Source organism: Anolis sagrei, chromosome 9, assembly GCF_037176765.1.
Source record: "Anolis sagrei isolate rAnoSag1 chromosome 9, rAnoSag1.mat, whole genome shotgun sequence".
Lineage (NCBI taxonomy): Eukaryota > Metazoa > Chordata > Lepidosauria > Squamata > Dactyloidae > Anolis > Anolis sagrei.
Window position 1 is genome coordinate 11524551 of NC_090029.1, and position 60948 is coordinate 11585498.

The 60948-nt window shown below is 43.6% G+C and overlaps 2 protein-coding genes across 8 annotated transcripts in view; one reads left to right on the forward strand and one right to left on the reverse strand.

Annotated features, from left to right (window-relative positions):
* Positions 1 to 27757, forward strand: part of NRG4 (neuregulin 4) — a 141133-nt gene extending 113376 nt beyond the window's left edge. For 5 of the 7 annotated variants that reach the window (XM_067471285.1, XM_067471282.1, XM_067471283.1 and 2 more), the window contains 5 exons: positions 9754 to 9847; positions 19554 to 19703; positions 24192 to 24271; positions 25436 to 25548; positions 27348 to 27757. In XM_067471285.1, the coding sequence (XP_067327386.1) occupies positions 9754 to 9847; positions 19554 to 19703; positions 24192 to 24271; positions 25436 to 25449 (338 nt within the window). In that variant the 3' untranslated portion in view covers positions 25450 to 25548; positions 27348 to 27757. Of the gene's footprint in view, positions 1 to 5141; positions 5209 to 9753; positions 9848 to 19553; positions 19704 to 24191; positions 24272 to 25435; positions 25549 to 27347 lie in introns of all 7 variants that reach the window. The other 2 variants (XM_067471286.1, XM_067471281.1) reach the window with 2 other exon arrangements.
* A 4269-nt stretch (positions 27758 to 32026) lies between these two features.
* FBXO22 (F-box protein 22) lies at positions 32027 to 59369 on the reverse strand. The gene is made up of 7 exons (XM_060755718.2): positions 59182 to 59369; positions 54077 to 54209; positions 51828 to 51921; positions 49284 to 49379; positions 45466 to 45630; positions 41109 to 41274; positions 32027 to 35744 (listed from the first exon to the last, which is right to left on the reverse strand). Exons 1-7 carry the CDS (start codon positions 59298 to 59300, stop codon positions 35318 to 35320), a joined length of 1200 nt encoding a protein of 399 aa, XP_060611701.2. The 5' UTR covers positions 59301 to 59369; the 3' UTR covers positions 32027 to 35317.
* Positions 59370 to 60948: the final 1579 nt, after the last annotated feature.

Below are 60948 nucleotides of genomic sequence, written 5' to 3' on the forward strand. Positions count from 1 at the left end.
GGAGAGAAGGAAAGAAAAACAGGGAGGGAAGGGAGGAAGGAGAGAAGGAAAGAAAAAAGGGAGGGAAGGAAGGAAGAAAAGAAAAAAGGGAAGGAAGGAACGAAGGAAGGAGAAAAGGGAAGAAAAAGGGAAGGAAGGAGAGAAGGAAAGAAAAAAGGGAAGGAAGGAAGGAGAGAAGGAAAGAAAAAAGGGAGGGAAGGAAGGAACGAAGGAAGGAGAAAAGGAAAGAAAAAAAGGGAGGGAGGGAAGGAAGGAAGGAAGGTAGAGAGATGGAAAGAAAAAAGGGAAAGAAGGAAGGAAGGAGAGAAGGAAAGAAAAACAGGGAGGGAAGGAAGGAAAGAGAGAAGGAAAGAAAAAAGGGAGGGAGGGAGGGAGGGAGGGAAGGAAGGAAGGAAGGAAGGAAGGAAGGAAGGAAAGAAAAAAAGGGAGGGAAGGAGGGAACGAAGGAAGGAAGGAGAAAAGGAAAGAAAAAAGGGAAGGAAGGAAGGAGAGAAGGAAAGAAAAAGGGAGGGAGGGAGGGAGGGAGGGAAGGAAGGAGGGAAGGAAGGTAGAGAGATGGAAAGAAAAAAGGGAAAGAAGGAAGGAAGGAGAGAAGGAAAGAAAAAAGGGAAGGAACGAAGGAAGGAAGGAAGGAAGGAAGGAAGGAGAGAAGGAAGGAGAGAAGGAAAGAAAGAAAGGGAAGAAAGGAAGAAGAGAAGGAAAGAAAAAAGGGAGGGAAGGAAAGAACAAAAGGGAAGGAAGGAAGGAGGGAAGGAAAGAAAAAAGGGAAGGAAGGAAGGAAGGAGAGAAGGAAAGAAAAAAGGGAAGGAAGGAAGGAGAGAAGGAAAGAAAAAAGGGAAGGAAGGAAGGAAAGAAAGAGAAAGAAGGAAGAAGAGAGAAAGGAGAGAAAGAGGAAGGGAAGGTTGGACACAGCAATGCGTGGAGGGTACAGCTTTTATATATATATATCATATCACACACACACACACATCTATAGATACAGCCTGGTGACTCCTTCTAACTATCAGGTCCTAAGAGGAGGGCGTCTGTTCCAAATTCTACTCAGCCTGGAATAAACCCAAATGCAGCTCTTTCCAGCTTCTGGGAGAAGGGAGACTTTCAATGAGGAAGGGCCAGAGTGGAGGTGGCACCTTCATCTTCTTCTTCTTTTCCACTTCCCTGAAATAATTTTAGCTGCCGCCCTGGATTCTGAGTGGGTTGTTGTCGCCATTGCTTTACTATTCCATGCGAGCGAAATTGTGAAACCTAATGGCGAGGCCTTTTTTCCAAACCCAATCTATGGAATCAAACAATGGAGTTGTAGTTGCTGGGATTTATAGTTCACCTACATTCTGAACCCCACTGATAGAATTGGGTCAAACTTCCCACACAAAACCCTTATGACCTTCAGAAAATACTGTGTTTTCTGATGGTCTTTGGCGACCCCTCTGACACCCTTCCTCACGACTCAGCAAATTCAACTCCCACAATTTCTAACAGCCTACCGTCATTTGGGAGTTGTAGTTGCTGGGATTTATAGTTAACCTACATTCAAAGAGCATTCTGAACTCCATCAACAATGGAATTCCATTGAACCAAACTTGGCACACAGAACTCCCATGGCCAATGGAAAATACTGGAAGGGTTTGGTGGGCATTGACCTTGAGTTTGAGAGTTGTAGTTCACCTACATCCAGAAAACACTGTGGACTCAAACAATCATGGATCTGGACCAAACTTAGCAGGGATACTCAATATGCCCAAATATGAACACTGATGGAGTTTGGGAAAAACAGATCTTGACATTTGGGAGTTGTAATTGCTGGGATTTATAGTTCACCTACAATCAAAAAGCATTCTGAACTCCACCAATGATAAAACTGAGCCAAACCTGACACACAGAACTCCCATGGCCAATGGAAAATACTGGAAGGGTTTGGTAGGCATTGACGTTGAGTTTTGGAGTTGTAGTTCACCTACATCCAGAGAGCATTGTGGACTCAAACAATTATGGATCTGGACCAAACTTAGCACGGATACTCAATATGCCCAAATATGAGCACTGGTGGAGTCTGGGGAAAACAGACCTTGACATTTGGGAGTTGTAATTGCCGGGATTTATAGTTCACCTACAATCAATGAGCATTCTGAACCCCACCAACGATATAATTGGACCAAACTTGGCACGCAGAACCCCCATGACCAACAGAAAATACTGTTTTCTGATGTTCGTTGGCGACCCCTCTGACACCCTTTGCAACCCCCGTAGTGGTCTCGACCCTCAGGTTGAGAAACGCTGCTTAAGCTGATCTATAAGTAAAACAATATAATAAAACAGAACTTTGGCTCGGTCAGGAATGACCTCCAACCGTTATTACCAACTTTGTTTATTGGTTTGAGCATTGAACCTATGATGATGGAGAGCAGGGCTTAAATCCCATCTTGGCCATGGAAACCTGTTGGGTGACTTTGGGCAAGTCAGCGTGACTCAGCCTCAAGGGAAGCCATTGCAACGCTCTTCCCAAGACAACCCTGCAAGAGGGCCAGTTGAGGTTGGAGTTGACTCGAAGGCCACAACGATTGTCATCGAAATATATCGTATCTGAATACAACGTCTGCATTTCCGTCAGATTAACTAAGGTTGTAATAAACACTTTCCTAAAACCGGATCCACAGAGGTTTCCCGACAAATTTTGCAGGATCCAAATAAAAATAGAGATTCAGGTCGGGTGGGTTTATTTCCTCAGCGAGAAACAGCACTGGATGAACAAGCCGGTCGGGTTCGGATTCTATAAAAACAACTTTTCCCGGTGTAAAAGGGGCTGAGATATCCTCCTCCCTTCTGGCAAGACTCTCTTTCGACCGAACCCATCAGAATGGAAATATAATACTTCTGTGGCACAGGACGTTACTCCACTTTCACGACATCAAACTTCTGGAGAACTGAATTCTAGAGTTGGAAGAGACCTCATGGGCCATTCATTCCAACCCCATTCTGCCAAGATGTGGGGAAACCGCATTCAAAGCACTCCCGACATATGGCCATCCAGCCTCTGCTTCAAAGCCTCCAAAGAAGGAGCTTCCACCACACTCCGAGGCAGAGAGTTCCACTGCTGAACAGCTCTCACATTCAGGAAGTTCTTCCTAATGTTCAGATGGAATCTCCTTTCTTGTAGTTTGAAGATGTTGCTCCATTGCGTCCTGGTCTCCAGGGCAGTTCCCTCCTCCCTCACATATTTATACATGGCCCTCATCATGTCTCTTCTCAGCCTTTCTCTTCTTCAGGCGAAACATGCCCAGCTCTTTAAGCCGCTCCTCATAGGGCTTGTTCTCCAGACCCTTATTCATAGAATCATAGAGTTGGAAGAGACCTCATGGGCCATTCATTCCAACCCCATTCTGCCAAGATGTGGGGAAATCGCATTCAAATCACCCCTGACACATGGCCATCCAGCCTCTGCTTCAAAGCCTCCAAAGAAGGAGCTTCCACCACACTCCGAGGCAGAGAGTTCCACTGCTGAACAGCTCTCACATTCAGGAAGTTCTTCCTAATGTTTAGATGGAATCTCCTTTCTTGTAGTTTGAAGCTGTTGCTCCATTGCGTCCTAGTCTCTAGGGCAGCTCCCTCCTCCCTACGACTCCCCCTCACATATTTATACATGGCCCTCATCATGTCTCCTCTCAGCCTTTCCCTTCTTCAGGCTAAACGTGCTCAGCTCTTTAAGCCGCTCCTCATAGGGCTTGTTCTCCAGACCCTTCATCATAGAATCCTAGAATTGGAAGAGACCTCATGGGCCATCCAGTCCAACCCCCTGCCAAGAAGCAGGAAAATCATATTCAAAGCACCCCCGACAGATGGCCATTCAGCCTCTGCTTCAAAGCCTCCAAAGAATTATTATTATTATTATTATTATTATTTACAACTTTTATATTCCGTCCTTCCCACCCCGCGGATTACAGTGTACACATATATGGCAAACATTCAATGCCAATTTTGACATACAACATATATAGACATAGACAGAGGCTATTTAACTTTTTCTGGCCACCAGGGGAGCTGTCGCTTTCATTGTCCATCTGCGATGCTGATGAAGCACTTCCGCATTCCCCGCATGCTTTTTGCTGGAATGCTTTGCTGGAGTCTTCTTTATGGCCTCATAAGTTAGTTAATTTAGCCTCCCCACACTTTAAGGTGGTACCTAATTTTCCTACTTGACAGATGCAACTGGCCGCCAGGGGAGCTGTCGCTTTCATCGTCCATCTGCAACGCTGATGAAGCACTTTCGCATTCCCCACATGCTTCCTCGCTGGAGTCCTCTTTATGGCCTCATAAATCAGTTAATTTAGCCTCCCCACACTTTAAGGTGGTGCCTAATTTTCCTACTTGACAGATGCAACTGTCTTTCGGGTTGCAAAGGTCGACAACAGGCTACACAATTGGTTGGAAACCAACCCGGACTGGCTTTGAACTCATGACCTTTTGGTCAGAGTGATCTTAATGCAGCTGACAGCCAGCTGTGACACAATCCCGGTGGCAGAGAAGGAGCCTCCGCCACACTCCTGGGGCAGAGAGTTCCACTGCTGAACAGCTCTCACAGTCAGGAAGTTCTTCCTCATATTCAGATGGAATCTCCTTTCTTGTAGTTTGAAACCATGGCTCCAGGGAAGGAGAAAACAACCCTGCTCTGTCCTCCCTCACATCTTGGTCCATGGCCCAGAACGTGTCTCCTCTCAGCCTTCTTTTCTGCAGCTAAACATGCCCAGCTCTTCAAGCCGCTCCTCATAGGGCTTGTTCTCCAGACCCTTGATCCTTTGAGTCACCCTCCTCAGCTTGTCAACATCTCCCTTCAATTGTGCTGCCCAGAATTGGACACAACATCCCAGATGTGGTCTAACCAAGGCGCAAAAGAGCATGGGGAGTATGACTTCCCTGGATCTAGACACTAGACTCCTATCTCATTGGCTTTTTTTGCTGCCGCATCACATTATTGGCTCATATTTAACTTCTTGTCCACGAGGATTCTGAGAATAGTTTGTACATATGTATAGGAAGCGTCATAAACCAAGTTGTATTTTGCACCCAGTATTTGAGAAGTTAAAAATTGCTGTAATTTTCCAATGATGTGGAAAGAGGTATAATCTCCCCTCGCTCTGTGTTTCCAGATAAAGACGTTCTGCTGTTCCATTTTAAGGTGCTGCTAGAAATAACAGCGACGACGACACCTGATGTGTAAGTTCGCACGTCGCTTGCCAATGTGTGATGCCAGAAATTGACTCTCTTTTAAAGGAAATGCTTAGCCTGAAAGTTTAAAAGGAGGGGAAAAGGGATATCTTATTTTCCCTTTGCTGAAAGTCAAGTGGTTTAATTGAAGTAGGAGTAAAGGTCACCCTTGAACACTTCGTCAAACGACAACGAGGAACAAGAACAGGTTGCGCATCCTTGATCTAGCAATCCAAACTCCGAAATACAGTCGAGTCTTGCTTATCCAACATAAATGGGTCAGCAGAACGTCGGATAAATGAAAATGTTGGATAATATGGAGTCTCTGTTACCTGTCCAATGCGACGCTAGACAACTACGAGGGTTGAATGAAAAGTAATGCCTCCACCTTCGTAACTCAACAGATGGCAGTACTGGTACTGGCTTGTTCAGTAGACTCTCCTCTACAGTTCCATTTGAGTGGGAAGCCTTAGCATTGAACGGTTGTGTTGTTAAGTGTGAAGTATGGAACCCTGTGCAGGCAGTCATTCAATGCGACTTAAGCAACGTATGTGGCAGGTATTGGCTTGTTCAGTAGATTCTCATCTACAGTTCCATTTTGTGGGAAGTCTTAGCATTGAACAGTTGTATTGTTAAAGTGTGAAGTATGGAACCCTGTGCAGACGGTCGGTCAATGTGACGTAAGCAACGTATATGGCAGGTACTGGTTTGCTCAGTAAACTCTCCTCTACATTTCCATTTTGCGGGAAGCTTTAGCATTGAACGGTTGTGTTGTTAAAGTGTGAAGTATGGAACCCTGCACAGATGGTCAGTCAATGCGACTTAAGCAACGTATGTGGCAGGTACTGGCTTGTTCAGTAGACTCTCCTCTACATTTCCATTTTGCAGGAAGCCTTAGTATTGAACGGTTGTATTGTTAACTAGCCGTCCCTTGCCACGCGTTGCTGTGGCCCACATGGGGGTTCTATGTGGGGGGTTTGGCCCAATTCTATCATTGGTGGGGTTCAGAATGCTCTGTGATAGTAGGTGAACTATAAATCCCAGCAACTACAACTCCCGAATGTCTATTCTATTTTCCTCAAACTCCACCAGTGTTCCCATTTGGGCATATTGAGTTTTCGTGTAGAGTTTGGTCCAGATCTATCATTGTTTGAGTCCTCAGTGATCTCTGGATGTAGGTGAACTACAACTCCAAAACCAAAGGACACTGCCCACCAAACCCTTCCAGTATTTTCTGTTGGTCATGGGAGAACTGTGTGCCAAGTTTGGTTCAATTCCATCGTTGGTGGGGTTCAGAATGCTCTTTGATTGTACGTGAACTATAAATCCCAGCAACTACAACTCCCAAATGACAAAATCAATTTTTTTGAGTGAAGGACATACATTGGGTTGTTAGGTGTCTTGCGTCCAAATTTGGTGTCAATTTGTCCAGTGGTTTTTGAGTTCTGTTAATCCCACAAATGAACATTACATTTTTATTTATATAAAAGTGTGAAGTATGGAACCCTGCGCAGGTGGTCGGTCAATGCAACTTAAGCAACGTATGTGGCAGGTATTGGCTTGTTCAGTAGACTCTCCTCTACAGTTCCATTTTGCAGGAAGCCTTAGAATTGAACTGTTGTGTTGCTAAAGTATGAAGTATGGAACCCTGTGCAGATGGTCGGTCAATGCGACTTAAGCAACGTGCAGTCATTGAATTCTTGACCGCAGAAGGTGTCACCTCAACATCTTTAAACTTACTCGCAACATCTTTAAACTTACGACACACAGTACTCACATCAACACAATCGCCATAAAAAGCTTGCACTCTCTGATTAATCTCCTTTGGGGTGACACCATCTGCTGTCAAGAATTCAACAACTGCACGTTGCTTAAGTTGCATTGACCAACTATCTGCGCAGGGTTCCATACTTTGCACTTTAACAACACAACCATTCAATGCTAAGGCTTCCCACCAAAATGGAACTGTTGAGGAGTCTACTGAACAAGCCAGTACCTGCCGCATCCGTTGCTTAAGTCGCATTGACCGACCGTTTACGCAGGGTTCCATACTTTGCACTTTAATAACACAACCGTTCAATGCTAAGGTTTCCCGCTACAATGGAACTGTAGAGGAGAGTCTATTGAACAAGCCAGTACCTGCGGCATCCGTTGCTTAAGTCGCATTGACTGACCATCTGCGCAGGGTTCCCTACTTCGTACTTTAACAACACAACCATTCAATGCTAAGGCTTCCCGCAAAATGGAACTGTAGAGGAGAGTCTACTGAACAAGCCAGTACCTGCAGCATATCAGTAGTGCCATTTGTTGAGCAGTTACAAAGGTGGAGGCATTACTTTTACAAAGGTGGAGGCATTACATTCTGCCCTTATAGAAAACTAATAGCAGGGACTCAAAGGGTTGAGGCAAGGCAACACCCCGGGGCCAGAAGGGCCCAGCAGGAAGTGCCGGGATGCGGAGAAAAGTGTGGAAATCACAGAGGGAAGGAGGGAGGACGCTTCCGCTTCCGCTCCTGCCTCTTTCACCCCCTTCCTCCCTCCTTCTCCTCCTTGTTTTGCGTTTTTCGCTTACTGGGAATGGAGAGGGAGTTGGGGAAATGCGCTCCTTTAATTGAAATGCTGGAGCAAAAGGAGGGCGTCGGATAGGACGGAATGTCGGATAAGCGAAGGTCGGATAAGCGAGACCCTACTGTAATCAAAACTTGTTGGCTGAGAGTGACAACTTTACTTTCTGATAGTCCATTGTATTAAAAATATTTCATGGAAAAAATATTAACTCTATTGCATAAAATTAACATCAGGCTACAAGAGGCAGTAAATGAGATTTAAATCCTATCTCCTGGAGAGCTAGTTATGTGCAAAGGCAGCTGTTGCAAAATCCGAAAAAAAGGAATCTGAAATCCAACATAGTTCTGGTCCCATGCATTTTGGACACGGGATACTAAGCTACACAATACTGTGTTGTTGAAGGCTTTAAAAATTTTACGGTCTCTGTTTTTTGATATTGGAATTGAATATTTACCTTTGTTTTGTTGGAAACCGCCCTGAATCCTCATGCGGAGATAGGGCGGCATACAAATGAAATTTTTATTGTGTTGTCGAAGGCTTGCATGGCCGGAATCACTGGGCTGCTGTGAGTTTTCAGGGCTGTGTGGCCATGTTCCAGAAGCATTCTCTCCTGATGTTTCCCCTGCATCTATGGCAGGACTCCTCGGAGGTTGTGAGGTCTGTTGGAAACTAGGCAAGTAGTGTGTGTGTGTGTGTGTGTATAGTTAGTTAGTTAGTTAGTTAGTGAGATTAACATAACCCAAAAACCACTGGATGAATTGACACCAAATTTGGACACAAGACACCTCTCAGGCCAATGAGTGACCATCACTCATAAACACACTGAAAAACACTGCAGAAAAGATTTTAAAAGACCAAAAATACATTACAACACATGTGCAAAACCACATATATACGCATACACACGTATATACACATATATACTAATATATGCACACACATCTACATATCTACACACACACAAAACACATATACACAGACGGGGCCACAGCAACATGCGGCAGGGGACAGCTAGTATATACACACACACACACACACACATACACACATATATACACATATACACAAATACATACACATATACACATATATACACATATTCACAAATACACACACACACACAAAACACATATACACAGACTGGGTCACAGTGTGTGGCAGGGGACAGCTAGTATACACACACACACACACACACACATATATACACGCATACACACATATATACACATATACACAAATACATACACACACATATGCACATATATACACATATTAACAAATATATACACACACACAAAACACATATACATAGACTGGGCCACAGCAACGTATGGCAGGGGACAGCTAGTACACACACACACACACACACACACACACACACATATACACATAACCACATATATACGCATATACACATATATACACATATTCACAAATATATAAACACACATATACACATATACACACACACAAAACACATATACACAGACTGGGCCACAGCAATGTGTGCCAGGGGACAGCTAGTATATATATGCACACACACACACACACACACACTCGTGGAACACTATCCAGGGTGGAAGAAAGAACTCTTGTGTGTTTGAAGCAAGCGTGAATGTTGTAATTGGCCACCCTGATTATAACTGAATGGCCTTTTAGATTCAAAGCCTGGCTGCTTCCTGCCTGGGGGAAACCTCACTTGCCAAATTTCCAACAGACCTTCCAAGCTCTGAGGATGCCTGCAAAATATCAGGAGAGAATGCTTCTGAAACACAGCAATACAGCCCGGAAAACTCACAGCAACTTACAACCCAATACGGTTCTCCTTTTCTGGTGCTTTGTGCGGAGAACGGAGAGGTAATCCATCATTTCCTTGCCTCAATTTATGTTTATATATGAATGGAAAACATTTTGTGAGATCTTCTACCCCCTGATTTCATTCTTACGAGAAGAGCAAGCGGTGATAAATCTCTTTGCATTTCCTTAGATCATGAAGAGCTCTGTGGCAGCAGTTATGGATCTTTCTGTCTAAACGGTGGGATTTGTTACATGATACCAACGGTTTCCAGTCCTTTTTGCAGGTACGGTACACGGCTGAGAATTGCATTTTGCCTTGAAGGCAGCTGCTTGTGTTACAAGCCAGAAAGCCCTCGAGGTCGGGAGCAATCAGCTACTCTAAAGAAACCAATGGTTTCGTCAACATACATAGTTTCTTATTGCTTAAGCATGCGCTGAATTCATTTACGATAATATATACACAGGCCAGCTCCAGATGTTTGTAGGGAAGAGATTCGTAGTGCTAGCCATTTAGGAGAGCAAAAGGTGGTATTGCCTGTTCAGCTCCTTCCAAGTCACCCAGTTTTCTGTGTGCCCAGAAGGGAGTCTCTCATCTGGTATCAGCCACTGATTGAGGTTCTGGGTTTGAGCCTGCCACTTTTGGACTCTCGCTTGCTGAGGTCTTCCTGCAAGTATCTCTGTAAATCTTAGGAAACTATTTCTTGATTTAAGGCGTTGGCGTGCTGGCTGATACCCAAACAGAGGATGGGCCAGACATGTCACTGCCTATACGGCAGCGGCCCAGCGTACCTGTCCGAACGTATCTCCTTCTACGTCCCGCCTAGGAATTTAAGGTCTTCTGTTCTTGGCCCCACCCTTGTCACAAACGAGATTGGCGGGGACGATGGACAGGGTCTTCTCGGTGGTGGCCCCTCGCCTGTGGAATTCACTCCCCGGGGAAATCGTCATCCCTCCTCTCTTTCAGAAGGAAATTAAAAACATGGATATGGGACCAGGCCTTTGGGTAATCTGGCAGACTGACAAAGGACAATGACGACTAAAGCTTTGGAAACGGACTATGATAAGCGGAATGAATTTAATTACGGACTTGGCGAAATGATGGCCACCAGGCTGGCTTTTTACTGTATTAATGTAATGTTTTTAACTGTCTATAATTACTGTTACTATGTATTTTATTGTGTTGAATTGTAGGCATCAAACGCATGCCGGTTGGAAGCCGCCCTGAGTGCCCCACTTAGGGGGTTGAGAAGGGTGGGGTAGAAGTACCCGAAATACATAAATAAATAAATTGGTCCTTTCATTGCTGGCTGCTACTTCCCAGCGGATATCAGGTGGTGCAGTATTATTACTTCAGTAGACATTCTGTGATAATGCGGCATGTCTCATGAAGAGCCACATCCATGTGGTGAGATGTGTTCCATGCTGGGCATGAATACTCAGCAGAGTAGCATAGCGCAAGGGCAGATGCCTTCACTGTGTCTGGTTGTGATCCCCAGGTTGTGCCAGTCAGCTTTCGTATGATATTGTTTCCAGCGCCCACTTTTTGCTTGATATTCAGGCAGTGCTTCTTGTAGGTCAGAGCACGGTCCAGAGTGACTCCCAGGTATTTGGGTGTGTTGTAATGCTCCAGTGGGATTCCTTCCCAAGTCATCCTCAGAGCCCGGGATGCTTGTTTGTTCTTGAGATTAAAAGGAGATGTCTGCATTTTAGATGGATGAGGAATCAGCTGGTTTTCCCTGGAATAGGCAGTAAGAGCACCTAAAACTTTGGAGAGCTTCTGTTCCACCATTTCAAAGCTCCCTCCTTGAGTGGTGATGGCATGATCGTTGTCATAGATGAAACTCTTGTAAGTCAGAGCATGGTCCAGAGTGAGTCCCAGGTATTTGGGTGTGCTGCAGTGCTCCAGTGGGATTCCTTCCCAGGTCATCCTCAGAGCTCGATAGGCTTATAACAGTGTTTCTCAACTTTCGTAATGCGGCGACCTCTTAATACAGATCCTCATGTTGTGGTTTTTTAATTATTATTATTTTTGTCATGTCATGTTATTATTTATATAGATGGAGGAAGCTCTGTCCTTGATGAAACTTGGCAACCTTAGATGGGAAGTGGACATTCCAGGTTGAGCTTCTGGCAGCATTTCCCAAAATACGGAGTTTCCCAAAGGGCCGATCTTCCTTTCCCTGCCTCCCCTCCTTAGTCAGGGCTGTACTTTCCCTCTTGCTGATTCAGCCCAGGATTGTTTTCTGAGAACTAGGCAAATGCGATACCCCAGCTCCAGAACTCTTTCCTCAAGGGCAGGCTTCTCGGTCCTCTGAAGCAACTGAGCGCCCTTTCTGTTTCAGATCCAAAAACCTTTCTTGAAGGATTCTAAGCAAGAATGAACAACTGTTGTTGCAATGACCATTGGATTGCAATGACCATTGGATTGCAATGACCATTGGATTGCAATGACTGTTGGATTGCAATGGCTGTTGGATTGTAATGACTGTTGAATTGCAATGACCATTGGATTGCAATGACTGTTGGATTGCAATGACTGTTGAATTGCAATGACCATTGGATTGCAATGACTGTTGGATTGCAATGACCAGTGGGTTGCAATGACCATTGGATTGAAATGACCGTCAGATTGCAAAGACTGTCGGATTGCAATGACCGTTGGATTGCAATGACCATTGGAATGCAATGACCATTGGATTGCAATGACCACTGAATTGCAATGACCTTTGAATTACAATAACCATTGGGTTGCAATGACCATTGGATTGCAATGACCGTTGGATTGCAATGACTATTGAATTGCAATGACCGTTGGATTGCAATGACTGTTGGATTGCAATGACCATTGGATTGCAATGACCGTTGGATTGCAATGACCGTTGGAATGCAATGAGCATTGGATTGCAATGACCACTGAATTGCAATGACCTTTGAATTACAATAACCATTGGGTTGCAATGACTGTTGGATTGCAATGACCGTTGGATTGCAATGGCCATTGGATTGCAATGACCGTTGGATTGCAATGACCGTTGGATTGCAATGACTGTTGAATTGCAATGACCGTTGGATTGCAATGACTGTTGGATTGCAATGACCATTGGATTGCAATGACCATTGGATTGCAATGACTGTTGGAATGCAATGAGCATTGGATTGCAATGACCACTGAATTGCAATGACCTTTGAATTACAATAACCATTGGGTTGCAATGACCATTGGATTGCAATGACTGTTGGATTGTAATGATTGTTGAATTGCAATGACCGTTGGATTGCAATGACTGTTGGATTGCAATGACCAGTGGGTTGCAATGACCATTGGATTGAAATGACTGTCAGATTGCAAAGACTGTCAGACTGCAATGACCGTTGGATTGTAATGACCATTGGGTTGCAATGATCATTGGATTGCAATGACCGTCAGAATGCAATGACCGTTGGATTGCAATGACCGTCAGATTGCAATGACCATCGGATTGCAATGACCGTCGGATTGCCACGACCGTCGGATTACAATGACCATCGGATTGCAATGACCATCGGATTGCAATGACTGTTGGATTGCATGCCCGAACTATACTGACAAAAATGCCCCCAAGAGAAAGTCAGAAGTGACCAAATGTACACTTCTGGCTTTGAAAGATGAACTTTTCAGGAGGCGAAAATGATGATGATGATGATGATGATGATGATGATGATGATTAGCCACCCCTGCCAGGCGATGCTGTGGCCCAGTTTGGTGATTGGAAAAAAAGTAATGGGAAAGTGTTGGTTTTTAATATATGTAATTTCTTTATGCTTGTGGGTAAACAGTATTTTTTGTTGTGTCTTTGTCAGATTGTCGGTTTGCCCACCGTGGAACATGCAACATATCATTGTCCTTCTTTAGGGGTCCCTTTCAAATCTATGATACTATATCTCTCTGTGTGTGAATCATATCTATCTATTTATATCTATGGCTGGTTGGCTCTTTGTCAGGAGGGCTTTGATTACATTTTCTTGTCCTGGTGAAGGGAGTTGGACTGGATGGCCTTAAGTATTTTCCGTTGGTTATGGGGGTTCGTTGTGGGAAGTTTGCCTGAAATCTGTCGTTGGTGGGATTCAGAATGCTCTTTGATTGTAGGTGAACTATAAATCCCAGTAACTGCAACTCCCAATTGTCAAGGTCTATTTTCCCCAAACTCCATCTCTGTTCATATTTGGGCATATGGAATATTCGTGCCAAGTTTGGTCCAGACCCATCATTGTTTGAATCCACAGGGCTCTCTGCACTCTCGAACTCAAGGTCAATGTCCACCAGATCCTTCCAGTATTTTCTGTTGGTCATGGGAGAACTGTGTGCCAAGTTTGGTCCAATTCCATCATTGGTGTTCACAGTGCTCTTTGATTGTAGGTGAACTATAAATCCCAGCAACAACTCCCAAATGACAAAATCAATTTTTTGAGTGATGGTCACTCCTTGGGTTAGTAGATTGTCTTGTGACCAAATTTGGCGGCAATTTGTCCAGTGGTTTTTGAGTTATGTTAACCCTACAAACTAACATTACATTTTTATTTATATAGATGATGATTTATTTATTTATTTATTTATTTATTTAGTTATTAATTATTCGAATGTATATGCCGCCGCTCCCCTGGGGCTCGGAGAGGCTTACAAGAATGGCTAAAATCGAACACAATTTAAAAACAGTTTAAAACAATTTAAAAGCAGCAATATCAAGGATCAAAGGCCTGTCAAAACAGTTATGTCTTACAAGCCCTGCGGAAAGCTGATAAGTCCCGCAAGGCATGGACTTTGGGTGGCAGAGTATTCCAGAGTGATGGTGCCACTGCTGTAAAGGCTCTGCGTCTGGTTGCTGTTAGACGCAAGGTCTTGACACTTGGAATTTCCAATAGATCTTGGTCCTCAGAATGGAGGGATCTCTGGGGTTTTTAGGGGGTGAGGCGGTCCCTCAGGTACATTGGCCCCACACCATGCAAGGCCTTAAAGGTGGGTTCCATCACTTTGAAAATGATCCGGTGCTCAATTGGTAACCAATGCATCTGTAGTATATTACATCAAACGATACAGCTCCAAATACTAAATTAACAATGCAAACACTTTCAAAGTTAATGACTTCCAAGTAATTATGCAATGTCTCCTCTGGAGCAAAATATAGAGAATCCTTTGCAAAAGCAAACCTCTAAAAATGGAAGAGGAGTGGGAAAAATGAGACAAGAAGTGGGGGTTATATACTTACTTAGGCAATCCCTCGTTGTCCGAGGATGATGGTCCCCCAAGTTCGGTGTCCTGGGGGTAGGTTCGTAGGTGGCTTTGGAGCCCTATTCTAGACCTACATCTTCTTCTGCAGTGAGGGCATCGGTTTCCAGGTGGAAGGCGGTCTCGGTCGGGGTTGGCTTGATGCGCCTTCCTCTTGGCACGTTTCTCTCTTTCACCCTCCATTCGTGCCTCTTCAAATTTACAGCACTGTTGGTCACAGCTGACCTCCATCTGGAGCGCTTCCCAGTTCTCAGTGTCTATGCCGGAGTTTTTAAGGTTGGCTTTGAGCCCATCTTTCAATCTCTTTTCCTGCCCACCAACATTCCATTTTCCGTTCTTGAGTTTGGAGTAGAGCAACTGCTTTGGGAGACGGTGGTCGGGCATCTGGACAATGTAGCCGGTCCAGCGGAGCTGATGGCGGAGGACCATCGCTTCGATGCTGGTGGTCTTTGCTTCTTCCAGCATGCTGACGTTTGTCCGCTTGTCTTCCCAAGAGATATGCAGGATTTTTTGGAGGCAGCGCTGATGGAATAGTTCCAGGAGTTGCATGTGACGTCTGTAGACAGTCCACATTTCATAGGTGTAAAGCAGTGTTGGGAGGACAACAGCTTTGTAAACAAGCACCTTGGTATTCCTATGGATGTCCCGGTGCTCAAACACTCTCTGCTTCATTCGGAAAAATTGCTGCCCTCGCAGAGCTCAGGTGATGGATTTTCCGGAGGCAGTGCTGATGGAATCGTTCCATCATGTGACGCCTGTAGACAGTCCACGTTTCGCAGGCATATAGCAGGGTTGGGAGGACAATAGCTTTATAGACAAGCACCTTGGTTTCCCTACGGATGTCCCGGTCCTCAAACACTCTCTGCTTCATTTGGAAAAATGCTGCGCTCGCAGGGGTTATATATTCAGTAATAGAATAGGAGAAACTGCTCTCCACAAAAACTTGCACAGTTAAATGTCTTTGCAATGTCAAACCTGATAGGGAAGTGGCGAGATTGCAGGAAATAATTTGCCTATTGTATATTTCGTGATATTAATTTAATGAAAGCACCTTCATTTTTCACATCCAAATGGAAATAAGAATACCTTGGAAACCTTAAGTCTGCCTGTGTCAATCCCTTGACTTTGTGGCCAGAAGGACTCTTCCTTCTTTCCGCCCCGTCTGCTGCTCAAGAGGCGCTGCACGCCCGTCCGGGACCCCCGCGGCTTTCCTTCTGATTAGCGCCATTAATGAGAACAGAGAGCATTCTGTTCAGAACTCCATTCTAATCAGAGAAATCAGGGGTTTTTCACCGTTCACGTGCCTTGTATGTAAATACCCACTCCGAGGGTGGCAAAAATAGCCTCTTGATTCTGAACTCTGCTCATGAATCCTTTTATGACCGATGCCAGGGTTGCGCGGCTCATGGTTCCGCATTCAGGACCAATGGTGAAGATGTGAGCCAAATGGAAGGGATTCCCCCAGAAAGAGAATTTGTCACCTAATGGATTTTACAGAATTCCTTCTTACAGTTCAACATGTGCGGTAATGAGATAAATTAATTGAGGAACGTGATATTGAACTCAGTTGGTCATCCGAGGCCACAATTGAAGGACAGACATCCGTTTGAGCTTTAGTCAGGTTGTTGCATGCAAAGTGTTCGAATGCAAAACAAGATGCGTCTTCTGCATCTGTGATAAGTGAGCAGAATAAGGAAATACAGGTCCAGCAGGTCATGCAAGTTACTCCAGTTGCTCTCTTTTCAATGGGGAAGAAATCCTCTCTCTCTCTGTCTCTCTGTCTCTCTCTCTTTGCATTCAATAGATGATCTTGAACAAACTTGGTATTTCTCATTTGTTGTTGTTGTTTGTTCGCTCAAGGAGATTCCACCTGAACATGAGGAAGAACTTCCTGACTGTGAGAGCCGTTCAGTAGTGGAACTCTCTGCCCCGGATTGTGGTGGAGGCTCCTTCTTTGGAAGCTTTTAAACAGAGGCTGGATGGCCATCTGTCAGGGGTGCTTTAAATGCAATTTTCCTGCTTCTTGGCAGAATGGGGTTGGACTGGATGGCCCATGAGGTCTCTTCTAACTCTAGGATTCTATGATTCTAAGAATTTACTAACTGTGAGAGCTATTCAGCAGTGGAACTCTCTGCCCCAGGAGTGTGGCAGAGGCTCTTTGGAGAATTTTAAACAGAGGCTGGATGCCCATCTGTCAGGGGTGCTTTGAATGCAATTTTCCTGCTTCTTGGCAGAATGGGGTTGGACTGGATGGCCCATGAGGTCTCTTCCAACTCTAGGATTCTATGATTTTAAGAATTTACTACTGTGAGGGCTGTTCAGCAGTGGAACCCTCTGACACGATAAATAAATCCATGTATTCTGAAGAAGCAATCACATGTGTATTTCAGACTGCCATGTCTGCATCCTCATAAGTCCCTTCTCGACCCTTCTTCTCAAATGAAACATTCCACTTAGGATATTATTTTGAAAGAGATTATTTTGCTTTATTCTGCAGAAGGAAATCAAAGTCCCCAAAGCGCAAGGGTGGAGAAGAGTGGGAGTTCAGAACGGCACCCTCCCTTCTCCTTGCTGAATTAGTCTAATTCCTGCTTAGTAGAGACTTGCAGGAGGATTTTCCCCAACACCATCTGCTGCCCATTCACATTGGCTTGGCCCTCGGATGGAGCACATATTGATCCGGCCACCCAGAATTGGCGTTTTTAAGGTTTCAAATGCACAGATGCGTTTGGGAGTGAGATAAAATGCATTAAACCGTGTATATGCCTCAAGGGGAGCCAGAATGGGGCCGTGGTTGGAGCACGATTCTCAAGAACAGGTTCCACTTGGCTATGGAAATTCAGTGAGAAGCAATGGAAACTCTCTTCTGAACAAATTTTGCAATGAAAATCCCAAGGTTTCCTTGAGAAAACCCTCAAGGTTTCTATAAGTCAGAAAAGTAATGATTGCACAGGTGACCACTAATGTTTCTCCAAGTGGTCACCTGTGAAACTCGTACATATGGTATTTTCTACGCAGGCGCAGACAGGGGCGGCTCAACCCATTACGCAAAGTAAGCATTTACAGTATAGTTGATTTTGCCCAGGGGCGCTCTTGAAGCGTTCTTGGGGGAAAATAGACCTTGACATATGCGAGTTGAAGTTACTGGGATGTATAGTTCACTTACGATCAAAGAGCATTCTGAACTCCACCAATGATGGAAATGAACCAAATATGGCACACAGAACTCCCACGACGAACAGAATATATATATATATATCAGTGATTGGTTGGGGGGGGGGGGGCGTCGTCGTCAAAATACTGTTTGCTTACAGTTGAAAATTACCTAGGGTCGCCACGGGGCGCAGGCAATACCATATGTGCACTTTCACAGGGACCACGATGGAGAAGTTAACTTCTCTGAAGACAGGGTTTCTCAACCTTCCAAATGCCATGACCCCTTAATTCAGTTCCTCAAGCTGTGGTGACCCTCAACCATAACATTATTTTTGTTACTATTTCATAACTGTAATTTTGCTACTATTATGAATCGTAATCTAAATATCTGATATGCAGGATGTATTTTCATTCACTGCACCAAATTTGGCACAAATACCCAATACATCCAAATTTGAGGTTGGGGTGGGGGTGGGGATGATTTTGTCATTTGGAAGTTGTAGTTGCTGGGATTTATAGTTACTGGAAGGGTTTGGTGGGCATTGACCTTGAGTTTTGGAGTTGTAGTTCACCTACATCCAGAGAGCACTGTGCACTCAAACAATGATGGATCTGGACCAAACTTGGTACAAATAATCAATGTGCCCAAATTTGAACACTGGTGGAGCTTGGAGGAAATAGACATTGACATTTGGGAGTTGTAGTTGCTGGGACTTATACTTACTGGAAGGGTTTGGTGGGCACTGACCTTGAGTTTTGGAATTGTAGTTCACCTACATCCAGAGAGCACTGTGCACTCCAACAATGATGGATCTGCACTAAACTTGGCACAAATACTCAATGTGCCCAAATTTGAACACTGGTGGAGCTTGGGGGAAATAGGCATTGGCATTTGGGAGTTGTAGTTGCTGGGATTTACAGTTACTGGAAGGGTTTGGTGGGCATTGACCTTGAGTTTTGGAGTTGTCGTTCACCTACATCCAGAGAGCACTGTGCACTCAAACAATGATGGATCTGGACCAAACTTGGCACAAATACTCAATGTGCCCAAATTTGAACACTGGTGGAGCTTGGGGGAAATAGACATTGACATTTGGGAATTGTAGTTGCTGGGATTTATAGTTCACCTGCAATCAAAAAGCATTCTGATCCCCTCCAATGATAGAATTGGGCCAAACTTCCCACACAGAACTCTCATGACCAACAGAAAATACTGTGTTTTCTTTTTTCTTTTGGCACCCCCTGGCGACCCCCTTAGGGGTCCCGACCCTCAGGTTGAGAAACACAGCTCTAGAGCAAGGTTTCTTAGGCCTGTTCTACACTGCCCTATAATCCAGATTATCAAAGCAGAAAATCCACATTGGAACTGGATTATTTGAAAAGGAAACGGCCTGACGCTGCTAGGAATTGTGGGAGTTGAAGTCCAAAACACCTGGAAGTCCAAAGTTTGCTGTTATCATACACAGGAGAGGCAATAACAAAATGAGATAAAGGAAGAACTGACCAGAGGAAGAATACATACTGATCTTGGTTAAGAAAGCAACCAATTCATGCAAACCTTTGCATTGCAGGTGTGTTGAAAACTACACAGGAGCTCGGTGTGGGGAAATTTTACTTGCTAGCATCAAGAGCCATTCAAGAGGCGAACTGTTTGCGGCTGTTTTGGCTTCGGTGGTCGTTCTGAGCGTCTTGGTGGCTGGAGCCTTCTTCTTTCTTTACAGGTAAAACCGAACCCCCCTCCTCCGTCTCCCCACCTCCTCTTCTAATTGTTTGTATATGCATTTAACTGCAATAGAGTATCTGTAATATATGTAAAGAGCGCTTGTCTGTTTGAGGCAAGTGCGAATATTGCACTTGATCCCCTTGATTAGCATTGAATAGCCTTACAGTTTCAAGGCTTGGCTGCTTCCTGCTGCAAGGCTATTCAATGCTAATCAAAGCAATAAATTGCAACATTCACACTTGCCTGAAATGTCCCACAGATATAGAAACCCCACTTGCCTAGTTTCCAACAGACGTCACAACCTCTGAGGATGCCTGCCATAGATGTGGGTGAAACGTCAGGAGGGAATGCTTCTGGAGAATGGCCACACAGCCCGGAAAATTCACAGCAACCCAGACAGGAGTCTTTCTCCCACCCTGGACATTCCACAGATCTATTAAATCCCACTTGCCTAATTTCCAACAGATGTCACAACCTCTGAGGATGCCTGCCATAGATGTGGGTGAAACGTCAGGAGGGAATGCTTCTGGAGAATGGCCACACAGCCCGGAAAATTCACAGCAACCCAGACAGGAGTCTTTCTCCCACCCTGGACATTCCACAGATCTATTAAATCCCACTTGCCTAATTTCCAACAGATGTCACAACCTCTGAGGATGCCTGCCATAGATGTGGGTGAAACGTCAGGAGAGAATGCTTCTGGAGCAGGGCCACATAGTCTGGAAAATTCACAGCAACCCAGACAAGAGTCTTTCTCCCACCCTGGACATTCCACAGATCTATTAAATCCCACTTGCCTAGTTTCCAACAGACGTCACAACCTCTGAGGATGCTTGCCATAGATGTGGATGAAACGTCAAGAGAGAATGCTTCTGGAGAATGGCCACACAGCCCGGAAAATTCACAGCAACCCAGACATGAGTCTTTCTCCCACCCTGGACATTCCACATATCTATTAAATCCCACTTGACTAGTTTCCAACAGACGTCACAACCTCTGAGGATGCCTGCCATAGATGTGGGTGAAATGTCAGGAGAGAATGCTTCTGGAGCATGGCCATACAGCCTGGAAAATTCACAGCAACCCAGACAGGAGTCTTTCTCCCACCCTGGACATTCCACAGATCTATAAACCCCACTTGCCTAGTTTCCAACAGACGTCACAACCTCTGAGGATGCCTGCCATAGATGTGGGCGAGCCACAAAGATAGGTGGACATAAGGACAACGACTATTGTAGGATTGAGGTTCATGATCATGCTGTGATGGCGGCATTCTTATTCTAAACACCAACTTGTATTGAGCAGATGGGAAAAACTATTAGCGTAAGGCTTTGGACTCCCAGTTTGATAATTCAAGTGACCTTCTTTGCAAGGTGCACAGCACAGAATTATCTGCTAAAGCCTCAGTAAACCAACACAAAGCTCCGTTTCAGGTGAACAAGTGATTTAAGGCACTTTGGTTCATGCAAGAAATAATTTCACGGGACTGAACAGACTCAGAAGTGGAGTGGGCAGGTCGAAAGACAACCTGGCAAAATGGCGCTACGAAGGGCGTCCGTTAAAGACTTCCCCTGACCCACTTCCTATGGACTGAGAGCAATGAAATTTGGCCCAGTTCTGAGTCTTCGGGACCTCTGGACACACACTTCCCCCATCTTTCTAAACAAGTGTAAACATCTCACTTGTAGAAGACGAGACGTTGCTCCAAAAGCCACGTTGTGATGTCGGAAATCATAGAATCCTAGAGTTGGAAGAGACCTCATGGGCCATCTAGTCCAATCCCGTTCTGCCAAGAAGTAGGAATACTACATTCAAAGCACACTGACAGATGGCCATCCAGCCTCTTTTTAAAAGCTTCCAAAGAAGAAGCCTCCACCACACACTGCAGGGCAGAGAGTTCCACTGCTGAACTGCTCCCACAGTCAGGAAGTTCTTCCTCATCTCCTTTCTTGTAGTTTGAAGCCATTATTCCATTGCGTCCTAGTCTCCAGGGAAGCAGAAAACAAGCTTGCTCCCTCCTCCCTGTGGCTTCCTCTCACATATTTATACATGGCTATCATATCTCCTCTCCGCCTTCTCTTCTTCAGGCTAAACATGCCCAGCTCCTTAAGCCGCTCCTCATAGGGCTTGTTCTCCAGATCATTTTAGTCGCCCTCCTCTGGACAAATTCCAGCTTGTCAATCAGAGTCTCATCACCTGAGAAATGCTTGCCCTTCAAAAATAACATCATTGTTGGAAAGAGGTGGAAGTCCGATGGTGTGAGGTCGGGAGAATCAGAGGGGTGCAGTAGGATTTCAAAACCATTGGAACATGCTTTTTCCATGTGTGCAACATATAATCATAGAATCAAAGAGTTGGAAGAGACCTCATGGGCCATTCAGTCCAACCCCCTGCCAAGAAGCAGGAATATTGCATTCAAATCACCCCTGACAGATGGCCATCCAGCCTCTGTTTAAAAGCTTCCAAAGAAGGAGCCTCCACCACACTCAGGGGCAGGGAGTTCCACTGCTGAACGACTCTCACAGTCAGGAAGTTCTTCCGCATGTTCAGATGGAATCTCCTTTCTTGTAGTTGGAAGCCATTGTTCTATTGTGTCCTAGTCTCCAGGGAAGCAGGAAACAGGCTTGCTCCCTCCTCCCTGTGACTTCCTCTCACATATTTATACATGGCTATCATGTATAGCCTTCTTCAGGCTAAACATGCTCAGCTCCTTAAGCTGCTCCTCATAGGGCTTGTTCTCCAGACCCTTGATTATTTTGTTTGCCCTCCTCTGGACACATTCCAGCCTATTGTCGAAGGCTTTCATGGCCGGAATCACTGGGTTGTTGTAGGTTTTTTCGGGCTGTATGGCCATAGTCCAGAGGCATTCTCTCCTGACTTTTCGCCTGCATCTATGGCAAGCATCCTCAGAGGTAGTGAAACCTCACTACCTCGGAGGATGCTTGCCATAGATGCAGGCGAAATGTCAGGAGAGAATGCCTCTGGACCATGGCCATACAGCCCGAAAAAACCTACAACAACCCAAATTCCAGCTTGTCAATCAGAGTCTCGTCACCTCAGAAATGCTTGCCCTTCAAAAATAACATCATTGTTGGAAAGAATTGGAAGTCCGATGGTGTGAGGTCGGGGGAATCAGGGGGGTACGGTAGAATTTCAAAGCCACCGGAGCATGCTTCTTCCATGTGTGCAACAGGTGAGTTGTGAACTGGTGCATTGCCTTCCAGAAGGTGGACATTTTTGGTGAGCATGCCACATTGTCTCTTTGGATGGCCTCCCGCAATGTCTGCAGGAGTGAAGCAAGTATGTCCCAGTGATGATGCTAGGAAATCCATCCATCCATCTCCATGCTGATCCAAAAATCCTCTGGGAATGACCTTGCCTGCCAGGAGTTGGGCACGTGCCTTCTTTGGAGGTGAGAGTCAGGATGCTTCCATTGCATTGACTGGACTTGAGTCTCAGGATCAGAGGGATGGACCCAACTTTCCTCCTGTGTGGTCAGTCTGTTGACAAAGTCCTCCTGGTTTCCGTGGCACATCATTGTCAAGGGAGCTGGAGAGCATCCGACTCGTTCCTGCTCCTGGGAAGACGTGAGCAGCTGGGGAACTCAGCGAGTGGACACTTTAAGTATGTGAAAGTGATCTTGGATGATGTTTTCCATGGACCCCACACTCATCTTGACATTTTGGGATAGTTGGAGAATGTTTATACGGTGATTTTCCAAAATGGTGACCTCCACTTGCTGGATGGTGTGTTCATCAAGAGAATGGAGTCGCCCTGGAATTGGAGCTGTTTGCACCGAAATCCGACCACATTGAAATGGATGATGCCAGTTCTTGACTCCATCATCTGATGGGGAATCATCACCATAAATGTCATCCATCTCCTCAAATGTCTCCTTTGGTGTGCAGCTTTTCAAGTCAAGGAATTGGAGGACTGCTCTGTATTCCACTGAATCCATTCTCAAACCTCACTCCACTTCAGCACTTGTCACATCAAGACCGTTGTCAGTTCTGAGTTGTAAATTGGTACCTAACCTATAGAGACGTATATCATGACATATGTGCAGTTTCAGCATCCTATGATAAATAGAAGTGGGTCAGGGGAAATCTTTAATGAACTTCCCTCATACTTAGAAGAATCCTCCACCACTCCGCACCTGTATGCTTGTCCACAATGTCCTGCCTCGTGTACAGAATAATTGTTTAAAGTTACAGATAATGCAGTCGCTGTTTCCCATTTTTGATCAAAAAATATTTAGCCGCTTGTGTGCCGTCTATTTTTATCAGTTATATACTTATTTATACAATGCTTTTGATACGAAATAAATAAATGGGACTGTGGGTCATTTAAAACTCTAAGGTCTATCTATCTGATGACATCGTAGTTGCAAAAGCCACAAGTACAAATTTCCTCCTATGATTTCGCTTAACACCTCAGATCCTCACGTTTTTCTTCTTCTTCTTTTTCATGTCTCATTACCTGTCAGGAGGGGACAGATCTCACGGACCAGTTCAGCAGAACGTGGCGAAAGCCTTATCGAAGGTGACAACAGCGTTCCTCCCCAAAGTGAGTACAATTTTTTTCACTTAGGCAAACCCTCTTTGTCCAAGTAAGATTGTCCTCCAAGGTCAGTGTTCTGTCGGTGGGTCCGTTGGTGGCTGTGGAGCCCAATTCTTGACCTACATGTTCTCCCGCAGTGAGGGCATTGGTTTCCAGGTGGAAGGTTGTCCCAGTCGGGGTTGGCTTGACATGCCTTCTGCTTGGCACATTTCTCTCTTTCGCCCTCCATTCGTGTCTCTTCAAATTCTGCAGCACTGCTGGTCACAGCTGACCTCCAGCTAGAGCGTTCAAGTGCCAGGGCTTCCCAGTTCTCAGTGTCTATCCCAGAGTTTTTAAGGCTTGTTTTGAGCCCATCTTTCAATCTCTTTTCCTGTTCACCAACATTCTGTTTCCTGTTCTTGAGTTCAGAGTAGAGTAAATGCTTTGGGAGACGGTAGTCGGGCATCTGACAACGTGGCAGGTTCAGCGGAGTTGATGGCAGAGGACCATCGCTTCAATGCTGGTGGTCTTTGCTTCTTCCAGCACGCTGACATTTGTCCGCTTGTCTTCTCAAGAGATTTGCAGGATTTTCCAGAGGCAACGCTGATGGAATCATTCCAGGCATTGCATGAGACATCTGTAGACAGTCCACGTCTCACAGGCATATAGCAGGGTTGGGAGGACAATAGCTTTAGAAACAAGCACCTTGGTATCCCTACGGATGTCCCAGTCCTCAAACACTCTCTGCTTCATTCGGAAAAATGCTGCACTTGTAAAGCTCAGGCAGTGTTGTATTTCGGCGTCAACTTTGGTGGAGAGGTGGCTGCCAAGGAAGCAGAAATGGTCAACATTTTCTAATGTTACACCATTAAGCTGTATTTCTGGCATTGGAGAGGGATTGGCTGGTGACTGCTGGAAGAAGACTTTGGTTTTCTCGATGTTTAATGACAGGCTGGGCTTCTCATATGCTTCTGCGAAGGTGTTTGGAGTGGCTTGTAGGTCTTCTTCTGAATGTGCACAGACGACGTTGTCATCAGCATACTGGAGTTCTATAATAGATGTTGTTGTAACCTTGGTTTTGGCTTTCGGTCTGCTGAGGTTAAATAGGTTTCAAACCATGTATTGCTGGGGTGGGGTGAAACCATCTTGACTGAAAATAAACCCTTGGTGAAAATGTTTACTTCTTCACAGAAATCACGGAATAAAGAGATAAAAAGCAGGAAAGTTTGAACTAAAAGCGGAAATGATCCGACATCAACAACCAAAGCAGCCGTAGCAAAACTAAAACTGCGTCGGGGAATATGGTAAGACCACCAAACAGAGAAAAATCACCGAGATATATAGATAGATGTTGTGCTGACCAGAAAAAATTAGTGTTTTATCAAACCAAATTCGTTATATTTAAGGGGATTCTACTAATTCAAAAAGACTGTGCAAAAATTAAGAGATTTTCCCCTGATGTCTCTCATGCTGTTTTCTGTTTAATTACTATAGTTACTGTTTTATAACAGCAGTTAATAGAACAGGAACCGACTAGATGTCATTTGAAGAGAGCCAATGGCATGACACTTAGACCAATGCCCTTTCAACCATCTGAATATATCTCTATTTTTTAAACATGATGTGTAAATCAGCAAGGTATAATTTGGTGGTTCCCAACCTATAGTCCGTGGACCACCAGTGGTCTGCAAAACTAAAATATGGTCCGGGGCATTACTACACCGTTGCAATGAGCGACTGGTCTCGCAAAACCCTCTTATAGCACCGAGGCTTATGAAATATGGTTTTCTGAGGGTGAGCAGATGGCGACTACTGGGTGGCATATGTTCTGTATCAGAAAGTAGAGCTGATGTGGTCTATCCAGTGCAATTTTCTGATTCAGCATCCCAAATAACCAAACCGAATCTCAAGTTGACCAAAAACTAATTTGTAAACCTTTTGGTACTAACGTTGGAGAGTGGCCCCTGGTCAAAGTGATCCCTGGTCAGAGAGGTCTCTGGTCAGAGTGGTCCGTGGTCAGAGCAATCCCTGGTCAGAGCAATCCCTGGTCAGAGCAGTCCCTGGTCAAAGGGATCCTTGGTCAGAGTGGTCCCTGGTCAGAGAGGTCCCTGGTCAAAGCGATCCTTGATCAGAGTGGTCCCTGGTCAGAGAGGTCCCTGGTCAAAGTGGTCCCGGGTCAGAGCGGTCCTTGGTCAGAGCGGTCCTTGATCAGAGTGGTCCTTGATCAGAGTGGTCCCTGGTCAAAGCGGTCCCTGGTCAAAGTGGTCCTTGGTCAGAGTGGTCCCTGGTCAAAGTGGTCCCTGGTCAGAGAGGTCTCTGGTCAGAGTGGTCCCTGATTAAAGTGGTCCGTGGTCAGAGCAATCCCTGGTCAAAGGGATCCTTGGCCAGAGTGGTCCCTGGTCAAAGTGATCCTTGATCAGAGTGGTCCCTGGTCAGAGAGGTCCCTGGTCAAAGTGGTCCCGGGTCAGAGCGGTCCTTGGTCAGAGCGGTCCTTGATCAGAGCGGTCCTTGATCAAAGTGGTCCTTGATCAGAGTGGTCCCTGGTCAAAGCGGTCCCTGGTCAAAGTGGTCCTTGGTCAGAGTGGTCCCTGGTCAAAGTGGTCCCTGGTCAGATCGGTTCCTGGTCAAAGCGGTCCCTGGTCAAAGCGGTCCTTGATCAGAGCGGTCCTTGATCAGAGTGGTCCCTGGTCAGAGAGGTCCCTGGTCAAAGTGGTCCTGGGTCAGAGCAGTCCTTGGTCAGAGTGGTCCTTGATCAAAGTGGTCCTTGGTCAAAGCGGTCCCTGGTCAGAGAGGTCCCTGGTCAAAGTGGTCCCTGGTCAGAGAGGTCCCTGGTCAAAGTGGTCCTGGGTCAGAGCAGTCCTTGGTCAGAGTGGTCCTTGGTCAGAGCGGTCCTTGATCAGAGTGGTCCCTGGTCAGAGCGGTCCTTGATCAGAGTGGTCCCTGTCAAAGCGGTCTCCTGTCAAAGCGGTCCCTGATCAAAATAAGGTTGGGAATCACTACTATAAATGATAAAGAATGGGCTTAGCCTGAATCATTGCACTATATTTGATATGCCTTCCTAATATTTTTCAATAATTGCCTGTTCTGTATATTTTTTTTCCAGGAATCCAGAACACTATTCCAAGATACTGTGAAAGAAGACAATCTTGCTAATATTTCACAGGACGTGGTGTTTGAGCATAGCTGTGCATTGATCATGTTGCCCTTGTCAAGCAGAGAAGGCCAGAGGTATGTGAAGCTGCCAAGAGATGGATTACAACCAGTTTCATCTTCACGAATGGAAACAGAGGAAGTACTGTTGAATCACGTCAGGACGCCATTCGGGAATCCCGAGAAAGCACTGCATTCCATCCCTTCCTTTTTATCAGAGGCAAAATGTATATATATTTTAAAAGGTATGGAAAATAAAAAGGACCTTGATTGTGTGGAGTGGATCCTCATGGGTCAGAGAAGATGCAGTCAACAAAATAATAAAATTTACTTTTTCACATGATAAAACGTGCAGAATCGTAATATGTTCTCGACTAGTTGGAAGGTTTCGGGAAGGTTTCGGGCAACGAGGTTTTTGGGACACAATGGATGTCAGTCAACAGAACGCGTCTAGAACTGTGTTGAGCCACAAAAAATGGCCGCCAATGCCCACTACTTTCCCCCAGAGTCACTGCACAATCTTGGAAAAGCACAACAGCTAGGATACTGCACAACACAACATCACTCGTGATAATGAACTCTCTAAGAAATGGACTTAGATTTCTAATTCAGTTCTGACCTGAGTGAATCTGATTACAAGGACATGCAATACTGTACTGAGTGCGATTATCAGTCACATTTTAATGTTAAAGGTCATGGAAATATGTATTGTCGAAGGCTTTCATGGCCGGAATCACTGGGTTGTTGTAGGTTTTTTTGGGCTATATGGCCATGTTCTAGAGGCATTCTGTTAGTCAGTTGGGTTGTGTGTGGGAAGTTTGGCTCAATTCTATCATTGGTGGGGTTCAGAGGGCTTTTTGATTGTAGGTGAGCTATACATCCCAGCAACAACTCCCAAATATCAAGAAAACATATATTTCTGGTGGTCTTCGGAATCCCTTTGGCAGAGAAAGCTGAAGATCTCTCCACCTGCCCTTCTCTTCCTTTTTGGAAACAGACGGCAAATCCTCTCATCAAAGGTCCTCCTCCACTGTGATTGGCCGGCCTCTCAGCCAAAAGGAGAGCTGTTTCTGAGACTCCAAGCAGGGAGGGAAGAGAAGGCGTGCTCGGCACATAGCACCGTGGTGCGCATGTGCAGGCGAGGCAGTGTGTAATTGTGGAGGGAGGCTCATGCCAGCAAGTCCCTTCAAGGCATGGGGGTTCTGTGTGAGAAGTTTGGCCCAATTCTATCATTGGTGGGGATCAGAATGTTTTTTGGTTGTAGGTGAACTATAAATCCCAGCAGCTACAACTCCCAAATGTCAAGGTATTTTCCCCAAACTCAACCAGTATTCACGTCTGGGCATATTGAGTATTTGTGCCAAGTTTGGTCCAGATCCATCACTGTTTGAGTCCACAGTGCTCTTTGGTTGTAGGTGAACTATAAATCCCAGCAACTACAACTCCCAAATGTCCAGGTCTATTTCCCTCAAACTCCACCAGTGTTCACGTTTGGGCATATTGAGTATTTGCGCCAAGTTTGGTCCAGATCCATCACTGTTTGAGTCCACAGAGCTCTTTAGTTGTAGGTGAACTTTAAATCCCAGCGACAACTCCCAAATGTCAAGGTAGTTTCCCCAAACTCCACCAGTGTTCACGTCTGGGCATATTGAGTATTTGTGCCCGGTTTGGTCAATCTCCATCACTGTTTGAGTCCACAGTGCTCTTTGGTAATAGGTGAGCTATAAATCCCACCAACTACAACTCCCAAATGTCCTGGTCTATTTCCCCAAGCTCCACCAGTGTTCACGTTTGGGCATATTGAGTATTTGTGCTAAGTTTGGTCCAGATCCATCACGGTTTGAGTCCACAGTGATCTCTGGATGTAGGTGAACTACAACTCCAAAACTCAAGGCCAATGCTCACCAAACTCTTTTAGAACTCATGGGAGTTCTGTGTGCCAAGTTTGGTTCCATTCCATCACTGGTGGAGTTCAGAAAGTTCTTTGTAGGTTAACCATAAATCCCAGCAACCACAACTCTCAAAAGACAAAAGGAATATCCCCCACCCAACCTCAGCAGTATTTAAATTTGGGCGTATGGGGTATCTGTGCCAAATTTGGCCCAGTGAATGAAAATACATCATGCACATTGGAGATTTATATTATGATTCATAACAGCAGTAAAATGGCAGTTATGAAGGAGCAAGGAAAATAGCATTATGGTTGGAGGTCACCAGAACATCAGGAACTGTGTTAATAGTTTGTGGCAGGTTGAGAGCCACTGTTGTAGAGTCTATCAACAGGTGTAGGTTTAAGACATCCTGTGATTATTCTGCATGTTTCGTTCAATGCTATGTTCACCTGCTTCGCGTGGGCAGACCTGGGATTCAATCCTGGGATATAGGGCTTGTCTGGAAGGGCCCTAACAAGACCAATGTTTCAATAGATTTCAAAACTCATTCTGCGAAAACAGAACGGACACAGAGCCCGGCAAATCGAGGCCAAAGTCTCCATACGGCAATGAATCCAAGTAAAATGGAGACCTCCAATCCATATATATAGAAGCCCAGGAACTGTGTTAAGAGGTTGCGGCATTAGGAAGGTTGAGAGCCACTGTTGTAGAGTCTCTCAACAGGTGTAGGTTTAAGGCATCCTGTGATTACTCTGCATGTTTCGTTCAATGCCATGTTCACCTGGGATTCGATCCTGGGATCTAGGGCTTGTCTGGAAGGGCCCTAACAAGACCAATGTTTCAATAGATTCAAAACTCATTCTGCAATATAGAAAGGACACAGAGCCCAGCATATCAAGGCCAAAGTCTCCATACGGCAATGAATACAAGTAAAATGGAGATCTCTAATCCACGTATAAAGAAGGCCAGGAACTGTGTTAAGAAGTTGTGGCATTAGGAAGGTTGAGAGCTACTGTTGTAGAGTCTCTCAACAGGTGTAGGTTTAAGGCATCCTGTGATTATTCTGCATGTTTCATTCACCTGCTTTGCGTGGGCAGACCTGGAATTAGATCCGGGATATAGGGCTTGTCTGGAAGGGCCCTAATAAGACCAATGTTTCAATAGATTCAAAACTCATTCTGCAAAACAGAACGGACACAGAGCCCGGCAAATAAAGGCCAAAGTCTCCACATGGCAATGAATACAAGTGAAATGGAGACCTCTAATCCACATATAAAGGAGCCCAAGAACTGTGTTAAGAGGTCGCGACATTAGGAAGGTTAAGAGCCACTGTTGTAGTCTATCAACAGGTGTAGGTTTAAGACATTCTGTGATTACTCTGCATGTTTCATTCAATGTTATGTTCACCTACTTCGCGTGTGCAGACCTGGGATTAGATCCTGGGATCTAGGGCTTGTCTGGAAGGGCCCTAACAAGACCAATGTTTCAATAGATTTCAAAACTCATTCTGCAAAACAGAACGGACACAGAGCCCGGCAAATCAAAGCCAAAGTCTCCATACAGCAATAAATCCAAGTGAAATGGAGATCTCAAATCCACATATAAAGAAGCCCAGGACCTGTGTTAAGAGGTTGCGGCATTAGGAAGGTTGAGAGCCACTGTTGTAGAGTCTCTCAACTGGTGTAGGTTTAAGACATCCTGTGATTATTTTGCATGTTTTGTTCCATGCTATGTTCACCTGCTTCGCGTGGGCAGACCTGGGATTAGATCCTGGGATATAGGGCTTGTCTGGAAGGGCCCTAACAAGACCAATGTTACAATAGATTTCAAAACTCATTCTGCAAAACAGAACGGACACAGAGCCCGGCAAATCAAAGCCAAAGTCTCCATACGGCAATGAATAAAAGTAAAATGGAGACCTCCAATCCATATATAAAGAAGCCCAAGAACTGTGTTAAGAGGTCGCGGCATTAGGAAGGTTAAGAGCCACTGTTGTAGAGTCTCTCAACAGGTGTAGGTTTAAGACATCCTGTGATTATTCCGCATGTTTCGTTCAATGCTATGTTCACCTGCTTTGCATGGGCAGACCTGGGATTCGATCCTGGGATATAGGGCTTGTCTGGAAGGGCCCTAACAAGGCCAATGTTTCAATAGATTTCAAAACTCATTCTGCAAAACGGAACGGACACAGAGCCCGGTAAATCAAGGCCAAAGTCTCCATACGGCAATGAATACAAGTAAAATGGAGATCTCCAATCCACATATAAAGAAGCCCAGGACCTGTGTTAAGAGGTTGCAGCATTAGGAAGGTTGAGAGCTACTGTTGTAGAGTCTATCAACAAGTGTAGGTTTAAGACATCCTGTGATTATTCTGCATGTTTCAATCAATGCTATGTTCACCTGCTTCGCGTGGGCAGACCTGGGATTAGATCCTTGAAGGTTGAGAGCCACTGTTGTAGAGTCTCTCAACAGGTGTAGGTTTAAGACATCCTGTGATTATTCCGCATGTTTCGTTCAATGCTATGTTCACCTGCTTCGCGTGGGCAGACCTGGGATTAGATCCTTGAAGGTTGAGAGCCACTGTTGTAGAGTCTCTCAACAGGTCTAGGTTTAAGACATCCTGTGATTATTCTGCATGTTTCGTTCAATGCCATGTTCACCTGGGATTTGATCCTGGGATATAGGGCTTGTCTGGAAGGGAAAATAACACCACTCTAACAAGCAAAGGAAAACACTGGCATTTAAGACATGGCTTCCAAAGTCTGTATTTAGAAGCAAAACAGCATTTGGATAAGAATAATCAGAACGGCTTACAATTTCCGCCGGCAGTGAAGCTCCCCCTCCTCCCAAGTCCCTAATATCTGCTTCTTGCTCTCGGCAGTGTGCTTTTTGGCAACAGAGGGGAAAAAACAGGCTTAATTGTATGACTCTCACGGGAACGGCAGTACAATCATAAGACAATATGTCAAGTCATAAATTATTGCCACAGATTTCAAGCAGCAGAAAGAGAGATTAATTTCTGGCACCCACATGATTCTTCTCCCGTTTTTCTATGCTATCTCATTGCAAAACGGTGGGTGTTTTAAATGCTGATGCCTGTCTCAGGATGGAAAACAAAACAACTCGTTAGGTTACGTTCACTCAGCGTTCTCTGTGCTGCCGCAACTCAGCAGTCTCCTTGCGGTCTCAGTTTCCGACAAGTGACCTTAAAGGCTAGGTGTCAAAGGAAGGAGAAGCCAGGTCTGGTGCCAACAACAGGGCCAACTTCCAAGTAAAGTGTGCTCAGGAGCGAGGTATACAAAGGTATGTAAGCAAGACGAGAGAGGGTGGGTGCTCTCCTTTCTCAGCCATTGAGGACTGTGTGGTTAGGTCAAACTGGGTGTTGTGCTCTGCCACGGAGGGGATAGTTGCGATATATCCTCGAGGAACATTCAGATGGGTAGAGCAGCCGAACGATGCTTATAATGGGTTGCTGTAGGTTTTTTTGGGCTATATGGCCATGTTCTAGAGCAGGGGTCCTCAAACTAAGGCCCGAGGGCCAGATGTGGCCCTCCAAGGTCATTCACCCAGCCCTCACTCAGGGTTAACCTAAGTCTGAGACGACTTGAAAGCACATGACAACAACAATCCTATCTCATCAGCCAAAAGGAGGCCGGCCCACACTTCCCATTGAAATACTATTAAGTTTATATTTGTTAAAATTGTTCATTTTAATTATTGTATTGTTTTAAAGTGTTATTTGCACTACAAATAAAATATGTGCAGTGTGCATAGGAATTCATTCATTTTATCCCCAAATTATAATCCAGCCCTCCAACAGTTTGAGGTATTGTGACCCCTGTTCTAGAGGCATTCTCTCCTGACGTTTCGCTTGCATCTATGGCAAGCATCCTCAGAGGTAGTGAGGTCTGTTGGAACTAGGAAAATGGGTTTATATATCTGTGGAATGACCAGGGTGGGACAAAGGACTCTTGGCTACTGGAGCTAGGGGTGAATATTTCAACTGACCACCTTGATTAACATTTGATGGCCTGGCAGTTTTTGGTGTGGCTTGTTAGTGCCTGGGGCAATCTTTTTTTGAGAGGTGATTAGCTGTCCCTGATTGTTTCCTCTCTGTTGTAATTTTAGAGTTTTTTTTTAATACTGGTAGCCAGATTTTGTTCATTTTCATGGCTTCCACCTTTCTGTTGAAATTGTCCATATACTTGTGGATTTCAGTGGCTTCTCTGTGTGGCCTGGCATGGTGGTTGTGAGAGTGGTCCAGCATTTCTGTGTTCCCAAATAATATTCTGTGTCCAGATTGGTTCATCAGGTGCTCTGCTATGGATGGCTTCTCTGGTTGAATTAGTCTGCCATGCATTTCATGTTCCTTGATTCGTGTTTGGGCAATGCTGCTGCATTTGGTGGTCCCTACGTAGACTTGTCCACTGCTGCATGGTATACGGTAGACTCCTGCAGAAGTGAGAGGATCCCTTATTCTTATCTGAGAACAAAGAAATGCTGGACCACTCAAACAACCACCATGTCTAGACTACACAGAGAAGCCACTAAATCTATTAAGTGGACAATTTCAACAGAAAGGTGGGCATATTGAGTATTTGTGCCAAGTTTGGTCCAGATCCATCACTGTTTGAGTCCACAGTGCTCTTTGGTTGTAGGTGAACTATAAATTCCAGCAACTATAATTCCTAAATGTCCAGGTCTATTTCCCTCAAACTCCACCAGTGTTCATGTTAGGTCGTATTGAGTATTTGTGCCCAGTTTGGTCCATCTCCATCACTGTTTGAGTCCACAGTTCTCTTTGGTTGTACGTGAACTATAAATTCCACTAACTACAACTCCCAAATGTCCTGGTCTATTTCCTCAAGCTCCACTAGTGTTCACGTTTGGGCATATTGAGTATTTGTGCCAAGTTAGTCCAGATCCATCATTGTTTGAGTCCACAGTGATCTCTGGATGTAGGTGAACTACAACTCCAAAACCAAAGGACACCTTTCCAGTATTTTCTGTTGGTCATGGGAGAACTGTGTGCCAGGTTTGGTTCAATTCCATAGTTGGTGGGGTTCAGAATGCTCTTTGATTGTACGTGAACTATAAATCCCAGCAACTACAACTCCCAAATGACAAAATCAATTTTTTGAGTGAAGGACATACATTGGGTTGTTAAGTGTCTTGTGTCCAAATTTGGTGTCAATTCGTCCAGTGGTTTTTGAGTTCTGTTAATCCCACAAACGAACATTACATTTTTATTTATATAGATAAACCTTTTGTGATTCTTAAAGATTGGACTCTGTATCTTTGCCTGCCTAAGGTCTTAAATTCTCACAGCCACAACCAACAGCACTTCATCCTCTGCTTGCAAATGAGCTGATGCTCAACTTTTGTATCCTGTTTGATTTTTGGATGCTCCGCTATATTTTAGTTTTCCTTAACAAAATGGGTTTGCGGGCCCAGTCTACGAGAAAGCACTTGAAACAAAAATAGGGCTGAAATGAGCAGAGAGGTTTCTTTAAAAAGGTTTTTGAAGTTTTTGGAGCATCTTAATTTTTGGAAGGATGCACAGAATGGAAAGGAGGCAAGAGTTCTCCCTGAATTTTCCAAAACTCGCAGAAAATGGGTCTAATTATTTGACTTGGAAGAAGAGATTGGAGCTACTTCTGGATTGAAAGCAAACCAAGTTCTGTCAACAAGATCCACCCTACCTCTTCTTTCCTCTTTATTCTCAATATCTTTAATATCCTGAATAAAAATATATGTGAAGACTGGAAAAAAAGATCCACCCCAAGCTGATGATGATGAGTATGAAGCATAGACAAAAATCAACAGATGGCTGAGAGCCTTAATTGCAAATTCCTTATCTGAGAAGGCTTTTGAATATGTAAAGAATGATGCAACAGCTAAAGACACACTTGCACATCTGGAGAAAATCCACAGCAAGAGGTCTTTTTATGAAAGCACGTGGATGTATCAGAAAATCTTCAAAATGGCTTATGGGACTACATCAACTGGTGCCCAACGAACACACAGTGGCTTAAACCTGACTTGCTCTTGCAGGGCCCAAATGAATGAGAGTCATGACCGTGGTGTAGGCGTGGAGGAGGTCATCCTTGGCGTCGTGATACTCTCGGAGTATGAAATTCCCCGTCACAATCCGATCGCAGCCGATCTCCCCATGTCCAAAAAATCCAAAGAGAGGAATGTTGGGGAAGAACTTGCGGAAAGCATCGGCCTCCAGGTTCTGCTTGGTTTTGTAATGCTGGAACCCCCTGCCCACACAGGCAAACATGAACCCAAGGCTGTTGTGTTCAGGGATGTTGGCAGCCTTGAGGCGCTGCATGGCAGCTTCGGCCGTCCTCTCGTCCACTACGTCCTGATCTAAGAGGACAGAAGCGCTTTGGATCTGGGCTCCGCTAAAAGCCAAGCCAACCACCCCACAGGACTCAGCAGCCTGAGAGTTACTGGAAGAAAGAAAGAAAAAAAGAAAGAGAGAGAGAGAGAAAGAGAGAGAGAGAGGGGGGGGGGAGAGAAAGAAAGAGAGAGAGAGATCGAGATCAAGAAAGAGAGATCGAGAGAAAGAGAAAGAAAGAAAGATAAAGAAAGAAAGAGAGAGATAGATAGAGAAAGAAAGAAAGAAAGATAAAGAAAGAAAGAGAGAGAGGGATAAAGAAAGGGAGAGAGATAAAGAAAGAGAGAGAAAGAGAGGGAGAAAGAGAGAGAGAGAGAGAGAGAAAGAAAGAAAGAAAGAGAGAGAGAGAGAAGGAGAGAGAAAAAAGAAAGATAAAGAAAGAAAGAAAGAGAGATAAAGAAAGAAAGAAAGAAAGAGAGAGAGAGAGATAAAGAAAGAAAGAGAAAGAGAGATAAAGAAAGAAAGGGAGAGAGAGAGAGAGAAAGAAAGAAAGGTAGAGAGATAGAGGGAGAGAGAGGGAGAGAAACAACGTAACAGTTTAATCTGGATACGTTACAATAAGTTTACCACATTTGCTAGGGTTAGAGACACAGGATCCCAAAAACATGGAAAAATGTGAATAATAATAATAATAATAATAATAATAATAATAATAATAATTTATTTAAACCCCGCCACCATCTCCCCAAGGGGACTCAGGGCGGCTTACATGAGGCCAAGCCCAACAACACATCAGTAAACAACAAACAATAAGCAAATAAAACAATTTAATTAATATAACACATATAAGCAGTAACACACAAAAATTTAAAAACCTATGGCTGGGCCAGATGTAATAGTTTACAATTTTAAAAAATAAACCCTGGCCATGAACAGCCACCTCGAGTCCCCCTTGGGGAGATGGTGGCGGGGTATAAATAAAGATTATTATTATTATTATTATTTGGAACACAACAAGATGAGTCCACAGAAGACACTCTGCTGGCTGGTGTACTCGATCACACATCGGACACTTTCCAAGTGTCTAGGACTGTGTAATGTATCGGAGAATTATTATTATTATTAGGTCATGTCAGGAGCGACTTGAGAAACTGCAAGTCACTTCTGGTGTGAGAGAATTGGTCGTCTGCAAGGACGTTGCCCAGGGGACGCCTGGATAATTTGATGTTTTTATCATCCTTGTGGGAGGCTTCTCTCATGTCCCCGCATGAGTAGCTGGAGCTGATAAAAAGAGCTCATCTGCCTCTCCCCGGATTCGAACCTGTGACCTGTCGGTCTTCAGTCCTGCCAGCACAGGGGTTTAACCCACTGCGCCACTGGGGGCTCCAAATCAGCGAATGATGCGTGCAAATTCCAGTAAGGTGGCCTTCTGCAGCTTGCAGATGCTAATTTTGTCAGCGCCGATTGTGTTTAAGTACAGGCCAAGATCTTGAGGCACTGCACCCAGTGTGCCGATCACCACTGGGACCCCCTTGACTGGCTTGTGCCACAGTCTTTGCAGTTCGATCTTTAAATCCTCATATTGTGTCAGCTTTTCTAGTTGTTTCTCTGCAATCCTGCTGTCACCTGATTAAAATATTTTCTCTAGGAATTTTCTAATAATAACAATAATAAGAATAAGAAGAAAGTTCCTAGAGAAAATACTTTAATCAAATCTAAAAGGTAAAGGTTTGTCTTTGCCATTAAGCCTAGTGGAGTCCGACTATGGGACTCTGACGCTCACCTCCATTTCTAAGCTGAAGAGCCGGCGTTGTCCATAGACGCCTTCAAGGCCATGTGGCCAGCATGACTGCATGAAGCACCATTATCTTCCCATTGAGCTACTCACGTTATCATGTTTTTGAACTGCTAGGCTGGCAGAAGCTGGGGCTAACAGAGGGAGTTCACCCCATTCCCTGGATTTGAGCCACTAACCTTCTGGTCAGCAAGTTTCTGCAGCTCAGTGGTTTAACCCACTGCACCAACAGATAATTAAATCCCCCAAAATCAAGCCCACATATGTGGGGTGCTGACTGCAGTACCAACAAAATAAACCGTAGAAAACCAAACAGAAATGTCATTATTCAGAAAACATGAAAACTAGACAGATTGTGACCGCTGCAAACAACATGCCACTCGTTTCTCTTGGCACAGCACTCGACTCCTACTTACAGCTCTAACCACAAGATCTGTTTTGAGGTCATTAACAGGTCTGAATATCTAAGCTTTGCTAATCTACTTTTTGGAAAGAGAGTAAGTACGTATGGAAAATAATTGGGCCACAATTTGATTGACCACATTAGGCTGAAAGACTTTAAAATGAAGTGACAGAACCTTGAAGCTCTCTCTGCATATGCCTTTATATTGTCTTTTTTCATGTCATTTCTTAATTATGTGTATTATCATCTTATAATATATTATGGTATAATTAATTTTATATATAATCTCTCTATATATACATGCTCTGTGCATAATGAGTACCTTAAAAACAAAAGAACCAATGAACGAAATCACACCAAATTTGGCAACAAAACGTCTCACAACACAAGGAGTGACCACCACTCAAAACATTATGATTTTGTCATTTGGGAGTTGTAGTTGCTGGGATTTATAGTTCACCTACAATCAAAGAGCATTCTGAACTCCACCAATGATGAAATTGAACCAAACTTGGCACACATAACTCTCATGTCCAAGAGAAAATACTGGAAAGGTTTGGTGGGCACTATCCTTGAGTGTGGGAGTTGTAGTTCACGTATATCCAGAGAGCACTGTGGACTCAAACTAGACCAAACTTGGCACGAATACTCAATATGCCCAGTCATTTATAGTGACTGTAGGTGAACTATAAATCCCAGTAACTAAAACTCCCAAATGTCAAGGACTATTTCCCCCAAACTCCACTAGTGTTCACATTTGGGCATATTGAGTATTTGTGCCAAGTTTGGTCCTGATTCATCATTGTTTGAGTCCACAGTGCTCTCTGGATATAGGTGAACTACAACTCCCACACTCAAGGACAGTGTCCACCAAACCTTTCCAGTATTTTCTGTTGGACATGGGAGTCCTGTGTGTCAAGTTTGGTTCAATTCCATCATTGGTGGAGTTCAGAATGCTCTTTGATTGGACGTGAACTATAAATCCCAGCAACTACAACTCCCAAATGACAAAAGCATATTTTTTTGAGTGATGGTCACTCCTTGTGTTGTGAGATGTTTTGTTGCCAAATTTGGTGTGATTTTGTTCATTGGTTCTTTTGTTTTTAAGGTACTCATTACGCCCAGAACATATTTATATATATAGATTGTGTGTGTGTGTGTGTGTGTGTATATATATATATATATATATATATATATATATATATTAAAAATCTTGTGAGCTGAGTCCCCCTCGGGGTGAGAAGGGTGGCATATAAATGTCATAAATAAATAAATACATCTGTTGAAGCAAACCTATTTTGGAGTAGTGGACCTCCCCCATCCAGCCATGGACACCCACTCATGACTCCAGTCAAGTCACAGGCTCTCAGCCTCAGAGGAAGGCAAAAGCAAATACACTCTAGAAATCTTGCTGAGCACGGCGATAAGAGAAGAGTCAGCTCAAAATCCCCTAACAACAACATCAAGGATCTGAGGGTGGAGCGCAATAAAATCAAATTTATCTCTTTTTTAAAAGGAAATAATTTAAATACATTATATTCACATTTAAAACCAACTTCAGCACTAGAGGATCTCAACAATCACCAAGGCCTGTTGATGTGATAAAAAAGCTACACATGAGTCCATGGAAAGGCAAGGCTTCGTGTGCCTTTAGGTGTTTAAGTGGTGAAGGAAAGGGGAACCAGTCCGCTGTTGACACGCTAAGAGGTTGTTCCTGAAACCGAGGGTTTCTGCCCTTAGCTGACAGTAATAAGATCAGCAGATAAAGAGCTTGTCTCCTGAGGATGTTGTCTGCCAGTTCCAAATGCAACACAACACAAATGCAAGTGACTAATGCAACACAGCCATTGGGAAATGGTGAAATTTCACCCTTGAAAAGACCGTTCTGTGGGGGAAATGTCTGCAAATAACAACACGAGCCCAGAAATTGTACAGGGTGCAGCAGCATAACTTCCTTTTTTCAAAACTTAGTAAAATCCATTGTATGAATCAGAATTTTTTTTATAATGTAGGTGCATACCTAAAGTTTTGTTTTACGTAGTTTTGAAGATCAAATGAGGTAGGTGACATCCCACATTCTCCATACACTAAGTAAACCGATTTCAAGCGTTTGTCGTGACTCTTGCCAGCATAGCAGGCGTTATGCTGGCAATTTCTTCCTGGATGTTGGTCTTCAAATCTTATAGGGTCCTTGGACAGTTCACAGAAACACAGGATTTCAAAAAAACCCATAGAAAAAAATCACAAGGGGCCAAATCTGGAGAGCAGGCCGACCACTCCAAATCCCCCCTAATTGAGATGAAGTGTTCCCTCAAAACAGCCATCGATGCTCTTGAAGTGTGTGCAGTTGCACCGTCTTGTTGGAACCAAATGTCCCCTAAGTCCAACCCATCTAGCCATAGGAAAATAAATTCCTGTCACGTTTACATCCCGGTCCGAATTATCTGTCACTGCGCCCTCATTTTCCTCAAAGAACCAGGGACCAATAATTCCAGCTGAGGAAACTGCACACCACACTATGATTTGAGGTGAATGCAAAGGCCTTGGATGCAATTCCCGAGGATTGTGTCAGCCCAGTAGCACATATTTTGTTTGTTGATGGATCCACACAAATGAAAATGGGCTTCATCACTAAAAAAAACAATAGCGTCCTCAGGAACGACTTCGAGAAGAACCTCACACTCATTCCTCCGAGAATTGAAGTCACATTCAGAAAGTTCCTGCACAATCGCCATCTTGTAAGGATGGAAATGAAGATCATCGTGAAGAATTCTCCTCACAAAATGATTGGAAAGTCCAAGGGCAGACGCATGTTTGCGCCCAGAATGCTGTGGTGATCGCAACATTGAAGCTCTCACTGCCTGCAATGTCTCAGGTGATCTCATGTGCTGAGGGACTCCAGTTCTTCGTCTTGCCGCACTTGCAGTTTGTCTGAATGTAGTGACCCACGTCACAATTGATTTCCGGTCCGGTCCGGGACAGGGGCCAATGGGGCTAAATTAAAGCGATTCCGAAAGGCGCGCTGGGTTGAGATCACAGAACATCCGCTTGAAAAGTAGGCCTCAACGGCAAAAGCATGCTCCTCACTGTTCCAACGCATTATGGCGACTGAACTGTGTCAGGACAAAACTTTATATTCCCACCTCTCTAACGAGACCACTAATGCTCCGCTACGTCTTCAACCTTTAAAAAAGGAAGTCATGCTACCGCACCCTGTATTAGAAAGCCATGAACGAGTATCAAGAATTGTTGTGTTTAACCATGAGGAGGATACTTACGTGTCAGAGGTCAGTGACGTCACGCTCTCCACATGCCCACCGGCCAAGATGATGCTTTTTTCATTCAAGCGGTTGACTATTTGGTTCAGAAATCGCGTGGCTCCAGACTTCCAGGTGTTGTACCCAAACAGAAGGACCACTCTTAGGTCGGGGTTATTCTTTAGACCTAATAAAACACAGGAGAAGTGAATATGTAGAAGGTAAGCTATGGAATGCTAATTTATTTTTTTTTTGCCACAAAAAGGGAAACAAATAAGCCACCCTTGCATCTTCAACTGCTATATCACACTCCTCTAAGCAGCCCTCTTCAACCTGCAGTCTTTTGACTCCAACTCCCAGAAGACCTAGCCAGCTTGTCCAAGGGTCAGAAATTCTAGGAGCTGAAGTCCAAAACATCTTGAGGGCCACAGGTCAAAGAGGCCTGCCCTACAATAAGTCTTCACGAGAACCACTCTGCCTTTGATGTTTACTATGCTTGCCTATGCTATGCTATTAGGCCTATGCTTGCCTAATAATAATAATAATAATAATAATAATAATAATAATAATAATAATAATACATGACACAGTCCTAGAAGCTTGGGAAGTGTTTGACTTGTGATTTTGTGATACGAAATCCAGCATATAGATCTCGTTTGCTGTGACATACTGTGCTTTTGCATCAATAATAATAATAATAATAATAATAATAATCTTTATTTATATCCCGCCACCATCTCCCCAAAGGGGGCTCAGGGTGGCTAACATGAGGCTAAGCCCAAAGATACAATACAACAAAATAAAATACAGAATACAGACAACAAAAAATTATGTACAGTAGCAAAATAGGATAAATAAAACAAATTAACACAATATAAAATCGAACAGAATGGGCAGGCCAAATGGAGGAGGTAAAATGATAAAACCCTGGATGAGGTAGGAAAGAAAATATGTAACTGTTTCAACTTACAAACAAAATCAGCTTAAAAACAAGCCTACAGACCCTATCTTGTTCATAACTTGGGGACTCATAAACTTGGGGTTACTGCAAAGTCACCAAGAGTATGTTTTCTTATGTTTTGGACCTGCCAAACTTAACCAGCAGTGAACATTATATGTGTCAGAATGCACGAGGGCTGCAGCTCAGGAAGTAACCCAACTTCCTTGGCATTCAGGTAAACAACACACAAAGCCACACAGCCAAAGGATCTGAACTTTCACAACATGAAAAAAGGTCCAAAAACCCCCAAACCAAAACAAGTCGGACTAGTTGCCATTTGCAAGAGAGATGCTCCAAGAGGAACAACAAACCAATTACGCTCTTGAGCTCAGGCTGCCTGTTCCTTGAAGGCAAGGCTCTTGCCCTCATGTTTTGTTTTGCCATTGCTGGGGGCAAGGGAGAGAGGAGGAGCCAAGAGATGCCCGGGAGGTCTCTTGCAAACGCCGCAACTTGCACGCAACCGAGAGCATCAACACCTGGGACAAATTGGGTCAACTTTTTAAAAGTATTTTGGAAGGCACTGTAGCAAGAAGCATCATGGGAAGAGGAAGCCCGGGGATTGATAAAACTCTAGAATTGCTCCTGGTGACAAAAGATGCAGACAAAGGTAAATCAGACACTTTAAACCTTGCAGAGGACAAAGCAAAGGACAGCCACCTCCTTAGGCTCAGTCAGACGAGAAAGCAGCAATACAGAATTCAATCCTGTTCCCCCCATACCTTATACTCAAAACATCCTTGAAAAGTGCTGGGATGACTCTCCTGCTCTGGTGCAAAGGGAACAATTCAAGAAGTCCCACAACACAACAACTCCCAAGAGCTTAACCTGCATATTCAGCACACAGAGCCAAGGTTGCTAATCTTTTTAACATTGTCCTGCTGTAATGTTTCTCAACCTGGGGGTCGGGACCCCTGGGGGGGTCATGAGGGGGTGTCAGAGGGGTCGCTAAAGACCATCATAAAACACAGTATTTTTTTGTTAGTCATGGGGACCATCTCACCCACCTCATAGGAAACCTACTACAAAACAGGAGCTTTTTTGTTGAGTTCTAGGGCCAGAGAAGCAGATGGCGGAAACCGAAGAACGGCCTGCTTCAGGGGAGCGTGCTTGCCCCATCCATGTTCAACATTTACACAAATGACCAGCCACTGCCAGAAGGGACAGAGAGTTTCATCTATGCTGATGATCGTGCCATCATTGCTCAAGCAGGGAGCTTTGAGATGGTAGAACAGAAGCTCTCCGAAGCTCTAGGTGCTCTTACTGCCTATTACAAGGAAAACCAGCTGATCCCCAATCCATCTAAAACACAGACATGTGCTTTTTACCTTAAGAGCAGACAAGGATCCCGAGCTCTGAGGATGACCTGGGAAGGAATCCCACTGGAGCATTGCAGAGCACCCAAATACCTGGGAGTCACTCTGGACCGTGCTCTTACCTACAAGAAGCTCTGCCTGAATATCACACAAAAAGTGGGCGCTAGAAATAATATTATACGAAAGCTGACTGGCACAACCTGGGGATCACAACCAGACACAGTGAAGACATCTGCCCTTGTGCTTTGCTACTCTGCTGCTGAGTACGCATGCCCAATGTGGAACACATCTCACCACGCTAAAACAGTAGATGTGGCTCTGAATGAGACATGCCGCATTATCACGGGTTGACTGCGCCCTACACCACTGGAGAAATTACACTGTTTATTTGGTATTGCACCACCTGACATCCGCCAGGAAGTAGAAGCCAATAGTGAAAGGATCAAGGCAGTGAAATCTCCAGCTCATCCCCTATTTGGGTATCAGCCAGCACGTCAACGACTTAAATCAAGAAATAGTTTTCTAAGATCTACAGACACTCGCTGGAACACCCCAGCAAGCGAGAGTCCAAAAGTGGCAGGCTCAAACCCAGAATCTCAATCCACGGCTGATACCAAATGAGAGACTCCCTCCTGGGCACACAGAAAATTGGGAGACTTGGAAGGGGCTGAACAGACTGCGCTCTGGCACCACGAGATGCAGAGCCAACCTTAAGAAATGGGGCCACAAAGTGGAATCCACGACATGTGAGTGCGGAGAAGAGCAAACCACTGACCACCTGCTGCAATGCAACCTGAGCCCTGCCACGTGCACAATGGAGGACCTTCTTATGGCAACACCAGAGGCACTCCAAGTAGCCAGACACTGGTCAAAGGACATTTAATCAACTACCAAGCTTGCAAACTTTGTGCTTTGTCTGTTTGTTTGTTTGTTTGTTTTGTTAAAAATGTAATACAACTGTCTAGTTGCTCCTGACACGATAAATACATAAATGGGGATTTTATGTGAGAAGTTTTGCCCGATTAATGGTGGGGTTCAGAAACAATCAATCAAAACTTTATTTCTATCCCGCCACCATCTCCCCAATGGGGACTCGGAGCGGATTATTATTATTATTATTATTATTATTACTAGCCGTCCCCTGCCACGCATTGCTGTGGCCCAGTTTGTGTATATGTGTTTTGTGTGTGTATATATGTACGTGTGTATATGTGTATATATGTAGTTTTGTGCATGTGTTGTAATGTATTTTTGTTTTTTGGCTTTTTAAGTCTCTTCCACTGTGTTTTTCAGTGTTTTTGTGAGTGATGGTCGCTCGTTGGACTGATAGGTGTCTTGTGTCCAAATTTGGTGTCAATTCGTCCAGTGGTTTTTGAGTTATGTTAATCCCACAAACAAACAAACATTACATTTTTATTTATAGATGATGATGATTATTATTATTATTAAGGTGAAAACCACACGTCTGTGTTTTAGATGGATTAGGGATCAGCTGGTTTTCCCTGTAATAGGCGGTAAGAGCACCTAGAGGTTCGGAGAGCTTCTGTTCAACCATCTCAAAGCTCCCTGCTTGAGCAGTAATGGCACGATCATCAGCATAGATGAAACTCTCTGTCTCTTCTGGCAGTGGCTGGTCATTTGTGTAAACGTTGAACATTGATGGAGCAAGCACGCTCCCCTGAGGCAGGCCATTCTTAAGAAATGGGAACACAAAGTGGAGCCCACGACATGCAAATGGGAAGAAGAGGAAACCACAGACCACTTATTACAATGCAACCTGGGCCCTGCCACATGCACAATGGAGGACTGTCTTACAGCAACTCCAGAGGCACTCCAAGTGGCCAGCTACTAGGCAAAGGACATTTAATATAATGCCAAGTTTTCAAACTTTGTGGGTTTTTTGTTTGTTTGTTTGTTTTTAAATACATTACAACTGTATCCTTGGTTCACTCCTCATATGAGTCGCCTGAGGGCTGAGAAAAGCAGTATATAAATAAAGTAAATAAAATAAAATAAATAAATACGATAAATAAAGAAATACTGGTGCCTTCCAACTGTTACTTGCCTGCCTCGGCAAATACACTTTCGTCAAGGACCCTGGTCTTCAAATCTTTGAAGAAGTGAAATGTCTGAATCTTCACTCCGTCAATCCTGGGGAACAGCAATGCAAAACCAGCTTCGCCATCTTCAATTTCCAGAGGCCGGTTGCTCCGGGCCCCGATTGGGGTGACTAAAGGGAGGAAAGGTTTGTCTTAATATCGATTCTTCCTGCAAACCCCCCCCCCCCCCCCCACAAGATCAGTCATGGGAGTTCTTCAGTAAAGACATTCTCACTCTGCCCTGTAGGAAAAAGATCCCAGATCAGAGTAGCTTGAATATGAGTGAAGAGAGGGGGCAGGAAGACAGTTCCACCTTGTCTCCTGTTGTCATCAATTGGGAGCCCCTCCTCACAGCACCAACTGCTGCTCTGGGACCAGAGTAAAGAGAGGGGCCAGGAATACAGCTCCATCTTGTCTCCTGTGTCATCAGTTGGGAGCCCCTCCCCAAAACACCAACTGCTGCTCTGGGACCAGAGTGAAGAGAGGGGCCAGGAAGACAGCTCCATCTTGTCTCCTGTGTCAGCAGTTGGGAGCCCCTCCTGCCAGCACCAACTGCTGCTCTGGGATTAGAGTGAAGAGAGGGGGCAGGAAGACAGCTCCATCTTGTCTCCTGTTGTCATCAATTGGGAGCCCCTCCCCACAACACCAACTGCTGCTCTGGGACCAGAGTAAAGAGAGGGGCCAGGAATACAGCTCCATCTTGTCTCCTGTGTCATCAGTTGGGAGCCCCTCCCCACAACACCAACTGCTGCTCTGGGACCAGAGTGAAAAGAGGGGCCAGGAAGACAGCTCCATCTTGTCTCCTGTGTCATTAATTTGGAACCTCCTACCCCCAGCACCAACTGCTGCTCTGGGATTAGAGTGAAAAGAGGGGCCAGGAAGACAGCTCCATCTTGTCTCCTGTGTCAGCAGTTGGGAGCCCCTCCTGCCAGCACCAACTGCTGCTCTGGGATTAGAGTGAAGAGAGGGGCCAGGAAGACAGCTCCATCTTGTCTCCTGTTGTCATCAATTGGGAGCCCCTCCCCACAACACCAACTGCTGCTCTGGGACCAGAGTAAAGAGAGGGGCCAGGAATACAGCTCCATCTTGTCTCCTGTGTCATCAGTTGGGAGCCCCTCCCCACAACACCAACTGCTGCTCTGGGACCAGAGTGAAAAGAGGGGCCAGGAAGACAGCTCCATCTTGTCTCCTGTGTCATTAATTTGGAACCTCCTACCCCCAGCACCAACTGCTGCTCTGGGATTAGAGTGAAAAGAGGGGCCAGGAAGACAGCTCCATCTTGTCTCCTGTCATCATCAATTGGTAGCCCCTCCCCACAACACCAACTGCTGCTCTGGGACCAGAGTAAAGAGAGGGGCCAGGAATACAGTTCCATCTTGTCCCCTGTGTCATCAATTGGGAGCCCCACCCCACAACACCAACTGCTGCTCTGGGACCACAGTGAAAAGAGGGGCCAGGAAGACAGCTCCATCTTGTCTGTGTTATTAGCTGGGAGCTCCTCCCCACAACACCAACTGCTGCTCTGGGACCAGAGTAAAGAGAGGGGCCAGGAAGACAGTTCCACCTCATCTCCTGAACTGTGATAATATAATATAATATAATATAATATGTAATATGTATACATATAATATTTATAATTAATCGGCTGAGAGGAAAAAGGAAAGGGCCTGAGGCTGTTAGGAATTGTGGGAGTTGAAGTCCCAAACACCTAGAGAGCCAAAATATGCCCATGCCTGCTTTAACAGTTGTAATTCCCATAACACATTACAAGTGGCACAGGCTTAACCTACAATGTAGAATTAAAGCAATTCGATACAACTTTGAATGCCATGGCTCAATGCTGTGGACTCCTGAGAACTGTCATTCTTGGGCCGCAATCCCTTCACTTCAATAATGTCTCCCCTTCAGATACACGGGCCAATGGATTTTAATGCATTTGTTTATTTATTGATATGTATACGCTGTCAGAAATATGTAATATTAACTATATATTTTTAATTACAAAAATGTGAGTCAAGAACTGAAAGGGTTAAATGGATGCAATGGCTCAGCAAAAGCTGTAGTTTTATATAAGAAGGAGTGTCTGTTGCTTAGTAGGCCTCAGTGTTAACAGACCTCAGTGAGAGAGGCCTCAGTCTGAGGTAGCCCTCAGTTTGTAAGAGGTCTCTGTGGGAGAAGAACCTCAGTGTGTTAGCAGCCCTCAGTAGGAGAAGGTCTCAGTGTTATTTTTCCTCAGTGTGAGGTAGGCCTCAGTGCTAGTAAGCCTGTTTGAGAAGGCCTGGTATGAGAAGCTTCGGTGAGAGAAGCCCCAAGTTGAAGGCCATTGTGTGTGAAGCTCCAGAGGCTTCAGTGTTAGTAGGCCTCAGTTTGAGAAGGCCTGTTGTGGGAAGCTTCGGTAAGAGAATCCCCAAGTTGAAGGCCATTGTGTGTGAAGTTCCAGTGTGAAGGCTACTGTTTGTAAAAAGCTTCTGTGTGAAGCTCCTGTGTAAGATCGGTGTTAGAAGAGGCTCTGTAAGAGAAAAACTGTTTATCTGTGTTGGAGTTCAGCCTGTGTTTGTGTTTCAAGATCAAGGTGCATACTGCAACGAGCACATGTGTCGTGTACCGGCATGCCTCGGGAACAACTGTGCTCAGTTTCCGCTCTGTAGCTAACCTGTACGGTTCTGTTCTGTGCTTTAAAAATGTTTAAGACTATCAACTCACCCTCCCCATGTGAGGTTCGCTCAGTGATACGGTTTTTGTCAGCAAGGAACCTGCCTGCTGCAGAAATTCATTGACAGATTTGTGAAGTGTACGGTGATACTGTTATGAGTGAAAGCAAAGTGCGTAAGTGGGTATGACAATTCAAAGATGGCCATGACAACATCCATGATGCGGACCCCTCCGGTCGCCCTTCTTTGATTACAGACGGCAGTGAACTCTTGGTTATCGGAGCGGGCAACAAGTTTTTATGAAGAGGGTACTTTAAAATTGGTTCAGAGGTATGATAAGTGTTTGAACAAACTTGGCAACTATGTCGAAAAATAGAGTGAAGTATGTACTTTCTGAAAATAAATTTACTTTTTTGAAATAAACTTTCGTTGTGTACTTATGTTACAACGGACCTTACTTAAAAAATACCCCTCGTACCTTAGTAGCCAAAGAGTTATTTTTGCCAAGCTCTCGAAGGGTGCTTTTAACACAACTAGGCATATTTACATTGTCAAGAAATGTTAATCCGAATTGGATAGGGTGCTCTCTTATCTCAAGTCCAGAGGAGTGCGACTAAAATGATAAAGGGTCTGGAGAACAAGCCATATGAGGACTGGCTTAAGGAGCTGGGCATGTTTAGCCTGAAGAAGAGAAAGCTGAGAGGAGATATGATAGCCATGTATAAATATGTGAGAGGAAGTCACAGGGAGGAGGGAACAAGCTTGTTTTCTGCTTCCCTGGAGACTAGGACGCGGAACAATGGCTTCAAACTACAGGAGAGGAGATTCCATCTGAACATGAGGAAGAACTTCCTGACTGTGAGAGCCATTCAGCAGTGGAACTCTCTGGTGTGGTGGAGGCTCCTTCTTTGGAAGCTTTTAAACAGAGGCTGGATGGCCATCTGTCAGGGGTGATTTGAATGCAATATTCCTGCTTCTTGGCAGAATGGGGTTGGATTGGATGGCCCATGAGGTCTCTTCCAACTCTTTGATTCTATGATTCTATAAGTAGGCAAAGGGAATACTTTGAAAGGCAAATCATTCCATTATTATTATTGTTTGCCCCAATGTATTCCTGTATTTTTTCCCCTTACCTACAACTCCAGGTGTCACCAGTCCAAGAACTTGGCAGCGGCTGGGCAACAGCTTTTCTAGCGCAGCTGCTATTTCCTTGCTGTTTCTTCTGCGAGCTGCAAGTTCCAAAGAAAAACAATTAGTTTCGGTTCGCACAGGTTCAATGATACCATTGGGAGCAGCTGTCAGTTCAAGATATTGTAAATGGCTGTTGCAATAAGCACCGAGTTGCCACAGGAGTAAGCTACACTGCTCCAAAGCCACACATTAATGGTTGAGCAGACGGTCTTCGTTTCTCCAGGGCAGTTTTCCAGGAATTTAAAAAACAGGCACCATGTTGTTATGGCGGGCTTCCCACAGGACAAGAAATGAACATTTGTTGTGGGAAATGTAACACAACCTAATAGTTTTCCAAGATTTTTGGCTAATTGCACCTTCTCAGCCTAAAAGGAAGAGCAAATGTGCCTCTAAATGTATTTTGCCAAGAAAGATAGGCTCGCGAAAGGTTGCCATAAGTTTGGAGGCACAAAACAACATCAATAATATAATAATAATAATAATTTATTTAGATTCCGCACTATCTCCCTGGAGGGACTTGAGGCGGATTCCAAACATAAAAGGCAAACATTCAATGCCCGAACACAACAACAATACATCCACAGTAACTAAATTTGGCAACCCAACATATAAAAACAAATTATGACTTAAGAACTAAAATTAAATTAAAAGGTAGCCTGTTTTGTCAGACATAAGACAAAACAACAAACGTATTATTTATTTATTTATTTATTTATTTATTTATTTATTTATAGCTTTTATATTCCGCCCTTCTCACCCCGCAGGGGACTCAGGGCAGATTACAGTATACACATATATGGCAAACATTCAATTACAATTTTTTACATACAAACATATACGTAAGCATAAATTTCCCAGGGGCAATACAGATTTATCATTGCTCAAGACATCTACCGAGCTGGTGGGACGAATATATTGTTGTATATGTATATCCAATAATATATTGAATATACATATAATATTGATAATAATATTATAATGTAATACATTATAATACAATAAAATATAATTGTATATTGTATATTACATGAAATATTACTAATAATATTGCAGAATAGTGGTATAGTACAATATAGTAATATATAATAGTAATATTGTGCTATGCTAATATAATATATTGTATGTACATATAATATTGATAATATTATAATACAATATAATACTAATAATATAATAATTATATATTACATGTAATGTTACTAATAACATTGCCTATAGTGGTGTAGTAAAATATAGAAATATATAATACTAATATTATGCTATGCCAATATAATATATTATATGTACATATAATATTGATCATAACATTATAATATAATACAATATAATAGAAATAATAATAATAATATAATAATTACATATTATATATTACATGTAATATTACTAATAACATTGCATTATAGTGTTGTAGTACAATATAGTAATATAATACAATATAATACTAATAACATAATAATTATATATTACATGTAATGTTACTAATAACATTGCCTATAGTGGTGTAGTAAAATATAGAAATATATAACAGTAATATTGTGCTATGCCAATATAATATATTATATGTTCATATAATATTGATCATAACATTATAATATAATACAATATAATACTAATACTAATAATATAATAATTATATATTATATATTACATGTAATATTACTAATAAAATTGCATTATAGTGGTGTAGTACAATATAGTAATATATGCTAATATTGTGCTATGCTAATATAATATATTGTATGTACATATAATATTGATAATAATATTATAATGTAAAACATTATAATACTAACAATAAAATATAATAATTGTATATTGTATATACAATAATAGATCGTACAATATATATATTGTGTGTGTGTGTATATATATATATATAAATAATACTAATAAAATATACTTGTATATTATATATTACATGTAATATTACTAATAATATTGCAGAATAGTGGTATAGTACAATATAGTAATATATAATAGTAATATTGTGCTATGCTAATATAATATATTGTATGTACATATAATATTGATAATGTTATAATACAATATAATACTAATAATATAATAATTATATATTACATGTAATGTTACTAATAACATTGCCTATAGTGGTGTAGTAAAATATAGAGATATATAATACTAATATTATGCTATGCCAATATAATATATTATATGTACATATAATATTGATCATAACATTATAATATAATACTAATAATACTAATAAGTATTATATATTATATATTACATGTAATATTACTAACAACATTGCATTATAGTGGTGAAGTACAATATAGTAATATATAATACTAATATTGTGCTATGCTAATAATGTAATATAATGTATATACATATAACTGTAAGTTGTTCTGAGTCCCCTTTGGGGAGAGAGAGGGTGGGGCATAAAAATATTAAACCAATCAATCAATAAACAAACAACAACAACCCAGCAGAGTAATGTTCTTTGAAGGATGAATGGTATTTACCTTTCTTTTGGCCATGGCCATGGCTTTCTTCGTGTCCAGTGAAAGTCTCTGCATCTGCTATATATAACACGGTCTGGGGGAGGACTTGAACCTTCTGTAAAATGAAAGTTCAGTGTGACGAGGACAGATCCTGGGAACTGCCCATAAAGGAGCTTCCCCTTCATGGGAAAAGCAAAGACAAATGCAAACGGAAATAGCTTCAGTCATCCTTTTGGGTCACATAAGCATGAGTTAACACCCCTGTGGAGTTTGTTTTGCTGTCTGTGCCCCTGTTTAGAGGATTTCCCCTCACGTATTTATTTATTTATCTATTTATGACATTTATATCATGCCCTTCTCACCCCAAAGGGGACTCAGGGTTGCTTACATGAGTAGCATTATTCCATGCCCAAACAACAACAATAATTAAAAGCAAAAGAGATATTGACAAGCCTGCTTTCACATATTTATACATGGCTATCATGTCTCCTCTCAGCCTTCTCTTCTGCAGGCTGGACATATTCAGTTCTTTACGACGCTCCTCATAGGGATTCATGGTCTCCAGACTTTTGATAATGGCTGAATGGCCATCTGTCAGAGGTTTTTTTTATTGTGCTTTTCCTGCATGGTAGAGAGTTGGACTGGGTGGTCCATGTGATCTCTTCCAACTCTATTATTCTATGACTAGCCATCCCCTGCCACACGTTGATGTGGCCCATTCCGTGGATATATATTTTGTGTGTGTGTGTGTGTGTATTTGTGTATGCATATATATATGTGGTTTTGTGTATGCGTTATAATTTTTGTTTGTTTGTTTGTTTTGGCTTTTAAAGTATCTTCTGCTGTGTTTTTCAGTATTTTTATGAGTAATGGTCACTCATTGGCCTGATATGTGTATTGTGTCCAAATTTGATGTCAATTCGTTCAGTGGTTTTTGAGTTATATTAATTCCACAAACAAACATTACATTTTTATTTATATACTAGTCGTCCCCTGCCATGCATTGCTGTGGCCCACTTGGGGGTTCTGTGTAGGAGGTTTCGCCCAATTCTATTGTTGGTGGGGTTCAGAATGCTCTGAGATTGTAGGTGAACTATAAATCCCAGCAGCTACAACTCCCAAATGTCAAGATTCTATTTTCGCCAAACTGCACCAGTGTTCACATTTGGGCATATTGAGTATTCGTGTAGAATTTGGTCCAGGTCCATCATTCTTTGAGTCCACAGTGCTCTCTGGATTTAGGTGAACTACAACTCCAAAACCAAAGGACACTGCCCACCAAACTCTTCCAGGAGTTTCTGTTGGTCATGGGAGTTCTGTGTGCCAAGTTTGATTCAATTCCATCGTTGGTGGGGTTCAAAAGGCTCTTTGATTGTAGGTGAACTATAAAATCCCAGCAACTACAACTCCCAAGTGACAAAATCATATTTTTTTTGAGTGAAGAACATACATTGGGTTGTTAGGTGTCTTGTGTCCAAATTTGGTGGCAATTCCCCCAGTTGTTTTTGAGTTCTGTTAATCCCACAAATGAACATTACATTTTTATTTATATAGACTAGCTGTCCCCTGCCACATGTTGCTGTGGCGCAGTCTGTGTATATGTGTTTTGTGTGTGTATATGTGTGTGTATATATTTGTGTGTATGTTTGCGTATATATGTGTGGTTTTGCACATGCGTTGTAATGTATTTTTTTTAATTTTTGGCTTTTTACGTCTCTTTTGCTGTGTTTTTCAGTGTTTTTATGAGTGATCGTCACTCAATGGCCTGATAGGTGCCTTGTGTCCAAATTTGGTGTCAATTCGTCCAGTGGATTTTGAGTTAAACTATAAATCCCAGCAACAACAATTCCCAAATGACAAAATCAATTTTTCTTTAGTGAAGGATATACATTGGGTTGTTAGGTGTCTTGTGTCCAAATTTGGTGTCAATTTCCCCACTGGTTTTTGAGTTCTGTTAATCCCACAAATGAACATTACATTTTTATTTATATAGATTCTAATTAGAACAAAATGTGCTGCAGCATATCCATCCCACAAAAACAAAGTTTGGGCAGCTTAATAATTTTTTCCCATGTTTGTTATGACAGAGACAATTAGGAAATGAGATCTGTAACCCAGCAACAAAAATCGTATTACATAGCGTTATCCCAGGCCTCCTCAACTCCCAAAAGCTCTTGCCAGCTTGTGCAATGGTCAGGAATTCTGGGAACTGGAGGCCGAAGCAGCGGGAGAGCTGCACTTTGAGGAGGCCTGGATTCTAACCCACTCACCTCCAGCTCCTCGGCCAAGGCGTGGACCAATGCGTGGCTGTTGGGGGGCCCTGGCTCCACGGTGGAGACCCAAGCGAGGCTCTGCTGGTTCCTCAGGATCCTGCGGGAACACTCTCTCCACAACCGACATACACTGGAACACAAAAGGCACCCATCAGTCTCTGCCCTGTGCAGCATATAATAATAATCATGATCATAATCATAATAAAACTTTATTTATACTCCGCCACCATCTCCCCAAGGGACTCAGAGCGGTTTACATGAGGCCAAGCCCAACAACACATCAAAAATAACAAGCAATAAACAAAATAAACAATACAATTAATATAACTCACAAGTAGACAATGAACACAAGAATTTCAAAACCTATGGCTGGGCTAAATGTAATAGTTAAAACTTTAAAAATATATGCTGGACATGAACAGAGGATGTCTCTATTTGGAGGGTTTTAAATCAAAAGTAAAGAGCAATCCAACGGACAATTAAAGTGCTTCTCAGAGTATTTTTAGGGGATTGTTTCCTTTATTCAGGGAAGGCACACTGGAACAGTCACGTTTTCAGGCTCCTCCTAAAGACTGCCAATGTGGGGGCTTGTCTGATATCCTTGGGGAGTGAGTTCCAGAGTCGGGGAGCCACCATAGAGAAGGCCCTCTCCCTCCCAATTGCACCTGCGAGAGCAGGGCCTCCCCAGATGAACGGAGAGATCGTGTGGGTTCGTACAGAGTTTAGATAGGAAACAGTGACATTTTTTTTATAATCATGCATCAGGGATCACCACTCTCACTACTACTATTCATACTCTGCGTGGACACTGCTACAGCAGATTTGCAGACTATGCATCCCTGGGACACTCCTATATGCAGATGACATAGCACTCGGCCACATATAATATTTATGATATTATAATGTAATGCAATATAATAATACGATATTATAATTATATATTTATATTACATGTAATATTACTCACAATATTATGATATAGTGGTATGGCATCTTCTCACCCCTAGAATGGCTAAATCCAATGGTTCTTCCCTGTTGGGCTCCTTTTCTACAAGTGCACTTTTATCACTATCTCACCCAGGGTTTTAACTTTTTACTATTTTACCTCATCCATTTGGCCCGCCCTCTGTGTCTGGTTTTACTATGCTGTTTTATATTGTTGATTTTGTTATGATGTATTTTGTCATTGTGTGTTTATTATGTTGTATTATTTTGGGCTTGGCCACATGTTAACCGCACCGAGTCCCCTTTGGGGAGATGGTTAGGGTTATAAATAAAGTGTATTATTATTATTATTATTAGTATTATTATTGTGCAATATATATGTTTAATGCTGATACTGTACTATGCTAATAATATCATATATTGTATGTAATATATACCTTTTAACCCGCTCTGAGTCCCCTTCGGGGTGTTTACAAATGCAGAGTAAACGACATAAAGGAAATTGAATGACTTGACGATGGAACTGGACAATGCTTGATAATAAAAAGAGATGCTAATTATGTTATTATTGTTGTTGTTTTATACTGTTTTGATGTTTTAACTTGTTTTATGATATTATCTGTACTGTTTTGTTGGAAACCGCCTTGAGTCGCCGATTGACTGAGAAAGGCAGTATACAAATACAGTAAATAATTATTATTATTTTTGTCGTGTCAGGAGCAACTTCAGAAACTGCAACTCGCTTCTGGTGTGAGAGAATTGGCTGTCTGCAAGGACATTGCCCAGGGGACGCCCGGATGTTTTTGCCATCCTTGTGGGAAGCCTCTCTCATGTCCCCGCATGAGGAGCTGGAGCTGATAGAGGGAGCTCATCCGCCTCTCCCCGGATTCGAACCTGCGACCTGTCGGTCTTCAGTCCTTCTGGCACAGGGGTTTAACCCACTGCGCCACCGGGGTCTCCTAGTAAATAAATAATAAATAAATATAAATGCCATAAATAAATCTATATAAATAAAAATGTAATGTTCGTTTGTGGGATTAACAGAACTCCAAAACCACTGGACAAATTGACACCAAATTTGGACACAAGACACCTATCAGGCCAATGTATGTCCTTAACTCATAAAAACACTAAAAAACATAGCAGAAGGGACTTAAAAAGCTCCAAAAAGCTAAATGACGAAAAGCTAAATGACAATACAGAAAAAAGGGAAGAAAGTGGGAAGGAAGTAGAGAAAAAAAAAAGAAAGAAAGAAAGAAAAGAAAGAGGGAGGGGAAAAAAGAAGGAAAGGGAGAAGGAAGCATGGAAGCAAAGAGAGAAGGAAGGAAGGAAAGAAGGAAGGAAGAAAAGAGAGACGTAGCGAACCTGGATTTCAGGAAGGCCTTCGACAAGGTCCCCCATGACCTTCTGGCAAACAAACTAGTCCAATGTGGGCTAGGCAAAACTACGGTGAGGTGGATCAGTAATTGGTTAAATGGACGAACCCAGAGGGTGATTCTCCCCAATGCTTCCTCTTCATTCTGGAAAGAAGTGCCATCAGCAGGGTTCCGTCCTGGGCCCGGTCCTGCTCAGGATCTTGATTAATGACTTAGATGAAGGGCTAGAAGGCAGGATCAAGTTTGCAGACGACACCAAATTGGGAGGGAGAGCCAATACTCCAGAGGACAGGAGCAGGATTCAAAACGATCTTGACAGATTAGAGAGATGATTGGCCAAAACTAACAAAATGAAGTTCAACAGGGACAAATGCAAGATACTACACTTTGGCAGAAAAAACAAAATGCGAAGATACAGATTGGGGGACAACGCCTGGCTCGAAAGCAGTACGTGTGAAAAAGATCTTGGAGTCCTCGTGGACAACAAGTTAAACATGAGCCAACAATGTGATGCGACGGCAAAAGAAGGCCAATGGGATTTTGGCCTGCATCAATAGGAGCCTAGTGTCTAGATCCAGGGAAGTCATGCTACCCCTCTATTACGCTTTGGTTAGACCACACCTGGAATATTGTGTCCAATTCTGGGCACCACAATTGAAGAGAGATATTAACAAGCTGGAATGTGTCCAGAGGAGGGCGACTAAAATGATTAAGAGTCTGGAGAACAAGCCCTAAGAGGAGTGGCTTAAAGAGCTGGGCATGTTTAGCCAGAAGAAGAGAAGGCTGAGAGGGGATATGATAGCCATGTATAAATATGTGAGAGGAAGCCACAGGGAGGAGGGAGCAAGCTTGTTTTCTGCTTCCCTGGAGACTAGGACGCGGAACAATGGCTTCAAACTACAGGAGAGGAGATTCCATCTGAACATGAGGAAGAACTTCCTGACTGTGAGAGCCATTCAGCAGTGGAACTCTCTGGTGTGGTGGAGGCTCCTTCTTTGGAAGCTTTTAAACAGAGGCTGGATGGCCATCTGTCAGGGGTGATTTGAATGCAATATTCCTGCTTCTTGGCAGAATGGGGTTGGATTGGATGGCCCATGAGGTCTCTTCCAACTCTTGGATTCTATGACAGCAGAAGAGAAAGAAAAGGGGGGAAGGAAGAAAAGAGATTGAGAAGGGAGAGAAGGAAAGGAAAAAAGGGAAAGAATGAAGGAAAGAGGGAGCGAAGGATGGGGGAAGATGTAGAGAAAGAGGGAGGGAAGGAAAGAAGGTGTTGTATTTATGTTGTGTTGTTGAGGCCTTGGCCTTTGTAAGCCGCATCGAGTCCTTCGGGAGATGCTAGCGGGGTACAAATAAAGTTAATAATAATAATAATAATAAGAGAAGGAAGAAAAGAGAGACAGCAAAAGAGAAAGAAATGGGGGGAAGGAAGGAAAGAAGGAAGGAGGGAAAGAAGGAGAGAAAGAGGGAAGGTTGGCCACAGCAACACGTGGCAGGTACAGCTAGCAAATAAATAAATAAATAAATAAATAATAGAGGGAGCAATGATGGGAGGAGGGGACCCATTTTGTAATGTCTGGGGAAGCAAAATAAGTCATGTGTCAGGGGCCCTCGAAGACTGCCCTGTTGTTGTTCATTCGTTCAGTCGTCTCTGACTCTTCGTGACCTCATGGACCAGTCCACACCAGAGCTCCCTGTCGGCCGTCACCACCCCCAGCTCCTTCAAGGTCAGTCCCATCACTTCAAGGATGCCATCCATCCATCTTGCCCTTGGTCGGCCCCTCTTCCTTTTGCCTTCCACTTTCCCCAGCATCATTGTCTTCTCTAGGCTTTGCTGTCTCCTCATGATGTGGCCAAAGTACTTCAACTTTGTCTCTATTCTCCTTCCCTCCAGTGAGCAGTCGGGCTTTATTTCCTGGAGGATGGACTGGTTGGATCTTCTCGCAGTCCAAGGCACTCTCAGCACTTTCCTCCAACACCACAGCTCAAAAGCACTGATCTTCCTTCGCTCAGCCTTCCCTAAGGTCCAGCTCTCACATCCGTAGGTGACTACAGGAAATACCATGGCTTTGACTAGGCGGATCTTTGTTGCCAGTGTGATGTCTCTACTCTTTACTATTTTATCGAGATTGGACATTGCTCTCCTCCCAAGAAGGAAGCGTCTTCTGATTTCCTGGCCACAGTCTGCATCTGCAGTCATCTTTGCACCTAGAAATACAATGTCTGTCACGGCCTCCACATTTTCTCCCTCTATTTCCCAGTTGTCAATCATTCTTGTTGCCATAATCTTGGTTTTTTTTTTACGTTTAGCTGCAACCCGGCTTTTGCGCTTTCTTCTTTCACCTTGATTAGAAGGCTCCTCAGCTCCTCCTCGCTTTCGGCCATCAGAGTGGTGTTATGTGGCGGGTACAGCTAGTAAATAAATAAGTAATAATAGAGGGAGCAATGATGGGAGGAGGGGGCCCATTTTGTAATGTCTGGCGAAGCAAAAGAAGTCTTGTGTCAGAGGCCCTCCAAGACTGCCATATAACCCAGAATATCAAGGACGAAAATACCACAATCTCTGCTTTGAACTGGGTTATCCACACTGCCATATATCCCAGTTCAAAGCAAATAATGTGAGATTTTATTCAGCTGAGTGGATGGAGCCGCTTGTTTGATCTCCTCCCCTGCCTCAAAGCGCCTCGAGGCTTCAGAGTCAGGAGTAGGCCTCAAGCCTCGGCCTCGCTTGCTGTCGCGCGCCCAGGGAAAGCGGCGGCGGCGGAGGAAGCCCTGGCCACTCACCAGGCCGCCCTCAGCAGCGCCTTGGCGGGCAGGAAGCCCAGGACGCGCTCCACCACCTCCGCCAAGCTGCTCAGCACGAGCACGCCGCCGCCTCCTTCTCCTCTCGCGCAGGCCTCCATCGCCCACCAAATCCACAGGCCTTCCCCGTTGCCCCGGCAACCTCTCCCGGAAGCGGAAGGCCGCGCCTGCGCAATACGTCCCTCCTCCTCGTGATGGACACCGGCGGGGGCGTGGCTTGGAGCTCACGAGGCGGGATTGGTTCCTTCCCAAACCCTGCCTCTTGGACTTCATTTCCCAGCAGCCCTTGCGGGGCTTGGCTTTTGTTGAGGTTGAGTCCCCGAAGGGAGAGAGGAGGGCGGAGTACAAACAAAGCAAAACAGCAGAGAGGAAACAACCAGGCACATCTTAACACCTCTCAACAGAACATTTTCCCAGGCTCAGCCAGGCCTTCAAATGCTAATGAAGGTGGTCAGTTGAAACATTCACACCTAGCTTCAGCAGGGAAGAGCTCCTTGCCCCACCCCAGCCATTCCACAGATATATAAACCCATTGTTCTAATTCCCACAGACCTCACTACCTCTGAGGAAGCTTGCCATAGATGCAGGCGAAACGTCAGGAGAAATGCCTCTAGAACATGGTCCTGTAGCCCGAAAAAACCCACAAGAACCTAAAGCTTTATTATTTTAATACATTATTATTATTCTAATAATAATGTGCTATTCTAATATATATTTTATATACATATAATATATATATATTAGAATAGCACATTATTATTAGAATATACATATACATATAATAGGAGGCCCCGGTGGTGCAGTGGGTTAAAGCACTGAGCTGCTGAGCTTGTTGATCAAAACGTCGCAGGATCGATTCCGGGGAGCGGCGTGAGCTTCCGCTGTCAGCCCTAGCTTCTGCCAACCTAGCAGTTCGAAAACATGCAAATGTGAGTATTTATTTATTATTTATTTATTTACTGTACTTGTATACTGTCGTTTCTCAGCCTAGCTGGCGACTCAACGCGGTTTACAAGATACACAATCCACAGTATACAATTTAAAAACCATAAAAAACATAATACACAATGTTGACACATAAATCACTATTCAATGCATCTCTTAACTAAAATCGTGGTCCAGTTTCGTCATCCATATTACCAATCTTTAATCATCCCATTCATTGCACCGAGTTAACCAAATGCCTGCTCGAACAGTAGATCAATAGGTACCGCTCCGGTGGGAAGGTAACGGCGCTCCATGCAGTCATGCCGGCCACATGACCTTGGAGGTGTCTACGGACAACGCTGGCTCTTCGGCTTAGAAATGGAGATGAGCACCACACCCCAGAGTCAGACATGACTGGACTTAATGTCAGGGGACTACCTTTACCTTTACTAATATAATATAGAATATTATATTATTATTATTATTATATTATATTGTATATACACATAATATTTATATTATAATGGTATGCAATATAATATTAAGATAAAATAAGGTATTATTTTAATACATTATTATTATTCTAATAATAGTGTGCTATTCTAATAATATAATGTAATATATTATATTCTATATTGTATATTCTATACGTAATATTTATAATATTATAATGTAATGCAATATAATAATAAGATAAAATAATAATAAGGTTTTAATACATTATTATTATTCTAATTTTTTTTTTGCTGTTTCAGGAGTGACTTGAGAAACTGCAAGTTGTTTCTGGTGTGAGAGAATTGGTCGTCTGCAAGGACATTGCCC

What these genes read in the sequence shown, in the direction of transcription:
- FBXO22 (XM_060755718.2), bottom strand. Translation starts at nt 59,300, where the DNA reads ATGGAGGCCTGCGCGAGAGGAGAAGGAGGCGGCGGCGTGCTCGTGCTG. An exon ending in GCGCTGCTGAGGGCGGCCTG is followed by an intron (nt 54,210 to 59,181) that starts GTGAGTGGCCAG and finishes TTTGTGTTCCAG; the next exon opens with TGTATGTCGGTTGTGGAGAG. An exon ending in AAGTGTATTTGCCGAGGCAG is followed by an intron (nt 41,275 to 45,465) that starts GCAAGTAACAGT and finishes GTGTTTTATTAG; the next exon opens with GTCTAAAGAATAACCCCGAC.